The following is a 67,949-nucleotide window of genomic DNA, read 5'->3' on the forward strand; positions in this document are numbered from 1 at the left end:
TTCGATTTTTTCAAATATTATTATAATTCCATCAAGCGGGGTATAACATGACATGTTAAAAAATTCGAATACATCTAAAACGGTCATTACGGAACCTCTCATTAAGATCGGAGTTATTGATATTTTTTAGGTGATTCTTGGTGAATAGAATTTCTATAGAAAAATCAACATATTCGCGATTCTTTTTCACTGTTAAATTTCGCAATATCTCATTACCGGCGCGTTCAAAATTGTCAATTTTGTGAGCTTTTGATTGTAAGGTAAATGATATTGAAAAATTTATTAAAATTTGATTTCTAGCAAGTTTTCAATACTCTAGATAATATTTACAGTATGCATCGTCGATCCAGAAACTCTATCATCGAAAACAACTTATGAGTTACGAAGCCGATCGTACTCATAAAGTATAGCAGCGCAGACATAATAGTATATATATAATATAATATATATATAATATATATTATATATATTATATAATATATATTACTATAATAATATATGAGATGAAGCGTGAAGAATATATGCGGTAGTCTAACGAGGAGGGTTTTACTACTGCATTTGTCTTTCGATGATAGATGCTTCCAAATTGACGATCGGCTCCGTTAAATACTGTATCTAAACATTTAAAAACAGCCTAGAAACAATTCACGCACGTTTACATATTAATTCTTATATCCATCAAAGTGAACAGAAAAATGAATGCTAGAAATGAATCCTTTAATAAAATGATGATAGGAGTCTTGTAATCAAGACAAGAGTATAGGTCTATGTTTTAAATTAGTTTAAAAATATTTTCAAACAAAAAATTCAATTGTTTGGATTATCGTACGGCCGTTAAACGAGAAAACGTCTCTCATCGACCATAAAATTATAAATTTTGAAACATCTTTGATCATTAACAAATGATGTCGAAAAGATTATTGAAATTTAATTTCTAAACAGCTTACCCAATCAAGTGGTATAGATCAATGTTACAAAAGAGGCCATCGCGTCAGTTTGTAGAAGTTCTATCATCGAAAACAAATCGGTAGTTAAACGGCTCGTTTACTACCGATAAGTATTTCAGCTCAACTCTCTCTCTATATATAGAATTAGGCTCTATTACCTATCTATAGTACCGAGCTCGGTAAGCTAGTAGTGCTGTTTTCGATTCTTAGGGCTGTTCAAATCAACGTTCCATCGCGTTAAATAATGATCTAGATATAGGAAATTTAGGAAAAAATTTAGTGTTTTCGGATATCGTTTACTAATAATTAATTATAATCAAAATGGACGGTGGAAATTGAATAATCTTTACAATTTGAGGGCATAGGACTTTAATTCATAGATCAAGTATTAACCTTAATCATTATAGTTTAATGTATTTTTATCCAAATGAAGAAATTTAGATTCTGCTTTACACCGTTAAACTCGCAAATGTCGTAATGCCATTGAAATTTGACATTTTGAATAGTTTGATTATAAAATAAACTAGTCGAAAAATATATAAAATTTATTTCTAGAGAACTTTAAATACGCCTAGCATCAGTTTTAACGTGTAGATCGGTTGATCTTGAACGCTCTAGATTTGAAAACAACACTATGTACCGGGAGCTCGGTACGTATAGATGAGTATAGTAGCCGTAGTCTCTTCTCTCTCTTACCTCTCTCTCTCTCTCTCTCTACTATATACTATATATATATTATATATAGTATAGAGTCGAGGCTACTATCTATCGAAAGCCACGGACCTTCCGCTGCTTCCACCTCGTTTTCGAATGTTGCGACTTTCGAATCGTCGATCGTGTCCGTAAAATTGATTAGAGTATTTGGAGTACTAGAAAATAAATTTTATTATTTTCGATATCATTTGCCTAGTGATTCGAATGCGGTCTCAAAATACGAAATTTCAATGACCGTAGTGACCGTTTGCAAGTTTAACGGTTGTAGAAATCTCAAACTCAGTGGAAATTTTGATAGAAAATTCTTAATATGCTGACTATATAAAACAAGATCAATTATTTTTGATTTAAATTAATGTATATTATTACATTTGTAGCATTTTTATTTCAGCCGTTGCATTTTGAGCCCCTTCGTTCACGTAGGCAAATGTGAATCGGTAATCAAAAATTTATTTTCTAGGTACCTACTTCAAATACTCTAGATCAAGTTTAACGAAACCGATCGACGATTCGAAAGTCGCAACATCGAAAACGAGCTGGAAGCACGGAAGGCTCTGTGCTTCCGATAGCATAGTAGCCTCACTATATATATATATATATATATATATATATATAGAGTTGGACTGGGCTACTATTAGGAGCAAAATCCCATTGTTGCTACCAATTTTTTAGCCTTTGGATCAACTCTTTTCATTATTTCTAACCATTGGATTAAATGCTACAACCTAGTGGGGACCACTCAACCCTAGGGGGGACCACTCAACTCTAACCGACTAATATCATCCTGACCCTACAATTTTTCATCCAAGGGTTAAAAACTTGATAGCAAAAAGAGCGTTTTACTATTAATAGTATTCCAGCATAATTCTGATTTTTTAGCCCTTGTATAAAAAATTTAACAGTTGGGATGATAGCGGTCCCCTTAGGATTGAGTGGCTCTCGAGGGTTGAGTGGTCCCCACTGGTTAATAATATTAATCCAATGGTTAGAAATGATCAATAGGATTGATCTAAGGATTAAAAAATCGAAAGCATCAACCACTTTATGCTTCCGATAGCATAGCAATTCTATTATATATATATATATATATATATATATATAATTTATTCCGGTTCGGATCGGGTAAATACAAAATCCATATCTGTCGAATTTTTATTTTCTATATCCATAACCGAACCCATATCTTCTTAGCTCGGATAAAGCTGTCCTGTTCAGATTCGGATTCGATAATATTTCAAGTATTCATACCCATTGACATCCCTAGTTCTAATGGTACTATATTTGCACTATATTCCCAAAATGTGGGGTTTTATAAGGACTTTTTAGAAGCAGTAAAAAGAAAAAAAAAAGATTCTTTCATAGAGTGGAGAACCATGTGGGGTCTCTCGGCTACTTCGTCCTTGGCCACCAGTAGTGGAAGATTTAAATAAGAGTTTAGTGAGAAAAACAACCACATTTTGCGGCATTTGTCCTTCATTAATCTAATCACTATTACCGGTTAATGGTGGTCAATTTCAATCCTTAGATTAACACAAATCCGCCAATAATTAAAAAGGTTAATTGCATATATTTTTTTGTAAAGTGTAAACACAGTGAATTGTAAATATATTCCTACAAAATTTAACTTTTTTATGTTATTTTTATAAAAGTCCTAATATTTTCAAATATGTCTCGTGCAGTTATAAATCGTTAGAAAATTTTAACTAATTATAGGTAAAATACATAATTCTGCTTATTTAATAAGGTAAGTTGATATTTTTACTCTTTTTATATTATACTTTCTTCTCTCAATCAAAATCTAACAATGGAAATTTTTTTTTTCTCTCTTCCACTCTCTCCTTCATGCTAGTTTCGAATCCCTAACTAGAATTTCTTCGTCTCTATTTCTCCACGACGCATATTGCTTCTCCGATGATGAGTGTGTGGTGCTTTTTCATTCACTTTTCTCTATAATTTTTTCATATTTTGCTCAAAAAAAAAAGTTTAAGAAAAACATAGTGAAGAAGAGGTTGCAATAATAGTGAACTGGATTGAGTTTTAAAGAAAGAAAAATGAGAAAGAAGATGACCATTGCAAATTTTTGGGAGGATATTTCTGCATGATTTTTGCGAGGACATTTTTGCAGTTGTGATTTTTTGTGAGACATTTGTAATGGCAAAATTGACATTTTATATATCTGCTGTTAAAAAATAAATAATTCTCTAACGGTAACGAATAAGAACGACAAATATGAATATCATTGAACATTTGTAGGGATAAAAATTTAAAGTTAAATTTTGTAAAGATACATTTACTATTTACTATATTTACAATGAGTTGTATGCAATTAATCCTAATTAAAAATTGAACAATTGTCCATCCCCTCATGAGGTCCAAAAAGTCTTTGTCGAAACAGAAGCACCGTATAAAATATATCTCAAATCAGTTCAATTGTGTTATGCGAGATAGTATAGAGTTTAATTATGAGTAATATAATAATTTGGTATTAATATACTTTTTTCTAGAAAAAAATTTTATACGGTGTGGAGACTTCTGATCAAATATTATTATTCTGTGTAACGACCATGATAGAAAGGAATTTTTCTATTAAGCTTCAGTGGTGGTAACTTATAGTCACCTCGAAATTTATTTCTGCTAAATATAGTAAATAAGACAGCTTTTATTATGCGACAGTTAATTAGCGGTTCCGATTGTTGAACGAGATTGGATTTGGGATATGCTTATGTAGTGCTAGTTTATTTATTTATTTATTTATTTATTTTTATTAATAAGAAGAGGGTCATTATTTTCAGATGTTAACGCATCCCCACCATCTTAGGCCAGGTGTTACATTAACTATGAGCTTGTCGGGTTGAGAGGGTGACTCCAAACCAATCAGGTGTATCTTGGTAGTGGCAAATTCCAGATCTTATCTAAGATCACTTTATAATATTGATTTGGACTTAAAATCTAACTTGTTAGTTAGGCGGGTTACATCAACTGTGTGTGTGCATAGTCTTTTCGGTACAATAATATCTGATCAGAGAAAATTATTAGAAAATAGTGGTAAATACTCTCTATTATGTCTCAAAGTACTTTGATAGCTGATTATCTTATCTAAGATACAAGAGGGTGTGAACATAAATTTAAGAACCAAAGTTAAGTGTTTACTATCTAGTGCTAAGTGATCCATTACTTGTTCCAAACTATTTAAGCGTAAGTTATAATTAGTACTAATGTCTTAGTTACTTATCACATTCTTCCACATTATCATATGCATATTTTACCACTTATGTAGTGTTACTATGCATCATTTCAATCAGATTGCTGTGGCTGGTATTGTAAGCACTGGGATCCTTTCCCCCAGGAACCTCCAAATGTAGACTCTTCTTTCAACTGTACCACCACTTCAGCCATGCTCGGCCTCTCGCCGTCCATCGGCAAAATGCAATTCATCGCCGCACCGACGACCTTCTGGACCGATTTGCCATCGTAATCTTCTTCAAGTTTCAGGTCGATTATCTCGGCCCACCGGACTATGTTGGCCCTTTACGGGATTGTTTGTATGGTGGGGAGGCCTCCCACCAATTCCCGAAAGAACAACGCCGAAGCTGTACACATCGCTGTTTTTGATCAATTAAAACGTGTTGTACGTAGTGTGTAATTAGTGAAAAAAAAAAATGTGTTAGTGATGCGGGCCTAAATCATGTTGAAAGAGAAGAAGCAGAAGAATGATACATGAAAAGATATTTTTTCAAAAAAAAAAAATTTATCAAATATGAGGCTACCTATAATAGTTGAATGTCATATAGTTACACAGGCGATATCAAAATTCCACAGGCCAAAAAAAAAAAAATCTAAAATATCTCTAAATCTATTCTCACCAGAAATAACCAACATTTTAAAAATATAAAGGCCTTTCAAAAGCAACCTAAGAGTGCAAATTCAGAGGCATAACCAATTGATTTAGATCCCAACTTGAGCCAAAACAGCGAAACAGTTCATGACTCATGAGTAGATTTTGAAAAGTTGTTTCTAAAATAGGACTGAATGTTAAAAAGAGAAACCCGAGCGAAAAGTTATAACTGTTTTAAAAAATTTTCAAACCGTTTGTAAAATTTGCCGAACTCAATAGAATTTTCAGCCCAATTGATTACCACAAACTTCTCCATAAATTCTGCCGCTAAGTTGGTTGCATCTGTTAGTTCACTGCAAAGTAATACACTTCGTTACTTGACAAAATGTTCTATATATATATATAACGTTTCTTTTTTGTTGAAAGAAACTAAGAGAGTTTGACCAACTTTTTTGAAATTTAAAGAAAAAAAAGGAAAAAGGAAGATTAGTTATCAAATGAACGCTTTTTAAAACTTCAGGTACCCAAATTTAAGGTATAATTCAAGTAGAGTTTTCGAAATTTTGTGCAAAAGATGATGAGAAGAATAAGGAGAGAATACTCTGGGTCAATGTATCCACGAGACGTGGGTGTGAGCATCAGGTAGGAAGGCCCTTGAGATCCCGAAATCCGCGATCTTCGCCTCAAAGTTATTTGATAGGAGTATGTCGCTCGTATTCACATCTAAGTGAACTATATGGTGTGTGCATCCCTTATGCAGATACTCTAGCCCTGGTCATTGCTCCATTCATTCGACGTTCTCTTAGACTATTGTAGACTACATACCAAACTCCTCCTATTTCTCAATGATATCCCATGATCGAGACAATTGGCTGAATCCCGTGAAACACCATCCCTTATGGAATTGCCGAAGAAAAATCGTGTCATCAGCAAATTATATGAGTGCTTGCTATTTGGCAGTCCGTCGTCGGTCCTAGCCGGCTTGGAAGATTGTTCGATCTCGCTATCTCTGTAAGCCCGGCCAGGCTTTCAACCGTCGGAAGGAAGAGAAAAGGGGATTGCGGGTCGCCTTACTGTCTCAGTCCTCTATTGGTCTTAAATCCATTCAGTTGGCATCCTCGTGCCTCAGTCCTCTATTTGCCGATGCTGAATAGCTTTCAACTACTGCTATAGTACAAACCTCGAATATGGGAAGTGCAACACTTCGTTTTAGTCTCTCGTTAGTACACAAATCTTTGAACTTCTGATTGCCAAACATATAGTTACTGCATCTCGGAATAGAAAAACTAATCTAAGGCCAGATAAAAAGGAGACAACGTGCATACCCCGCGGCATATAGTGAATGAGCGGCAGAATCACCTCGCACAGTGAGCATGGGGCTATTACAAAGTTGTGCCCAAAAGGCTACACAACAGTTGAGGGGCTTGTAATCTTTGAGCTCCAAAAACTTCTGATGGAACGGCCCAGATTTATTTGGATCAGCCCATATAAAGCCCACGATCAGCCCAAAATATATTAACGGGCCTTCTCGTTGGGCTTGGATTTGAAGCTTTGGTTTCAACATGGGCCCAGAGCCCGATACCCGGATCTTAGATCACAACATTAGTTTGAACGGTTGCAATCGACCGCTCACGCGGTTATTGACGGCTCTGATCTGGTCAATGGGATCTCCGCTACGGCGCTACCATCATACGCTCCTGTTTTCAATTTTTTAATATTTATTATATTAATCTTTTTTGGTTTTCAATTCAAACGCGCACCAACTACGGATTCTGTCGCTTTCCTGTCCACGTGGCATCGTTGCGGGATCCGACCGTTGCAACTCAAAAACGGTCTAATAAGTTCCCAAAAATTTTCCCCTTGCCTCTCCATTGGCAAAGACGACTCCTCTCTCTCTCTCTCTCTCTCTCTCTCTCTCTCTCTCATGGCGATCGTGGCGGAAACCCAGCAAGAAGAGAAGGTATGGCGAAGAAATGGCTCTCTTTAGGGTTCTTTGGTGCTCAATTGCGGGATCGTAGGCTAAAGAAATGGTCCTATTTTAGGGTTTATTCGAAGACCTCTCTTCCTCCCGGATAGTTCTTTTGTTTGGACTAGGTTGTGAATGCGTCTTAATTGTTAGCAAAGTTTTTCTGATTTTGGTATTGACGCGAGCAATTTGGAGGAAAGCTAGTGTTTTGCCTCGAAATCATCGATTAGAATCCCTGTCGAGAAACCCTAAGATTTTTGGTTATGGGTTTGATTCGTCCTTTGATGGATTTAAAGGTTACAGCTTTAGATCCAAGAAATCGGATTGAAATATAAAATTAAGGTTTTGTCATGCTGTAAGAATTGAAGATTTAGGGCATTTTGGATTCTTTCCTAGTTGGGTTTCGTAAAGCTTTGTCGTGGTCTTATAATTCATAGAATCTAAAGCTCGTTATGGTTAATTTTATGTAATGTGGTATTATTTGACCATTCTAATGTCTAAAGTGTTTTAATTTCAGGTCGCTACAGTTGAGAAGCGTTGGACCTTGAATGACTTTGACATTGGAAAGCCTCTTGGAAGAGGAAAATTTGGTCATGTCTATTTGGCCAGAGAAAAGAGGGTATATTCTATTAATTTTTCCATCTTGGTTTTCAAATTACTTGCTTGGTTTATTTTGAGTTAGTATAATTATGTCGTTGTTTCCGTTGTCCATAGAAAAAAAAAAAAAAAAAATCTGTAGTTGTTATATTAATTGCTGATTCTTACTAAGGAGAGTTGTTAGCTGAATAGGTTAAGATGACTGAAAATGGTGCTTTTACTTGGGTCAGAGTAATCACATTGTGGCCTTGAAAGTCCTTTTCAAGAGCCAGCTGAAACAATCTCAAGTGGAGCATCAGCTGCGCCGTGAGGTGGAGATACAGAGCCACCTCCGAAACCCTAATATACTCCGGCTATATGGTTACTTCTATGATCAGGTTTTTGGACACTTCTCTCCTTTTGTGCTTTATGGACAAGTTAGTTGTTCAATTGACTACTCATCTTTTTATCTGATTTTAATATGTTTGTTTTTCTTTGTTACTACAGACGCGTGTTTATCTGATCCTAGAATATGCAGCTAAAGGTGAACTTTATAAGGAGCTGCAGAAATGCAAGTACTTCAGTGAGCGAAGGGCTGCGACTGTGAGTTATCACATATGTTTGGATATTATGAATCTAATGTCTTAAATCTTTTAGTAATGAAGTGCCTTGATTGGTAATTATCTTTCCTTAATCATTTGTATTTCAGTACATTTCATCATTAGCACGAGCACTGATATACCTCCATGGGAAGCACGTAATTCACAGAGACATCAAACCAGAGAATCTCCTTATTGGACTTCAGGTACCACTTGCTTATCTGCTAGTTCCTTCTTGAAACTTAGAGGTTGGGTTGCTTATAAAGGCGTGTTTCTGGTGGCAGGGAGAGCTAAAAATTGCAGATTTTGGGTGGTCGGTGCACACATTCAACCGCAGGCGGACGATGTGTGGAACACTGGATTACCTTCCTCCTGAAATGGGTACTTTGAACTGCTCTTGTCTATGTATTGGAAGTTAGATTTTGGGTTATGTATCTTAGAGGTGAGTATTTTGTTGCAGTGGAAAGTGTGGAGCATGATGCAAGTGTTGACATTTGGAGTTTAGGTGTCCTGTGCTACGAGTTCCTTTATGGAGTGCCACCATTTGAAGCAAAAGAACATTCCGACACATATAGAAGGTAAATGAATAGGCTACATTATCTAAAGCCTCCTATTACTGTATCCTTATTATTTCCAGGATAAGAGTAGGTGTTCTTTGCATGTTAATTAAGCTCGTTAGCTATCTGATATCTCTAGCTAAAAATTTAATTTTTGGTAGGGTCTTCATTGTGGGTCTTGATTGTATATTAATTAAGAAAGTTTACCATCTGATATATCTAGCTAAACATTTAATTTCAGTTTATGTCTAAACATGAATCAACGAAGAATAAGCTCGTTAAGTAAATCTGTATTTTGGTACTTTCTTGATTGCTGCATGACATTAGAGGATATACTCAATTTTGTTTAACAGTTACTAACTTGTTCTCTACACAATATAAATGTGACATTCATGCAATTTATTACATCTACTTGAAACTGCAGGATACTGAAAGTCGATCTTAAGTTTCCTCCAAAGCCAGTTGTTTCTCCTGCTGCAAAAGACCTAATCACGCAGGTGGGAGCTCAATCCTTTATTTTTTTTCTTTTTCTTTCGGTCTTCATTTATTCGTTAGCAGGGTGTATGTATTTATTTATTTATTTATTTTCCCTTCCCTTGTGTTCTCGATTTCAGATGCTTGTAAAGGACTCCTCTCAGCGTCTTCCCCTTCACAAGTTGCTCGAGCATCCGTGGATTGTACAAAATGCAGATCCCACAGGCATCTACAGAGGTTGATTCTTTTCCGGGAGAGTTCTAGTGACACATTCAATTCTTTTCACCAATGTTTAGGACTTAGCTTTGAGCTATGATAAAACGGTTCTTGTTCTCTCATCCAATATCTTCAGCTTTAAATATATGGACCGCTGAACTTTGTGTAATTGTTAGGATGTCAGGATGGTGCGTTGACGCACTGGACCTTGAAATTCTTGTAACCTAATGGAATGGCTCATCAATAGATGCTTGCGGATGATTCCGCTTGTTGCTCTTTCTTTTCTTAGACTAGTAGTTTTTGTGTCTTATTCAATCTTATTCAATGTTCACACTCTGCAGATGATGTGTTACTGAATCCTATAACTAATACTTGATGGAAGCTATGATGAATGAAGTAAATTTTGCTAAAAAGAGAAATAAACTTCCTCTATATCAAGATTACAAGGAAATGGTTACTCCAAAAAAAGCTGATTCATTTCATTCGTAGTGAGTCTTTTTTTACACCTTTGGACATTTTTCAAACAACAAAAAGAATTGGACAGACATTTGTTATCAGTATAAGACTATGAAGTGTATTATATTTTCTTGCCAATAAATAGCTCTATAAACAGGTATAAAAGCTTAGATATATACTCTATAAGCATGCCGCTGAACTTACCTACGCGCACATTTTGGTCTCCTCTTCACAGAGATCCATTATGAGCTGGGCTATGGTAATCGAGGTCATCTTGTTCATCCACCCAACTGTTTTCGACATCCCAATGCTGCAATTGGGGTTCCTCCACTTCGTTTGCCTCCTCGGCCTCTCTATTGCTCATAAAGCTTGGTTGATTAGTCGAAGAGAGTAGCCTTGCCCACATCCTATCGGTTATTACGACTTTTTTCTGCTTTTCTGTTATCCTCTGCATCATTGATGGATAGTGTAAGATGGTTATATATCGAAAAGGCTTTTACATAAATAACTCTGCAATACCTCAAGAGTTGAGAGTTGCAGGGTACAAATGTATATCTCTTTTAAGAACTTAAATCATGTTTTGAAATTGAAAAGCTTGGTCTGAGCAAGCGAACCTTCAGTTTTATAGGAAATGGAGAAATGGAATGTAAGCTACTTACAGGAAATGGAATGTAAGCATGTCGTCCATTAACAGGGCCAACAGTGAAGCCGGTGTATCCTGCCATGGCGCCGTGGATGGCGCTGTGTGCCAATAATGTGCAGTAGACGTTATCCGATGCATTGGCCGGAACGGCACGTATCATGTATGTAGGATCTGATACAGAAACATAAAGATAATTGGAGATGTTTCATCTAATGTTGTTAGCGAAGCTAAGTAATGGAGTTCTGTTCGCGTTGTATACCTATATACTTGAGATTTATAGCCATTTTCTTCTTTCCTGCAAAATAGCCCTGCATGGTGGAGAAAGAAAGTAGTTAGTTTCACAATAAGATTGCTTGATAAATTGCTTGCCTATTGCTACAAATCCAGAGTTGTACGAGCAAATAAATGATTTTGCAGAATACATGTATAGAGACCAACAAATTATTGGTTGAAAATTTTAACTTAGTATCTAACCTTTATTTTTTGAGACAACCAGAGCCCAACATCAAGAAGCTGCTTATTTCCAGAAGCATCTTCACGGTTCTCGGATCGCACACTTTCAGCAATGAGCTCCTGTCCTGCACCCTCTGCAACGACGATAACCATATGGCCGTTTTCTTTCAGACGCTTCTCGATATACTCTAAAAGCCCACCCTTCCCTTCGAGGAAGAAAGGCGATTCTGGGATCAAGCAACAGTCCTGAGGAAACAAAATGTATTTCATAAATCTTTCTCTTTTTTTTCCCCCTTAAAGCATCGTTTTGGTGATTTTAGTGTAGAAAAGATAAAAATTCTTCATGATGAGTAAAGAAATTAACATACCACGTCTCTACTCGCAAGAGTAGCATACATTGCAATGAAACCTGCACCAAACCAATAAGACTTGAGTATTAAGCCTGTTCAAATAATATTCTTAAGAATTATACTTTCAGCAGGACATAACCAATATTTGCAACTCTGTAATTCTAAACAGTGAGAAATGAGGTACACGTCATGTCTTATCACAAAATTTATTACTTTTAGTATGGTTTTATCAGAAATTATCAGAACATCAGAGTGAGAAGAGCATAATGCAATTGAGACTACAACTTACCGCTGTTACGCCCCATCAACTTCACTACACCTATACCATACTCAGTGCTCTCTGCCTCCACATGCGCCGCATTTATCGCTCTTTGGGCCTCCTCTACGGCAGTATCGAACCCAAACGATTTGTCGATAACCTGAATCAGGAAGTGTCTACGGTGTTACACACTAGTGTAATGAGGCTTTCCATACTAGCAATCAGATGCAAAATAGTGTGTTGAAGTACCTCAATGTCATTATCTATGGTCTTTGGAATGCCGACAACAGAAACTTTTAGGCCTCGCCGCTGTATTTCCTGTAAAACAAAAAATCGAAATGCAAGATCACTCTATTATTCTTCGTTTACCAACATTCTGAAGGAAAACAAAAATCATGTTTACCTCAAATATCACAGAGGCCCCTTTCTGAGTGCCGTCTCCGCCGATGACGTAGACCTGAAACAGTGCAAAATAAGTAAACATTAGATGAGAAACATAAAATAAATAAGTTGCTGGAGATGAAAACTACATGGGATTGAAAGAATGCCTTATGCAACCTGATTAATCCCGCGATCCTGAATGCTGTTGACAATCTTAGTAGTGTCATGGCCTCCTCGTGAGGTTCCAAGGATGGTTCCCCCTCTTTTGTGAATGCCGTTAACACACTTGGGAGTCAAGTTGATGGTATTGCGAGCGTAGAATCCTCTGTATCCACCCTATTGATGCGACAAAGAATCACATAATCGGGTCATAATACTAACATGTGATCAGCACATCTTAGACCATATGTAACCAAGAAAAAATCATGAAAATTGTAATCTAATCCTCACCTCAATGCCAAGGATTTTGGTAACACCATACATGTGAGATAAGCCGCATGCTAACTCCCTTATCACTGTATTAAGTCCAGGGCATAGACCTCCACATGTAACAATGCACGCACGCACCTCATCCGACTCAAAACACACCTGAGAAAACATGAAAAAAACTTAGTATTTGCACAAAATATGTCGATATTATTTAATGATATGTAAACATAATATGACCTACCCTTTGACGGGGCCCGGCACGCCGAAAATGCGTTCCCCTGGGGCTATCTTTGTGAACCACAATCTACAAAACAGAAACAAAAATTTTTAAAAAGAAATATTTAGTACTGGTGCTCAAAATTTCCAAACACGCATCTAATTGATCTTGCTTATGAAATAACTTCTCTATTCCAAAAGGCAGAAACTTTTTGAAATTAAGGTTTGTCTAGCAAAAATCGTACAGTTTATTCCATGGAAAGGAGTGAAATGAGCTTTAGCTTTCGATCCAAGAGCAAAAACAAAGCTCTGTTATAAAGCTTTTACTCCTTATATAGAGAGTTTTATTGCAAAAACTAACATTATCGCTATGCAAAATAACACTTTTGTAGAAGCTACTTATGATCGGATGCGAAAGGCTCACCTTTTGAGCAACGCTATCGTCGGCATTAACAAAAAATTGCCTGTGAGGAGAAATTAAAATAAATTAGTAAATACTTTCTATAAGAGGGAATTGAAAAGCGTAATACACAGAACCGGAGCGCGATTAATGTATAACAAATAAAGTAACTGAACTGCAAAAAAAGGAAAAGAAAAGAAAAGAAACTCACTTCACAACTGAGTACGCCGGATTATCTTGGAGCGGATTTGGGTGCGTCTAGCAAAATTAAAACGCAAAACAAAACCCCAAATCAATAAAAATCTATCAAAAAATTCCCCATATATTTTAAAAAAAAAACATGCAAAATTAATCATCGCTAAAATAGATCAAAAACTCACAGGGAGATTAGGGATGTAATCCGCGAGGTGCGGAACATCCTCAAGAACGTATCCGCCGTCTCCGTAAACGATCTTCGGGGATCTCCTCTTCTTCTCGCTCCCCATCCTCGTCGTCCTCTCCAAACGCAGCTTCAGCGACTCGATCGAGCTCCCGAGATCGAGAACGTGGTTGGGACGCGAACCGATCGAGCTCGAATTCGACAGAGAAGAAGACGCCGCCGCGTTTGAAGCGGAGGAGGAGGAGAAGAGGAGGGAGAAGGTGGGTTTCGTAGGCGTTGTTGTTTCTGTGAACGTCATGTTCTTATAGGGATTATTAGGGTTTGACGAAACCGATGGTGGCGAGTTCGCAATTTCGCGCTCTCGAGGAAGAAGAAGAAGAAGAAGAAGAAGAGTACTTGGAGGGAAAAAGATGAAAAGGGCGGAAAGGACGGTGTTAATTTATAGGACCTCAGGAGTGTGTGAATTTACGACAATGCCAAGGGCGGCGAACGTGTAGGACTCCGATTCGGAGTCGGATTATTTTTTTTTTGAGAAATAGGTAGCGAAGCTACCTGTTTCATTCATTAAGTAAGATGAATTAAGCGTACATGTTGGAGACAGCTAAGGCCTCCTAGAGGGACCGGAAGAAAAACAAAAGAAAGATAAAAACGAAAACAAAACAGTAAACAAACACTAAAAAACCTGACACGGGAACAAAACGGGAGACTTTCGATTCCAATTCGCTTGTATCTGAATTTCCGGCGCTGAAAGAAGAAATCACTTTTAAAGTACGTCAGAGTATTGTGGTCCAAGTGCTGATCAGTAGTTTGAGACGTGCAAGAGACCCAGAAACCGTACAAAACGGGAGACTTTCGATTCCAATTCGCTTGTATCTAAATTTTCGGCGCTGAAAGAAGAAATCACTTTTAAAGTACGTCAGAGTATTGTGGTCCAAGTGCTGATCAGTAGTTTGAGGCTTCGGAGTCGGATTATTAATCCGACTCCGATTGGGATTTAGAATTGGATTCATTTTAGGAGTGTCAGATGGAATAGAACGTTGATGGTTCATGACATCCGACTTGGGATTCGAATTTTAAATTCAAATTCGAATTTAATAAATAATTCATTGGATATTTTGAATTCCCAGTTGATTATAAGGCCGGATAGAAATTGAATTGTGAGGTTTGAAGTATCAGATGCACAATAGATGGCCGTTCATAATATTTGAATTAGTTTGGGATTCTAATGCAGTTCGTAATTTATTTTAAATTTTAAATTTGAATTTGAAATCGATTAGCAGGTAGAAATTGAGTCATCAAAAAAATCAGCTATAGGCAATAATTTTTCATAAAAAAAAACTAAAATTACACAATTTTAAAACACCAAAATACGAAATTTTAAAAAAAAAGGAGAACTAAATTAAAATCCGGTTAAAAATTCACACACTAGCCGTACAAGTTACCCAAAAAAATAGGAAAGAAAAATGACAAACACGTGCTTGAAATCACGTGACAAAGGAGGTTGGCTGCTACGACGGTCTAATTCGGACGGAAGACCAAATCGGTCCCAGTCCAACATGGCAAGCGGGAAAGGGAGAAAGTAACGGTCGATTTTGAATTAAAGGGAGGATGGCAACTTACAGATTTATGAGTCGTGGCGCAGAATCCTACCGAAAATTTACCGACAGATATATATCGAATTGTGCTGGTCATAAAAAATATATGACTACCGATACATAACAATACGAAATATTTATTTTTTTTAGTAACAAATATATCAATTATTTATTATATATTTTTATCAAATTTTTAAAATTTTATTAATAAAATTACTTATTAATTTAAAAAATAAAAAAAATTGAGTTATTTTATCGGTACGGAGTTGTATCGTGGATACGACTCGTACCGATAAACACTTAAATTCTTCGTGATGGTATTATAATTTTGTGAAAAATGTAAGGGTGTTTTGGTAATTTAAACGGCGTCCCGTGAAAAGGCTTTTTTACGAGCGGTTGGGAATGCACGAGATTCAACTTGGAAGTTTTTCAAAGTGATTTGTTTTCGTTTTCTACAGGGAAAGTGCAACTTCCTTATTCTTTCTAACAAAGGACAATGCTACGTGTGTTCAAAAGTGTACCCAAAGTGAGCACACAGATAAATTTTAGGTGTAGAGACCGCTGCACTAATAGAGAAGTTATAATTTAAAACTTCTGCAACAATATAAAAAGCATGTACAATACTTGCGCACGTACTACCAAAGCGTATTTTCAAGCGTAGAGGTAAGGACGAAACAATTATTAGTAAGTTTGTTGAGTTTGTTGATCCTAATTTTTTGAATTGTGCTCTTACATTTAATATTATTTCTAATATTTAAAGTATTATTGAAGTGGAAAACTAAAATGAAATTCTAATTCAAGCCGAATAGCGCCTATTTAGTCATTTTTACGGAAAAAATATTCAAAAAGTTTAGTGTATGACTTCTTTCTAAAAGCAGTACTTTGGTAGCATTATGCACAACTATGCGCTTTGTATGTGTAGTACGATCTATGTAATTTAGAAACGCGTTGGTGGTACAACTTGGAGATATCCTTAGCAATGATCTTGTTAAAAAGAAAATAAAGTACACGAATCCCTTTGACGCTCAAAAAAAACGACCGGATGTTCTCCTTTCTCGAACTTTTGTCACCATGATAATAAACAAACTCCTCTAATTTATTTAGTAAGATTAGAAAATGTTCTTTTATTGCTCTTCTCTCTATGCACAGCTTTTACTTCAACTGGGAAAGTATTTTCTTAGACGAGAAAATTCTCCAAAGGACAAAAATTATGTAAAAGCATTTTCAAACAGAGATGATCGAATGGACACCGTTCATTTTATGCAGTCTCGTTCATCAAGTGCTTTGACCTGAGACCTGCGCCAAGGCCCGTGTAGGTTGTGTTCTAATTGTACCGTCATTATTTGGGCATTTGTTTCAACATACACGAGTTCGACATTCCTAAAAGTCACAAACTATATATTATTTAATTTACTAAAAGTGAGGCAAAAATAATAAAACTGGATCTACCTTTTGAATTCATTTGACTCAAAACAGGGGGTTAACGCCTGTAATTAAGAATTTTAGGCGGGAAAGGTGTATGGTGAGTCATTGATGGAATTTTGGCGGCAGCAAACCAACGGCGGTGAAAATATGTGAAAATATTAACACCGATCGTCTCTAGCGCAAATGACAAAAAATTTGGCTAATACCCGAGATCCCAAATTCGAATTCTAATTGATTCACATTTCCAACTAAGTTTATTTCTTTATAAAATAAACAAAACGAGTAGCATTCTGTCTCTCTCTCAGCAAAAAAAAAAAAAAAAAAAAAAAAAAAAAAAAAAAATATTAACCAGGATATTTGCAAGCCAAAAATAAAACTTGCAGCAAAACCTGCGAGCATAGGTGGGTTTAAGCCCCTTGCTCACAATAATTCTGTTTCATTACGGAATTGTTGAGCCCCGCACGTTAGTTCTATGAAATCATATACAACCATGTTCATTAAATCTGATCGAAGTCAACATGAGAACCATAATCAGATTCAACAAGTTTGACTTCATGTAAAAGTCACAACTCCATTACTATAGCATACGAGTAACCTATTATTTAATCTCTTAACAAGCCTCTTCAATTACATTAGGATAAAGTTGGCCACACAATACCATCAAACGAACAACTCCCCGAGCAGACTTCAAATAATTCTTTTTCACTTTTCTTTCAAAATTTCTTCCCATAACCCCTTAAATATCCCCACAATATAGATAAGACAATCTTTCGTCAAGTTTCGACATCATCCGGTTAGCTGTGAATCCGCGATATAAATTTTCATGTCTTGCAATGCATATATCGAGTATGTTCTTCGACATTCTGTCCTCCCTGTGGAATGGCTGGTCTAAGAACTCATCGAGAGGCATCCACTGCAAAAAAAATTTTTTTAAAAAAGCTCCCGTAAATTAATGGCGCAACTATTGTATAAGGAGGGGTTTATTGTCATGTTCAAATAAGAATCATCTGAATTACCGTTGCAGCTTGGATCTCCAACGCATCAATTGATATGTCAAACGACAATGGCTTAAGCATACATATGAATAGCAAATCAGACTTCTCAAAAATGACCTGATGTGCATGCCTATGAATGGTAAAGAAAAGAGAAGGAAAAATCATGGATTACGACACACTACAAAGTACAAACAACATTAAGAAAGGTTATGTTCCAGTTACCTGAAAGCTACCACTTCCAGGAAACAAGTGTCTATCTGATAACAGACAGGAACAAAAGGAATGAAGATTGTTAGGATTTCTATGATTAGATGAATGCAACATACAATTCCCGAAATAACAGATCAGAGTAGTTTCTCATTACCCCAGTTTCTTCCTTGACTTCTCTTATGGCTCCACAAAAAATATCTTCAGACTGAAAACAATCGATAAATTAGAAAGGCAATTGTCAGCTCATTGTCCTTGCCTGCTGGTGATATACTAATACCTTTGAATTTCAAGTGTACAGCACCAAATATTCTCAACTACAACATGTTTATGAATGCATCTGAAAATCAAGTTATGATTAAAGCTGATTAACTATAAACAGAAATTGTCTGCAAAAAAGGTAAGTAATATTTTCCCTCCAAAGAAAATATGTCGCGCAAATTGATAATTTCGCAAAACGTAGCAGCAGCTTGGAACACGTGAGTACTAAACTGTTATGTTTAGTGATCTTTTTAACATAGCAATATCTCTAAGATCCCTTTAGTTGCTGATAAAATAAGTTGTTCTTAGAATTCTCATTTAATAAACAATTGTAAAGTTGTTCTTAGAATTCTCATTAATAAACAATTGTAAATGCTTATCTCATGCTAAAACAATCAAATGGACTCATTTCACATGCTACTATTGTTACTGTTAGCTCTTAGTTTCTGTTTGCCTATGATTACCGTTGTCTGATCAACCATCAAAGCTTGACATCCAATCTAGTTAGAACTTTCTCATGATCCAACTCTTTTACTAGCAACATTCATAAGGAAATAGGTTACCATTCAATCTAATTACGTACTCTTTACTACAAGAAATAAACAACCAAGGAGAAATAGCATCAGTTTAGACCATCCGGGTGTATCCCCAATTTCCTAGTTTTCCTATTTTTAAAATACGAAAATTTTAAAAAATTGCTTGTATTGCAAATCCACCAACTGTTCTTCAATGTACCTTATCAAGAAGACCAGTGGGTAATTTCCATATGCACGAGCACCTTAGAGGGCATTTTTCTTTCACAACAAGCACCTAAAATATGAAAGGATGAATGTATTGGAAGGTTATTCAACCAACTGAAAAGAACAAAATGCAACCAAATACATCAGAACTGGAATTTTTCTTTCAACTTAAACACGTGTCTAACAGTAGAAAAATGCCTTAGCCGCCGAAGAATAGGTTGCCACACATAGTTACTAACCTCCCTGTTCTCATTGATGACAAATCCTCCTACACCAACTTGATGTGTTGCAGTAGAAGGCAGCATACAAGGCTCATTGGCAATCCAGTATGTTAGCATGACATATCCTGGCTCTGCATGGTGGTAACTGAATCCCGCCTGAGAGATATTTGCAGAATGATTAAGTGGAAGCGAACAAGCGTAAAATGAAAGAAACCAATCAAAACGATAACGATAATGTTGCATATCGGATCCTAAATGAGCAATTTAGTCCTGTAAATGGACATTCTTGAATCATAATATATTATAATGCCTTTAAGAATTGCAAGAATTTACAATTTCAAGATTGCCCATTTCCCAGAGTAAAACAAAGTCATCCTGAGATAGTGAGAGGATCCAAGGCTTGCCTTTAATGCAATCGGAACAAGATCAGCCTGATCTTCTAGTATCTTCAGCCAAATTCCTTTCTTTCCCTATGCTATCAAAATTAAGTTAAAAAAGCTAATTGTTGTCATAATAAATGCTTGCCGACATAGAAGTGTAAGAAAAACCTTTAGCCTCCAATAAGAAAGCGAATAATGAAGCATAGCAGCAAACTCATAGGAAGTGTCTGGCAGGCACTCAGGATTGATAATAGCTCCATCATATTCATCTTCAAAGGCATCAAGTAATCCAAGAGTTGTAGTCACGGGTGTATTTTGAGTGGCAACATTAATTCTTTTTCTCAGATAACTGTCGAAGACACTTGGTTTCCTTTTAATAATTGTAGTTTCCAAGCATGGTAATCTTCTTGTGAAAGCTGCAACATAAGTGATAATATAATTACTTCAGACAATCAATATGTAGATACTCCAAGAATTTATTAAGGGTTGAACATAAACACTTCTTATACATAGTAGAACTGAAATAGCAGAATTTCGCATTATTACGTAGCCCACTAGCTTCCACTCACCTTCTATCTTCCTGCTGAAACCAACATGAGTTATCATTGGAGTTCTCGTAAGAGGCAGCAAATGGTAGCACTTCAAATGTGAAGAAGACAACTCAATCAAAGCCATTATTTTGTAATGAAATTAACCAAAAGCCTGATTAGTAGGCACTGGCGAGGAACTCCGTCTCAAATATATAGCTCTCAAGAAAGATGAATATGGTACTGCAAAATGCAAATGGAGAAAGCACAGCATATGCCATTCTTTACCAGAAGCAGAAGCTAAAAATTAGCCTTCTTTGAAGGAATTTTTTATCAGCATATTGGTTTAGGTGGCATGATCCCTTTCCCTTTAACTAGCTTTATATTCCATTTAACAGATGCATCTTTTGCTAATAAACCAACCAGCTAGTTTGAAACAACTTGATAGTAGCAACTACGATGCAGTGATTCGGATTCTGATAGTAATACACAACAAAATGAAACATATTACATAATATTTCAGTACAATAATAATTCATAGAACATTCCACTTTTCTTCTATAAAGTAGAGTATGTTCCAAATTCGAGGGCCTTACTACTTTCCAAAGCATTATTCTGCATCCAAAAGGTTATATTCGTTGAGCATGTTCTCCCGTTTGGGATCTAAGCAACTGCCCCTTGCTTTTTATCACCATTATTTTTTGTCTTACCACTTCAAATTAAGATCATGGGGTTCGAGAAGCAAGAATTTGCAGGGACAGATTACGAGTCGAAAGGTTCTGATTTAGTTACGCAGAACGTAATTCAATGGTTATTTAGTATCTCTTAAAATTTTCAGAAATGTATCATTGTAAACTACCATGCAATTCCTACGTCCTATAAAAAATAAAAGCTATTGCAATATTAAACAATTCAGTTTCAGCAGTTAGATCAAATCACATTAGAAAAGAAGAACAGATTCCTCTTCCTATCACAGCAATTATTTGATACTACCATTATAATCCTTCTATATAAATGATAGCAAACTAACAGACAACACTGTAGGCATTTGTTCCTACCATATTGAACCATGTAGCTGTATATTTTGAACTCATTTGAGATTATTTCCTCGAACTGAAGAGCATATCGTCAAGCAATTCAGTCATAAACAAGCATAAGGACATGCCATAGATGGATTCACAGTAAAGACCAAACTAAGGAATTTTTTTAGATCAAAACCAATCAAAACTCTGGAATAATACAACAATAAGTGCATATCAATTATCAGGTCATCTTGTAAGTTGTAACTGAACTTATTCTACAGATAAAGTTTAGCCATTTGAATTTGTAGTTTTCTTCCCTCAAGATAATGCCTAAAGCATTTTCCTTTTCCCTGATACTAGAAGTGTAACAAGGACCACAATTAACCTTTGACAGGAGACCTTCTAACTTACATGGCATTTCTCTCCAATACTATTAATAATAATAGGCTATTTCCATGCGGTATAACTGATGTAACATCTTTAAAACTTTATATATGAATCCTGCCCTGATAGAATTACCAAAATATTGTGATGTGGTAATGGCATGACAAATAGCTTTACAGTGCACATGAAACCAATTTAAAGCTAGAGCCAAATAAAGAGTCCCACTAGGAAGGTCTAACAAAATACTTGATCCCACATAAAAGCATCTTAGTAACTTGATGGGAATTTGTTGGATTCACAACCTATGCCAGCGTCCAACTTGACAGCATATTCTGTTGCCTTTGAAAAAGTTACAAAGCATTTTATTCCATCACTAAACCAATCCACTTAAACCTTATCCCTATTGAAATTATCCTGATTGAACAGAAAAACAATACATAAAAAAAAAACTCTAACACGAGATTACAGAAATTCTCTTCCTTGCCTAGTGTCGTGTACAGCCCAACACCCTGCCTCTCTCAAGTAAGAGATTAGGGAGTTTTGGCAACCTTCCTTGAAAAGAATTTTAAAAAAACTCTCCACTTCTAATAACTACCTTTACAGAAAGCAATTTGGTTGATAACTATTTATGTTAAGCTTGAGAGTAAATCAAACGATGCAGAAGGAGAAAATGGATATCATTAAGACTCAAATGTAAGTATTACTGCAATGCACGACAGTAAAACACTGATGCAAATGAAAAACCTAAATCAACTATAACCAAACAAATCCACTTTATTTAGGGTTATTTACATTGCATAGTTGCCATGAGCCCTTGCATTGCTTAGTTGCCATGAACCTTTGTCAGCCTTTTGAAGCTTTTATATTTCGTGACTGCAGATGTGGAAAACATTTTAAACACAATTACTGTTTGACATGGTAGGGAAGTCCACACATATGGTAAAGCCGGCATGTTTCCAACAAGCTTCTTCCTGTTTGCTACCCCTCCTCTTTAAGAATCAGAAGGAACATACCAACAAAAGAGGAAAAGAAAATAGATTATAAATCAGCAATTGTAAAAGACACATAGTAGAAGCTATGCAAACTATTGCTGAACGTAGATAAAATTCATAAGGGCCATTACTTGGTTCAATGGTAAAAGTCCTTGGGCTCGCCACTATAGAGATCTTGAAAGAAGCCACTTCACCAAAGGTTCAGGTTACTCCAAATAATCCCTCCTGCGACCTCACTGTGGTGGGACCATAACTGGACAGTGGCTGCCTCTGTTGAGATGATTCATCCTGTTCAAGATAAGTAAGGACATAAAATTAGAAGTTATCAAACACATGTAGACAGTAACAATTACATGATCATGAAACATACTAAGATATAAAATTCCATATATTCTATGAGTTCTCATACCTCTGTCCCTGGCTTGGAATTGAATCCTCTTCTACTCATAAGCAGCTTCTGCAAAAGCAGTATTAAGACAATTCCCTCCTGTGCATCTTCAACAGTGTAATAACAAATAGAATCTGCAATAGAAGTGGAGCAAACTTTATTTTACTATGTTGAATTGATGGCGACAGTAAACATGAAGTAATAGCAGTAACTGTCTAACTGATATTACAAGAACTTTGTAATTCATATCAAGGTGCGATACCCAAACAGAAGGAACCATCTCAATCAACTATTAGACATGTAGGAATGTCCCTCGTAACAACTTAAGCTAAAAAATCTTACCTCTCTCCGATGCATTGCATCTGCAAGAGACAGCAGGTATACACTACTTGGTATTATGAAAAATCTTTCAAGGCATGTTGACTTATACATCACCCGCCCTTGCCATCATAAAGGGCTTACAACCCAACCTGTAATCCGACTTGGCTTCCGCACCCGTATTGCCCTATGGGGCCCACTCTCTAATCTTTCGAGTATTGAATACGTTATCGAGTCTGGAGTCAAGCCCTGCTGCTTCAATTTGGCATACAACTTAAATGCTTCTGTTGTCTTCCCACGTTTCTCAAGACAATCAAGTAAAATGTTGTACGTCACAATATTAGGAATGCATCCCTCTGTAAGCATCTCATCAAACAACATGCAAGCCATCTCAACCTTGTTTGATTTCCCAAAGCATTCGATGAGTGTACTATAAGTGAAAACATCTGGGTTAAGCCCTTTCTCCTGCATGTCCTTGAAACGCATGTAAGCTTCATCTAGGTCTCCATTCTTCCCCAGACAGTTTATCAAAGAGTTGTAAGTGATAACATCAGGTTCACAGTTACTACTCTCCATTTCTTCAAAGAGTTCAGAAGCTTTATCAATTAGACCAACTCTACCAAGGCTTGAGATGAGAATGTTGTAGGTGAATATATCAGCGGAAATGCCAGCAAGTTTCATCTTTTCATAGAGACTAAAAATATAAGATGCCTGCTTTAGTTTACCGAGAGCTGAAAGTACCATATTATACATGAGGGTATCAGTAGCTATCCCTTTTTCATGCATCATCGTTAGTAGATCCATTGCCTCCGATGTCTTTCCGGAAGTGCATAGTATCTCAAGCATTGACATGAAAGCATCCCTGTCTCCTTTATCATGAGAGCTCCACATACGACGAAATAAATTATGGGCTTCACTCGCATGCCCTAGCTTACTCAACGTCTTAACCAAAAATGCATAGATTGACTTTTTCATGAACTTATTAGATGCTTCCACAATCTCATCTAGTCTATGCAGTTGTCCTTCTGCTGCTAAAACCTCTAAAATAGCACTATAAGTGAATTCGTTGGGTTGGCAATCATTCTTGATCATGTTAGAGAAAAGGGAAATCGCTTTGTCTGCCATCCTATTTTTCGCAAGTGCCTCAATTGTAGTGTTATAAGCAATCAGATTCAAAGTACAGCCGTTTCTCACCATTTCTTCAAAGAAAGAAAGGATTTCGTCTTTCTTCCCAGTCTTTCCTGACATTCGGATGAGTATTGTATATGAATATGCATCAGGATCACAGTGCTTCCGTTTCATATCCTCAAAGACCTTGTACGCTTCATCAACCTACTTAACACCAAAATCAAAGTCAGCTGCAAATCTAATTTGAATATTTTAAGCAAATCTTATTTGAATAAACAGAATTACAATAAGGGAGATGAGATGAAATGTACTTTTAATTTCAAAAGCTAAAAAGCTCAAGATTTAATTGAGAGATAGAACCACACCATTCAAATAAACGTAAGCAAACATGCGTAAATATGCAAGCTTTATTTATCAGTACAACGAAGGGCTTCAGAGCTACAAATAATACAGAACTTCAAGTTCTCCACTTCATGGGACTAAGAAATGACATTCCAATTTTTCTTTTTAAAAAAAAGTTTTTAGTCAACTCACAGAAAATAGGCACCTATCAGAACAAATATATCATATCCACCTAATGTTTCATGCTTACTTCATGAAAGAAAAAAAAAAAAAAGAAGCAAAAGAACTAACGAAATCATAAAATTAAAACAGATTAAGGTGAGGCAAAGGGCGAGAGAAAGACCCACACACCATATCAGCTTTAGCTAACGCATCGAGGAGCATGTTGTAAGCAAAGATATCCAACTTGTACCCTCTCTTCCTCATGTCCTCGTAAACCCTAAACCCCCCTTCGGCGTCCCGATACCTCAGGTGCGCCTGCACCAAGCACTTGTAGGTGTAACCGTTAAGCCTCAGCCCCCACTTCTTCACGAGCTCCAAGCACCTCCCGAGCTCCCCGGCGCCGAAGATCCCAATCAGGATGTTGACGGTGGAGATGTTCCCCCTGATCCCGTCCCGCTCCATCTCGTCCACGAGCCTCCGGGCCTCGTCGTCGGCGGCGGCGCGGGCGAGGATGCAGAGGAGGCGGTTGTAGGTGAAGCAGTCGTGGCGGAAGCCGGGGAGGGCGGCGGCGAAGCGGAAGAAGGCGAGGGCCCTGTCGGGGCGGCGGAGGGACTTGAGGATCTCGCTGGCCTCGGCGGGGGTTAGGGTTAGGGTTAGGGTTTGGAGGTAGTCGGAGAGGTCGAGGAAGGGGTCGGCGGAGGAGGGGGAGAGGAGGATGTGGGCGGCGCGGCAGATGAGGTCGCGGCGGGGGAGGGCGTAGCCGCGGGGGTCGCGGAGGAGATCGGGGGGGTCGACCTCCACGGCTAGGGCGCGCCCCGACGGGTCGGATCGCACGATGCGGCCGCTGTAGCTCGTGGCGAGCCCGCGGCGGGGCGCCGAGAGGAGCGGCCCGAGGTGCCGCGGCGGCCGCATGGTGTTCGCGAGCTCCTCCTTTGGACCCGAAGCGACGCGCTTGATCGGGTGTTAAACAACATTTTGACACGAAAAGAACAAGAAAAGCCCAGCGAAGCCCAGCCCATTTTTTTTTGGGCCGTACCTGCGAGAGCACGGCCCACACCCACAACTTCAAGATCTCTCTCTGCCAGCTCAGCAGGGCCCCACGTCTCTCTGCGACACGTGGACCATCTCCACCGAATCCGAGCTGTCCAATGATTTGTTGCATTGTGGCCGTCACCGTGGACCATCGGGCCCCACGACCTTCCCTCCCTGCCTTCTCCTTTGATTACTGGTCGTGTGCGTGGACTCGTCCCGTCCTCTCCCTCTCTCTCTCTCTCTCTCTCTCTCTCCGCCCCTCTTCCTCTCTGACCTCGCACTGCTCCCGCTTCGTTCGCCGCTGATCTCTCGCTCCGCTCAGCCTACCCCGTCACGAGATACCCTAGATCTCCTCCGAGGAAAAACACTAGGGTTTTAGTGCTAGGGGGTAAGGATTCGAGGGGGAATCAATGGGAGCGTTCTCCTCGAGCTCGCGGTCGTCGGAGGGGTTCCCCGTCGTGCTCAACGTCTACGATCTCACCCCGCTCAACGACTACCTCTACTGGTTCGGGATCGGGATCTACCACTCCGGAATCGAAGGTGTCCGAATCGTTCTAATTAGCATCTCTAGCTGCGATTCTCCTTTTTGAATGCTATTCCTCTTTTATCTTTGTTTTGGTTCTAGTTTTGTTTTCGGCTATCTTAGGATTGCTGCGATGTTGAGTAGATTTTGACTGTTTCGATGATTGGTTTGCTTTTGTTTTATTTGCTTCCATCTGTTTCCTCCGAGTGTGATTAGATAATTGGCTGTGTTTAGATCATAAAACTTGCCGGTGTTGGTTGGGGTGGTGAGGTTGATATGTTGAGTTTTAGATAATGTGATTTTAGTTTAATAAGGTGGTTAAGATTCTACTTTCAAAATAATTTGCTCTCTTATCCATGTGGTCACAAGTTATCCATTAGCACATGAGAAGTGAGGAGGCCGAGGAAAATAAGTTGTCATCGATCATCTGTCAAGACAAATGCCATCTCTCACTAAAAGATCCTAGATCAATATGTATATATTTGTGTAATTTTTAACTAGCTCCGGCCACTAACTGTAAAGCTCATTCTTTTGTTGTTCTCATCAACCTATAAGTCCACTGACTTATACAGGAGTTACACGGTGTACAGAAACATTGCAAGCCACATAATCACAAATAGAATACTTCTGCAGATATATTCATATGTACTTACTTTGTCTTGTAGGATATGGTAAGATTCTACAGATCTTAGACATATGACATATCTCATTAGACAAGATTCATCTGTTTGTGTCCTGTCATAGTAAAATTTGGATCTAAGTTCCTTTCCCTAGCATTTAGCTTCTTTTTATTTCTTTTTGTTTATTTACCTAGTTATGGAGCTAATTCAAGCATTAAGCAGTATTACATAATTAGCATCTAAGTTGTTTTGAAGTTGTCTTTGCAGTGTGAATATTGTTGATGCATGCTTACAGAAATCATACTACACCTTGTTTACTGACTGTTTTCCTTCTCGATATCAATGACTTAAAAAAAGAAATAAATCATATAATTGTTCGCTCATATGTCATATCACATATCTGCACTTCTTTCATTGTATTTTTTTCTATTCAAAAAGCCTTGTAATTGCTTCGAGAAAATGAAAAAAAAAAACATGCAAGTAGTGCATTATAGGGCATTTAGAACAATTTCAAGCTGAATAAGTCTGCTTTTATTGAGCAGTTTGGCTTTTTAAAGTTGATGCCCACGTCAAGTGTATATCTTTAATTTGAAAAAGCTAAATCACTCTCTAGTTCTCATGTTAGTAAAGTTGACTCATCAAGAATATCCTAGGGAACATTCTAAGGTGCATGTAGCACTGCTCTTAAGGAGTTGTATATGCTTAATATTTTAATGTTGGTTGTTTATGATTTTTCTTAAATGTTTCGAGACAGTCCATGGCATGGAGTATAGTTTTGGGGCGCATGATTACCCGTCAAGCGGGGTTTTTGAAGTGGAGCCGAAGAAATGCCCTGGATTCATCTACAGATGTTCCATTTTGTTAGGCCGTACAGATATGCTGCCTTCTGAATTCCGAGCATTCATTGAGAACATGGCTGCTGACTACCATGGAGATACCTATCAAATCATTTCTAAAAACTGCAATCACTTTACAGATGATGCTAGTTTGAAATTGACAGGGAGATCTATTCCTGGTTGGGTTAATCGACTGGCCAAGATAGGTAAGCTCATTTGCATTTTTCATTTTTTTTTTTTCTTGAGATATTTGCATGCGTTATCCTGCAAAAGATCTAATTGCTTATATCCCTTCCGAACTTTGTATTTTCATGTATTCCCTTTAAAAACTTTGTTTCTTATCATTGGGCCCTTCTACCTATACAAATGCCCCTTCTTACAAAAATTACTCATGAATTGGACGATTGCCAACTTAAAATAAGGGCATGTTTCAAGAGGCTACAATTTCAAGGGATATTCATGAGATCCAAATTTTGAAGGTGCCTAAATATAAGTATAGGACTTTGCGGTGATATGTGTAAATGCCCTTATATTGTTTATTCTGAACTTTCTACTCTGGATGGAGAATAGCTTCTTTTGCATTATTTTCCAGTCGTCACTCTTTAGAATTCCGAGCAATGTAAGTATTCTTCTTGGCATTTGATTCCTACTGGATATTACCAATTCAAACTCAGTATTTAATTCTAATAGTCAAGATCCTGTGAAGGAAATTCTGCTTCCTTGCTGCAAAAACCTTAAACCTTTATTTTCCACTAGTTCTATCATTTTCTATATTCAAATTAATTAGTTGAGAGCAACATTTCTGAATTCCTTCCCTTATTCATTTCATGCAGGCTACTCAGGTTAATTAGCCTGGTTTCAGCCTAACCAAATTAATTTGTTTAGAGCAATTATTCCAGGAAACTCATCTACAAGTGCACTTCTATACTACATTTGTAAGGCAAATGATGCAGAACATCCATTATAAGAGTTTAAAAATAGCCTGTAGAACTTAGACCAACAGCTGTGCATACGAAATTTCCTAACAACAGAAGAATATCAAGGAAATATGTAACTAAAGTGAATGGCTTAGTGAAACATGGACAAATAAGAGCTTGTAATCTATTGCATCTTGAGTGCAAGGTTGATTCTCAATTGACATCCACTGCTCAAAAGGAAATCCAATCATCTCTTGGGTAATTTAGCGAAATGCCACATCATCTATTATGGCAGCTTAATTTCATAGGTCATATTGTCCAACTGAACATTTTACATTGTAGAAATGTCATCAGGTGTGAGGATTGGGAGCATTATAGTGCTCCAAAACATGTTAGCATGTAATATCTCTTGCCGGATTTGATTAATTTGTTTCTTTGACCTAAAATAAGTATTAGCAGTTGTGTGAATTCCTATTATTTTCACTCTTCTTCATTCATTGTCGTTATAACTCTTACTGGTTTTAGCTCCTATAAACCTGAAAATGGTAGCTGATCTTATCTTGCTTTCAGGTGCCCTTTGCAATTGTCTTCTACCGGAAAGCATGCGAATGCCACCGGATAAGCAGATCGCGGAATACCATGGTTACCCAGGTATGTTTAAAAAAATAATCCCTGGGTGATTTTTTAATCTTGTGATATTCATGGATTTCTTCTTGTTAACTGGACGCGAGTGATAATGTTTGTTTTGATCACATAACTTAAATGCACTCTGCCCCCTTTTCTTTTTCTTTTTCATGTGAAGACCGCTCAGAATCGTTTTCAATGATGGCCGCTGCTGTGCTTCATTCCGCAGAGAGTGCCGACGATAGTGCCGATACAGATCAAGAAAAACACCTTCTTTCGTCATCTGATGGTTCCGAAGTGACTTTGATAAAGGAGGTTCAAAGATGAAAAGCTTCAGATGTCCCCAAAAATAATTATGTTATCACAGCCATTGTAATTCTTTCATTAGCAGCTCAATGTTTATTCAATCCCATCCTTGTTGTCTATGCATGATAATTGTGGCTCTTTTTTCTCTGCGTAATTCAGGTATCAGCTGCTTTTTCTTTGAGGTAGTATAAAAATGTTGGTTTGTAAATCCTGATTTTTGCTACAGATGGATTTCTTAAAAAAAAAAAATTATAAAAAAATATCATGTGCGTTGTGTGTGGTCCCTGATTATTTGTCTTGTAAGTGATAGCAAAGGCAAAAGAGTAGTCTCTGTGGCTGGTCAATGAGGTTTTTTGGTTTTGGTTTTTGTTTTTTTTTGTTTTTTTGGGGTGCAGTTTTTATTACCATCTCAAAGTATAAAGTAGAGAAATTAATTAGAAAGCGCTTTTGAAATTTTAATTTAAGCACCAGACGAGTATATTCAGTTGATCGAGAGGGAGACCGACCCGGCGTATGAAAGGCCCAATAAAGAGTGGGGCTTGGTCCTGTGGTTTTTACAGTACCTAATCAAAATGGGCCGATCAACTTGGGCCGATCGTAGTAAAAAATGTTTGCCACTAAAGTTCCACCGAATTTCGAAATCACCCTTCTACCCTAAATACTAGTATAAAGTATAAACCCCTCTCAGTGTCCTCATCCCGACCATCCCCTTCGTTCCCGCCCCCAGTCGTTCGTTCCTCTTCCGCCCTTTTCCAGCATTGTCGGAGCCAGTCCACGGAGCGCTATGAAGAAGCGGCTCGTGGCGATCGGGTTCGAGGGTTCGGCGAACAAGATCGGGGTGGGCGTGGTAACCCTAGACGGGTCGATCCTCTCGAACCCTCGCCACACCTACATCACCCCTCCCGGCCACGGCTTCCTCCCCCGCGAGACCGCCCACCACCACCTCCGTCACCTCCTCCCCCTCGTCCGCTCTGCCCTCGCCGACGCCTCCCTCTCCCCCTCCGACGTCGACTGCCTCTGCTACACCAAGGGCCCCGGCATGGGCGCCCCCCTCCAGGTCTCCGCCGTCGCCGTCCGCGTCCTCTCCCTGCTCTGGAACAAGCCCATCGTCGCCGTCAACCACTGCGTCGCCCACATCGAGATGGGCCGCATCGTCACCGGCGCCGAGGACCCCGTCGTCCTCTACGTCAGCGGGGGGAACACCCAGGTCATCGCCTATAGCGAGGGGAGGTATCGGATCTTCGGAGAGACCATCGACATCGCCGTCGGCAATTGCCTTGATCGCTTTGCCAGGGTCCTCACTCTCTCCAATGATCCCAGCCCGGGTTATAACATCGAGCAGGTTTACCACCCTTTTCTTTTTCATTTCTCCCTCCCCCTTTTTTTTACTTTTTTTCACCTAAAATTTACTTTTTTTCCTGCCTTTTCCTTGAGAATATTATTTACTAATGATATCCTTGGATCAAAATTGGATTTTTTTTTTTTTTTTTTTTTTTTTTTTTTTTTTTTTTTTTTTTTTTTTTTTTTTTTTTTTTGTGGTGAGTTCTTATTTGCTTTGACTTGTGTTCACTCTGGTATCGTAAACTTCGATTAACTAGACATGGACACTGCTGAAATAACCACTTTGTCAAATTGCACCGCATCTATGTCTATTTCTTCAATTTTTACAGTATATATTATATTGTTATGAATGAGCTATAATGCATATACAGTTGTTTATTCTCTTCTGTGTATTATGTTTGACACACTTTCGTTGTCATTTACATGTATTCTTTGTGTCCTAATTATCTGCTTAGGATTTTTTTAAAAAAAAAACGCTTGTCAAGGATGTTTATGCACTTTATTTCATGCCCATGGCCGAGCGCCTTTCTCCTGAGAAATGAGGTGGCGTGGTATTCCATGGGAGAGGTTTATATTGTGGCACACTGTAAAAGGTGTGATGGGCATACATAGAGATCTGGCTTCCTTTGGCCGCTTTGCTGTCTTGAGTAAACCAGTCAGAGCGAGGGGATAGGCCAACATTTTCTGTCTTTCATTCAATTTGTTGTATATTTGATTGTTCTTTTTGTTTCCCTGTATGTTGATATAATATTTAGAAGTTATTTTCTGTTGGACAGAAGTTCAACCTTATGGTTTATGGTTGATTTTGTCTCATTTCTCTTGATTAAGGCTAAAGTCAATTGATCTTATGTTGTTTAGATAGTAGTTTTTGATTCTGCAGGTAAATGACTGATGATGCAGTGATGATAATAGAAAACTTTTTATGTCAATATTCCGTCTGTTGGGACTTGGGAGTCAAGAGCTTGTTATTCGATTCTTTGTAGATAGGGGGATTATTATATGCACTTTAGTGCGAATTGAGACACGCAGCTGAGTAGCTGACAGAAAAAGAATATGCTTTAATTTGTGTTAAGGAAGATGGATTGAAGTACAGTATTAAATGGATTCTTGAGTTTTGAATAATAGGCCTGTGAATATTTGCAGGGAGATCAAGCTTTATAATCAAGTTTGTTTCACCAGGGTCTCCAATGAGCACGAAATTTAGGACAACAATTTCTTTTCTAGATATAGTCGGTCTGATCTGTTCTAAGCAGCTTAATTTTTTTTTTTAATGTTGTTCCCTACATTATTTTTGGAAGCAATAAAATGATAAAGCATAAGGATATTTGAATGACCATATCAATTGCTTTTTTCCCTTTTGATAATAGAGGCATGGCCTAAAAGTTTCTTTTTTATGGCAAACGATCATATACCACAGAAAAGAAACGTGATGCCAAACTGCCTTTCCTGCCTGTGTTTAAGTTCTACTTCTTTCGAACTTAAATTAGGAAAGGAAGACTGTATAACATTATATCTTCTAAATGCATCTGTTGTGAGTCGTTAACATCTTTCGCTTTTGCTATTTAGTGAAGGCATTTTTTTTTTCAATTTGTATTTTGCTATCTTTCAGGTCAAAAAATCTCTGCATTTTAAGTAAATGCAGAATTTCCACTGTTGCTGTATTTTGAGGGCCTCAGACCTCGTTGTTTTGTCACATCAGTAGGCGTGCGCACTGCAGTTGAATTATTTCTATATCCTGTTTTGTATGTATTAAATATTGTATAACTTTGTAGAGGGAACAGACTGCTTTAATCTCGTCAGAGCCTCTCTGAAAGGAATACATAAAACTATTAAATCATCTAATAGGATTTATGTATGCCATCCAGCTTGCAAAGAATGGGGAGAAGTTTATTGACCTCCCTTATGTCGTCAAAGGCATGGATGTTTCGTTTAGCGGAATACTGAGCTATATAGAAGCCACTGCTGTCGAGAAGCTCAAAAACAATGAATGCACGCCAGCAGACCTCTGTTACTCCTTACAGGTTCGTTTAGCTTATTCTAATTCGAGCCTTTTTATGTTATACATCCATGTTTAGAAATTATCAAGTATATTCACATATATGTCCTAGCAAATCTTAGTTTTCATGTATGCCTTTCAAAATGTTAATCTCTTGCATGTATATTTGTACTTAAAAAAAAAATTGTCCTTCTTTTGAATTAGGACAGCTTTAAGAAAAGGTTTTTTTTCTATGAAATTGTGCTTTTGAGAATGTACAGAATTGATTTTATGGGGGTATATATGTCAACAAATTGTTTGCGTGAACATTTTGTATTTTGTTTATAATGTCTTCCTGACTCATGCTCCAGGAAACTGTGTTTGCTATGCTTGTTGAAATAACTGAACGTGCCATGGCACACTGCGATAAGAAGGACATCCTCATCGTCGGCGGTGTTGGGTGCAACGAGCGATTGCAGGAGATGATGAGGACGATGTGCTCAGAAAGGGGAGGTCGGCTTTTTGCAACAGATGATAGATACTGTATCGACAATGGGGCCATGATAGCATACACTGGTCTCCTTGCTTTCGCTCACGGCCACACCACCCCACTAGAGGAATCAACATTTACACAGAGATTCCGAACTGATGAAGTTCATGCGATCTGGAGGGAGAAAGAAGCGTGGTCATCGGATAAAGTTCAGAAGGATGCAACTGGTGAAGTATCGGGTACTGGAGGGCAAACATTGATTCCTGTGGAAGTAGAATCTTGAGGTATGTTTAATCAGCGTTGTCGTGCTAGATAATAAGATACTACTACAGCTAAATCACAAATACCACCCTTGCATTTCTCCCATATTCAATTCTCCCCTTGCATTCGATCACATGAGGAGCAAAATGCAATGTTTGCATTTGGCAAGGGTGGTTTTTGCTACTTGAAGCCTAAAATTAACAACGGATTACCAGAAACATCAATATCATGGAGCCGCGGTTAAATGTTTCCTTAATATATGATACCATAGTTCCCTTTTAGCTATCATTTATCTCCCAAGTTCTTCTCATCTCCTTTAGTTTCTGTTCTTGAGCATTAACTAAATTTATAGGCATAGCTAAGTTTGGTTTCATATAATGCTTGTTTGTGAAGGAATGTATATGCACCAGCGCTTCCACTGTGCATTAAAGAGAACTTTGTGGTACTTGATGGGTTTTATTTGTACCGCCACGGAGAATGCTCAAATTTATTGCAATCGACTGTACTTATCCTATTTAACAAATTTATATATAATGAACTGTTCCTAATTTATGATCTGTCACATTTGATATCTTCATAATCTCTTGGGGTTTTCTTTGTCATTTTCTTCTTGTAATAGTTTTTTATGAGGCCCTGTTTATTAGTATACTACAGTAGCTATTCACTGGTTATGATTGTAAATTTCCGTACATTGCGCGAGTTACAGTGGAATTGTTCAATTCCTACATCCAAACGGCTGATAAGTGGATGGATATTGGATACACACTCAGCATGTGAAAAAGGAAAAAAAAAAAAATCATAATTAGTATACTATACATCTGAAATCAAATTACAGGTTGTTTTGACGCTGTTGTTTGATGGGGTTAATTTGACATCACCCTTTTCATTAAGTAGGTGCATGGAACACGCAAAGAGAATAATGGAGGGAACTTAATGGTTTGGTTTTGCAATTACCCAATTCCCGGAATTTAAGTATGGAAAAAAGATATGCAGTAATTGCTATATATGTTCGGCTGTAGACGATCTATAGGATGCCATCAATAAAAGCTACAAAGACAACATACTTTTTTTTTTTTTTTTTCCTTAATGGAGATTGAAATTCATTGCCTAGATGTTGTTTATAGATAGGGCCATAAAATAGCCTTTTGAGTGACCATGACTCGTGGCAGTAAAAGAGTATAATAAAAGAAGTGCCTAGACATCTACTGCAGGACATTTTGGACATGTTTGTGATATATATATATATATATATATATATATATATATATATATATAGTCCGGCTACTATATTCTTATGAGTACGATCGCTCTCGTACTCATAAGTCATTTTCGATGATAAAACTTTCGAATCGACAATTCATACCGTTAAATATTATCTAGAGCATTTAAAATTTCTAAAAATTAAATTTTATAATTTTTCGACATTATTTACCTAACGATCAAAAGCTCACAAAATTGACAACTTTTAACGGCCGGTATGAGATACTTGCTAGTTTAACGGTGTAAAAGAATCGAAATAGGTTGAATTTTTGATAGAAAATTTTATTCACTATCTAGATAAAGATCAATAACTCCGATCTTAAATTGAAGGATTCGATCATCCATTTTTAGGACGTCGTTCGATTTTGACTGTTCATTTTATACCCGCTTGATGAACTTTATTATGATTTTGAAAAATTACGAAATTTATTTTTTAGAAGTTTCAAATACTCTAGATCATATTTAACGGAGTGGATCGTCGATTCAGAAGCCCCATTATCGAAAACAACTTATGAGTAGAAGGGCCCAATACTCATAAGAGTATAATAGCCCTACTCTCTCTCTCTCTCTCTCTCTCTCTCTCTCTCTATATATATATATATATATATATATATATATATAAGTCTATGTATAAATAACTCAGCTTTACGTATAAGAACCCATATATATTTTTGCAGCTGCACATAACCAGAGATCTAGTAACAAATGAAACAAATAAAATGAGCATACGAGTAACAACCTAGTGCTGTTGTCGCGTATGGCCGTGATAGACCCAGGTTGGATTACTTGGAATGTTCTATAATCCAAACACACTAACAAACTAGCTTCTCCTTGAATCATTGTCATATAGCATAATTTGTTTTCTACTAAAAAATCTTGGTTGAAATTGAAATATAAAATATTAGAAATAAAAAAAAACGTACAGAATTTATATGAAGTATGAACCATTCACTACAACAGAATTAGGTTATAGGGACACTTGTTTGGGACACTTTTGAGTAAGTGTCTCATTTATGCTAAAACTTAAAAAAACATCTACTTATGCCTAAATATAAAGCCCAATCCAACCAAAAATAAAAGATTACTCTACTCAACCCACCACACCCAGTCCATTTGGCCTTATTACAAACAGAAAAGAAAAAAAAAAGAATAATCAATTACCATCTTTTCTTCTCTCTTNCCACCTACCACCACCTACCCCCATCATCTCAACCTCCCATCTCTCCATCCAATGGCTAGAAACACACAAGTATCACTTAGGTGATACTTGTAAAAGTATTCTAGCCATACTCTATATATATATATATATATAAGCATATTGAAATTCCAACAATGATTTATCAAAAATTAAAAAGTATATAAAAATATTCAATTTATATAAAAAAATATAAATTTATATTGATTTGAAATAAATTATAATAATTATTACGTATATTACATGTACATTACATTCAACTAGTATATATAAAAGCCTTTTTAAAAGTACCATAGTTGGACTCTCTCTTTATCTATATATTATATATAGCTAGACTAGAACAATTATTAATAGCGTCGAGTTATTGGTATTATTAAGTTTTCAACCTTTAAATGATATAGTTAGAATGGTAGTGATCCTTTACGGTTTAGTAGATGGTTGATGAAATAGTATAATTTAAGGAGTAAAAATGATTAAAAGAGTTGATTTAACGGCGAAAAATTTGATAGCATTAAATGTTTAGTGCTGTTGATAATATTGTTATCGCACTCGCACACACACTCTCTCTCTCTCTCTCTCTCTCTCTCTCTATATATATATATATATATATATATATATATATATATATTCATTCATGCAATGAGCCACGGTAGTTTGGTGGACTTGAGTATACTAGTATTGTATTAGATCCATTATGTAATATCAAACGGGACTATTGATCCAATTAAAATAGTAGATCATTAAGGACAACGTCAACAACGAAATTAATGTAAATGATCAAATGAGTAGCAGAAAGAGATAAAAGAAGTACGTGCAAAATGAGGACATAGAGTTCTAGAACTGAAATAGCCTGTCACTAATATATTTCCATCAGATAATTGAGAAACAACATACTGTGATGATACTTTGTTACATAGAATGTATTTTAAGTATTTTGGCAGGTTGGTTATGTGTAGTGAGTTGCTGATGTCAGTATATTCGATTTGAAAATTTTCAAAATATACTAGCTATATTAGTGATGTGACATTTTCAATCAATCAAATAATTTTTTTTGAATTAATCTATCACATCATAATTATAAAAATATTTATTATATTTTTTTCAAACAAAAAAATATGATTGATTTATTAGTGCTTATACGGTACAAGTGTGATATAGTAAATTTTCTCCTTCAGATTGATGCGTGTAAGAGAGAGAGAGAATATAATCTTCGAATGGAGTATGGGCGAAGGAAGGCCTAGGTGGCCAAATTCAGATAAACCTAACCTCATCATCTTCGCCACATGCACCCCTTTCATATATGGTCGTACCCACCACAAGACAAATAGCTCACGAGCTCACACACACACACTCTACACACGTCCCCTCTAACTTGCTAACTTGGCCTAGTTAATTACTACTACACACTTCCGCTTAAACATTATTTTGCATGATAATTAATTAATCTCTTTCCCCTTCGCCACAAAACGTGCAAGAGCAAGCTCGCACACACACATATATACATATTCTCCTTCACTTGTGGGTCCAAAGTAACCACCCTCATGCCATATATATATATATATATATAGAGAGAGAGAGAGAGAGAGAGAGAGAGAGAGAGTTGATCTAGGATATTTTTACAAGTATCATCCTCATGGTGCTATCATGTTTTTAGCCATTGGATCTATTTTTTGATTACAAATAGCCCTTGGATCAAACATTATTCCACCTACCACCACCTACCACCACCTACCACCATCATCTCAACCTCACATCTCTCCATCCAAGGGCTAAAAACACACAAGTATCACTTGGGTGATACTTGTAAAAGTATTCTAGCCCTACTATATATATATATAATATATTAATATAATAATATATATATATATATATATATTATATAGTATAATATATATTTATTATATTATTATAAGTAGCAAATATTTTGGGTTATTAAGATTGTTTGACTCTTAGCTGAATAAAATTTAACGGTTATTGATGGTAAATAATGATCCTTATTGAGTGACGATTGGTTGAATCGTATGATTTAATTGGATGAAACTGATTATTAAAAGAATAAATTTATGGCAGTTGAAAAATTTGATAGCATCAAATGTTAATACTATAATATAATATATAGTCGGACTCTCTCTCTCTCCTCGTCGTCTCATCTCCTCTCTCTTCTCCTATAATATATATATTATATATATACATATTGAAGCAGGACTGCTGTGCTCAGGAGCACGGAGGCCTCCGTGCTCCTGAGCCGTTTTCGATGATGAAATTTCCGAATCGACGATCGGCTCCGTTAGACTTGATCTAGCGTATTTGAAGTTTCTAGAAAATAATTTTGCTATTTTTTGATATCAATTACCTAATGATCGAAAGGATTCAAAATTAATAATTTTCAACGGCTGAAAATAAAAATCTTATAAAAAGTGGTGATATAGCACTAAAATTTTCGATCAGAAATATTGATCTTGTTGTAGATAGTATAAAAAATTTTATATCAAAATTTCATCTAATTTGAATACTTCTACACTGTTAAACTTGAAAACGGCAGATATCAACCATTAAAAATTATTGATTTTGAATCCTTTAAATCACTAGGTAAATGATATTAAAAAATTACAAAAATTATTTTCTAGAAATTTCAAATGCACTAGATCAAGTCTAACGGAGCCGATCGTTGATTCAAAAATTTCATCATCGAAAATGGTTTAGAAGAGCACAGCACCTCTGCTCTCTCTCTCTGTATATATATATATATATATATATATATATATATGGGTGAGGTTATATAAGTGGTGCTACAAATAGCTAGCTACTGTGTTACGGGGGTTTATTACACACACAAGTAGCTAGGAATGAGAGGAATATAATAAGACCCAGTCGTGCTTGTAGTTGAAGTTTGCTCGGGCATGTGGGCATGCAATAAATTTTAGTTTATTTTTTATTTTTGGGGTCCATCGAGTGTACTGCTCACCTGCCTTGGGTATGAAGCAACCTATGGATTCACACCACCCTCTTTCTCTCTCCAAACTCTCTCTACTCTCTCTCTAATCCGCCTCTCTCTCTCTCTCCTCATGCCTAAAAGGATCATCATTTCACCACATCCCAAGCCCCATGTGAGCTCCTATCACCCTGCCTTTCTTTTCATTTCTTTTCTTTAATTTTTTTTTCTTTCTCTCTCTCTCTCTCTTTTATATTTTTCCTTGTAAAGAAAAAGAGAATTTTTTTTTAAAAAAAAGGACTTGTTTTGTTATTTCATGTCCTTAATAGAGAATATGGTTTTACTTGGCTTTCTTAATCCAGTAATTAACTAATCAATTAAGAAGCGGATCTTTTTCATATAGGATGTATTATATTGTTTAATTTTATGATTTTATGTATGAAGGTTTTAATGCTCTCTCTTTTCTTTTCTTTTTTGGTTTAATGGAGGATTCGGTTTGGGCTCTTTGGTGTGGTGTGCAGCAACAGCTGTGTAGGCCGTTTCATGCTTTTGCTTTTGTAGCCGAACCCTAAAAAAACACCCAAAGGTGAGAGAGAGAGAGAGAGAGAGAGAATCCCCCTCTCTCGCTCTAGAACACTGTTGATCTAGCCTCAGCTTAATGTATGTGTGCAGAGGTTTAAAGTGGGGTTTCGTGTGTGTTTCGAGAACCTTTTCCTTTTCCTCATGGGGTTCAGTTAAAGTAGAAGGGAAATTCTCCTGTCCCATATTTTAAAATGGTTAGAGAAGGTCTTTATAGACCAACACCACACTCCAAACTCTTTCCTTTCTTTCCCTTCTCCTTCTCACTCTCTCTCCACCCCCCACCCCTTCTCTCTCTCATTTCTCTACTGCTCTCATCCAAAATTTTCTCTTTTTTTGCATTCTAATTTAATTCACTAAAACTGTCATACATACATATATATATATATATATATATATATATATATGCACATTAACGATTCTTGTCGCTGTCATATATATATATATATATATATATATTANTCATATATATATATATATATATATATATATATACCTATCAATATCAAGCAGGTTTGTTTCTCTTTCTCTTGGTAAGTTTATACATGCATGTATTTATGTCTTCAATTCAACTATATATATATATATATATGAATATATGTAGTATCATATATAGTAGTATTGGTAACTTTGCTAATTGCATGGTTTCAGATGCTGTAAAGTTTGATTAAGATCGAGACGCGACCGAAGCCTATGAAGAGGAAATGAACAAGAGTCAGATAGGTTCAGTAAGCGGTTCGGACCTGATCGATGCGAAGCTCGAAGAGCACCGGATGTGCGAGTCCAAGCACTGCCCTAGCTGCGGTCACAAGCTCGATCGAAAGCCGGTATACTCAGCATACACAAAATTAATATTATCATATGATGTGTGTGTGGTGTGTATATATATGTTTCACTGGTCATTAAGAGTATATATATGTGCTAGTTATATTAGCAGCTTTAAATTAACTCTTTGATTTTAGTTTTTGGAGGTTTTAGATTGTGTTCTTAATTTTATGAGTTGAGGTAATTAGAGGAATGAAACACACACATATATATATATACATATTATAGTTTTTATATGTGAATGTTGTAGGATTGGTTTGGGTTACCGGCCGGAGTAAAGTTCGATCCGACGGATCAAGAATTGATCGAACACCTCGAAGCGAAGGTTAAATTGGAAGAATCAAAATCTCACCCTTTAATAGATGAGTTCATACCCACAATCGAAGGAGAAGATGGTATCTGCTACACCCACCCTGAGAAACTACCAGGTAAATGCTATGGTATATATAACTTGCACTTTATTTCTTTTTCTCTTTCCTTTGAAATTATTCTTTGCAGTTTTCTTCTTTTCTTTTTTAAAATCTTTTTTTGTTTGGGTTAAATGAGCTAAATAATTGTAATTCCCGTTACCAAAAGATCAGAAACTGTATATTATTTGTTAATCTCAAAATTATTCTTGATTTTTTTTCGTGATAGTTTGATATATATATTTAGTAACACAGTATCAGAGACGGTCAAGCATATTTCAATTTTCTAAATCTCTCTCTCTCTCTCTCTCTCTCTTAAATGCTTAAATGAGCCAAATAATTTTAATTCCAATTACAAAAAGAGGAGCTGTATATTTTATTATTTGTTAATCTTAAAAATATTTTTGGTTCTTTTGTGATAGTTCAATATCCCCGGTGAATAGTTGATCAATGTTCTTTTAAGTATCTCTTTCTCTCTCTTAAATGCGTGCGTTTTCATCTTTCTCTATCTGGTGATAGAAAAGATGCATGTTTACTAGCCAAGAAGCGCTCTTCCCAACCTCTAAAAAGGTTGGTTTTACCTCTCTCAATAGGTAGGTTGCATCTGACAGGAAAATCTAATCTATTCTGACCCAATTGGTCACACCTAACACACGCACAATGTGCGCATGCATGCATGCATACATATGTTTTCATGTTCCCCATTTCAATATTTTCAGGTGTAACAAAAGATGGCCTCAGCAGGCACTTCTTCCACCGGCCGTCGAAAGCCTACACCACGGGCACGCGTAAGCGGAGGAAGATCCAAGCCGACTGCGAGCCCCAGAAGGGCGAGACGCGGTGGCACAAGACGGGGAAGACGCGGCCCGTGATGGTGAACGGGAAACAGAAGGGGTGTAAGAAGATTCTGGTCCTGTATACGAACTTCGGGAAGCATCGGAAGCCGGAGAAAACCAACTGGGTCATGCACCAGTATCATCTCGGAGAGCACGAGGAGGAGAAAGAGGGGGAGTTGGTTGTTTCCAAGGTGTTCTATCAAACTCAGCCTAGGCAGTGTAGCTACTCGGATAAGAACATCGGAGCGTCGGAGAGTTGCTCGTCGAAGGAGGTGGTAAGGGATGAGATTTCTGGGTACAGTCATATTGATATGCAGCAGCCCATGAAGCATGATAGTTTCAGCCTTGCATCCTTTAGAAGAAGCTTTGATGAGGTACCCTAATTAGTCTTTTTTTTACTAGTACTTACATATAATGTTGCTTTTTCTATTTATTGAAAAGTTATTTCCAACAACAACAACAACAACAAAAGAAAATTCTAAATATTCCTACAACAAGTTATATTTATATATATATGTGTGTGTGTGTGTGTATATATATTATAAATTAAACCTGATAAATTTTGGAAAATTTAGTAATGCTGAAGAACTTTGATCTGAAAGGATAAAGAATAGAAGACAGAGATCAAGAAAATATATGAGTACAAAAACTGATAGGGGTAGAGTGAAAGATAAAATTAATGAGGGGGAAAAAAAAGGTTCTGCTTAGAAAGGATAGATATCAAACAAGCTATCTTAAATATTGAGTTGATTTTAGGGTTTTACTTAGGGAATCTAAACCATGCATATGGAATATTACTAGTTATCTGCTAGCTGTTCTTTTCACCCAAAAAGAAAAAAAAAAAAAATTGTTGAAAACTACTGTGTATCTTTCATCTCAGGCCCAGTGAATAAGACTGGTTAAAATGAACAAAAAGAAAAATAATTTATCCCCATTAAGTAAAGTTACAAACAACCCCTCTTAGCTGAACTTTCACATCGTTTTGTTCATATCACAAGCAATCCCATAGATCACCATGCTCAAAATTGAACCTAACAAGAAACTCCACCAGTTAATTGCAAGCAATGTTCACTATATCTTCATCAATTGGGTCACCTTCCCCACCAAAAAAGGAATTGATGGATAAAAGGGACAAGTAATTAAAACTTTTATAGGGTCTAGATTAAACTCAATTGGTCTTTAACCACACAAACCAAAATATTAATCAAACCACTGGTGATTTAATTAAAATGTTAATACTGTACAGTTTGCTATTGGACATTCTCGTATTAAGAATATTAGAATCATAATAATAAATAATTAATAAGATTAATTCTTTTTCTATACGTGTGCGTGTATATATATATATATATATATATATATATATATATATATATCAGGTTAAACTTTTAGAAAACTCCAGCCCTTTAAGCTGGCACATAGAGTTTAGTTTCCATCCAATATACGGACTAATATTATAATTAATAGAATGTTCCGAAGCAAGACATGCATATATATATGTTTGCTTAAAAGAGGAAAATAAAATGTAAGAAAATAATAATTAAGAGAAGTAATTAATTAACATTTGAGTTTCAACTGGTGTACATACATAGGGTGTGGAACAGGTGGGCATGGGAGAGGTGCCATCCAAGGCTAGGGAGGAGCATGAAGAGCATGAGCACTTCCACAGGCCAGCTCAGCAGCACCATGTGAACCAGGAGCACCGACACGGCCGCCAGGTGGCACCGACTGCTGCGTTCCACGTCAGCAGGCCGACGAGCGCCATCTCCGCCATCGTCTCCCCTCCGCTCCAACAACAGACTTCTGTTGTTCTTGATGACCCTTACCATGTCTCCAGGATTATTCTCCAACAAACCGATAAGTTTCAGGTACGTAACTATGATCAATTTTAATGAACTAAGATAGTTATATTGTTTCTCTTTTTTACAAAAATGATTCAATTGTTTAGCTCGAGAATGTCTCAATATGGGTGGCGTAAGAGATGCTTGTGGCGCATGTTTACCTCTGATTTTTGTTTACGCTTTCACCCGTGGTTTCGCATATTCTGTGGTTTAAAGCATATCAATTTAGTATTATATGATTTCATTTTTCTCTTTTCATTAGATTCTCCGTTAACATTTCATTAAATTATATATAAAAAATTCAGATATCACATTTAGATTTATCAAATATTCATTTTAGTACCTTTTAGTTTAATTTTGTCACTGATTTAACGAAAAAAAAATTAGTGGAAGGGATAATAAAAAAAAGAAAAATAAAACTACGGGGTACTAAATTGATACACTTTAAATCACAGGATATTAAAATAAAAAAGTGTGAAAACATATGGGTAGTATTTGAAGTTTTTTCTTAAAATTATTATCTTGGGGCGTAAAAGTAAAAAGCTCTAAATTGAAGCTTCTATTTCTGCTATAAAAAGAATCTATTTGGAAGAATTTAATATAACATTTCTCCTTATCATAGGACTTATCAAATAGTATTTAATGAAACAACTTATAATTTTATAGAGCCAAACATGCCCTCAAGACGAGATTTTTGTATAAAGAGATATAATTTTTTTTTTCTGCAATTACTGATATTTTTTTTTTCTGATTCTGGAAAACAGCAGCAGCAGCAGCAGCAGCAGAAGCTTGAACACAGATCTACTTCTGGACTTGAAGAAGTTGTAATGGGTTGCACTTCGGCAGGCATAAAAGGAGTAAGTTTACCTGGCCCTTCTGCTATAATAAGAGAACAATTACTCTCTCTCTCTCTCTCTCTCTCTCTCTCTCTCTCTCTCTCTATATATATATATATATGGGAAGAAAAAGAAAGAAAAACATAAATACTCCTTATATTGAAGAATATTAAGTGTTTCATTTTCATTTTCATTTTCTATTTTTTAGTGGTTGTGGGTCACTAAAAAAATAATTTATACAATGCCATAGTAAAAAAAAACATAGGTTAAACAAACAAATAGTAGGAACATATATAAGATGGTTTATTGGCTGATAATCCATGCATTTAAACATTTCACTTTGGAAAATATGAGAAATAATTATTATCTACATAATCAGGTCCTACTACTACTACTACTACTATATATTGCAACTTAGGCTTAATCAATTTAGGACCACATGGTTAAAGACTCATTCGCTAGTATACTAATTACCATTCGAGTAGTCATTTATTTGCTTTTATAAATAAATAAATAAATAAATATATATATATATATATATATATATATATATAGGGTGAGAGAGAGAAAGGGGGAGTAGTAGTAGATATGTCTTAACTTTAATAAGTTTGTANTTTGTCCTCTATCCTTCATAAGTTCATGTGAGGGAAAAAGAACAATCCATTAATGCATTTATTTATAAGTGTAAATAAATATATTTATAAACCATCTGTACCCTCACAAAAGCATTATTTTTTAAAAATTTATGTGAACTAAAGCTAGCTCGACGTACCATTCCCTAATTTAGAGGTCGCTTGAAAATTGGTTCTTTTTTTTTTTTTCTTATTGAACAAAAATAATAATAGTGTGTATAATTCATGTTTTAGAATTTGTACCATTGCTAATGTGTTGTTTGATCGATTTGAGAAAAATATCCCTCTAGTTCTGTCAAATCAAATAAGATGCATTTTTGCAAGATTTTACTATCTCGGTACAAATTAAACGTGTGATTAACAGGAAAAGATTTGTTTCTACAACAACCAAAAAAAAAAAAAAAAAGATCTCAGTTGGTTAGGTTTAGAACTTAAGGTGGGCCCGCATGGTTTCATAAGAGGAGAACATTAATGAAACAAAGCAACATTTTGTATTCTTTCCCTTCCATTTGCATCCCTTTGTATACTTATTTTAGTGATTCCACCTTTCTCAGCATGCCAACAAAAATAGTATCTACACCCACACACACACACACACACACACACACAGAATAATAAACAAACAGGTCCAAACCTTTCTTAATTCCGAATTAAATATAAAAGAATTGAAGCACAGGAAAAAAAAAAACAAAGAGAGAGAGAAAGAGAGAGAGAGAGAGAGAGAGAGGAGACAAGAAAAGAAACCAAGCACGCACATCAATATATATACCAACAGGACCATCCTTTCCTTTGAAACCAAAGGGATATGTGGAAACACTAGCTTTTGCTCTAGGGTTTCCTCCTTTCACACCAGATCACCTACTAGAGCATATTTTTTTTTCATGTATTTATGAAAAAGAAAAGGCAAAGAAAAAGAAAAAGTAGGAACTCATTAATTAGTAAGCAATATTAATACCTTTTTTCATTGGAATTTTTTTTTTCAGTTTTATTTTTTTCTAGCCAAACCACTGAGATTTCAAGGGGTAAGGTAGTGGGGAGGTGGGGAAGAGGAATCGGAACTCGAGTAGCGGGCCAAGCTCTCAATTTTCTTTTCTTAGTGCTTTTTTCTCAAATTTTTTTAAGATTAAATGAGTTGAAATAAAAACTTTATATCCTTATCATTGTTAGCTAATTTGCAAAATCAACTTTTTGAAAAAATTAAAAAAGAAAAAAAGGTCGCTCCCAAACTTGTATTTTTTTTGTTAGCAAATAAATCACCTTAATATATAGATTGTAGAAATGCTAATTGTACACTAAAAAACTGGATATAATTCTTACACTAAACCCATCGAAAGTTTAGACAATCTTTTTAACTTTTTAGTAGTGAAAAAATAAGAGTGTAATAAGACTAGCTATTGAAAAAAATTATATTATTAGATAAAAAAAAATAAAATTTACACTTATTTTTGAATGTATATAACTAAATAATAAGTCAACTATGGGTATATACAACCACTTTAAACTTAAGTACATACAAAAGAAAAACAAAGTACAACAAGTGTACTCGAGCAATGCCTAGATAAATAGTTGTTGTTTCTTCTTTTTTTGTTTCGCTTCTTGAAATTTTCTTTTCTTTTTTTTAAGTTTCTTTTTTTTTTTTTGGGGTCAAAATGCATACATATTCCGTTGCATCGATCCTTTCTCATGCTTTGCATGCTTTGGCAGGAAACATCAATTCCTCACTCCCAAGAGACGTGGCGCTACTCATACTGGTCACCTGACCACCCAGATCATCATGGGTAATAACAAAGGGTTTGAAACCAAGGGAAAAGAAAAAAGAAAAAAAGAAAAAAAAAAACACTAACACCCACACTATCATTATTCCCATCATCAGTACATAGACTTACGAATGGAAGTGTTCCCAAGGAAGATAGGAAGGAGGAAAAAAAGAGAACAAAAAAAAAAAAGTAAGTTTTGGGGAGAAAACAAAAGGTCTCTTCTTCTCTTCTCTTCACCCAATGTGTTTGGATATTCAACCCAGCAGCTGGAACTAACTGCATGCACACTAATCCAAGACCAAACAAAGAGACAAAGTTGTTGGTAGAAAGAAAAAGAGAGAAAGAAGAAAGAGAGAGAGAGAGAGAGAGAGAGAGAGAGAGAGAGAGAGAGAGAGGCCAAGGAAAAAGGAAAGGTGCTGCTGTTGCTGACATCAGAAGGGAAGGAAATTAAAAAAATGCCTAGAGGAATTATTACCACATCATCCACATCACCACTTTAGGGTACCATTATATATGTTAATTATAACTAAATGTCATTTATATATGTACCATATTATTCTTTACTTCATTGGTTATATGTATATGTCTACATGCTAAACAAACTAGAATGTGAGGAAGAAGTGGATAGCAGGTTGCATGCCCAATGATGAGGGTTCCTTAATTGTGAATGTTCTTGCTCTTGAATCTTGATGTTTTTCTTATTCATTTGTAAGTTTTTTGAAGGCTTGGAGTGCTGAATAATAAATGTTGTTGTTTAGTTAAAATATTGTTCTTTTATATATCCTCTTCTTTTCTTTTCTTTCTTAATGATCCAATAGTATGATTTTGATGCATGGGTAGGTGATTTGGTAGCCAATGCTAGATACTTGCTATCGCCGCGCGGGTTACCACTGTGACATGTGGTCACCTCTTTATTGCAGCAAGCCAGTTTGTGAAAATTAGTGTGTCTAAGATGCAAGGTGCACAAATAAATTCTATTGTGAACAAAGGCTTAGATCTTACAACATAGACTTAATTAGTCCATCATTCATGTAAGCCAATCACAAAAAATACGCCATGAACAATGTTATGTTCACTTATGTTTATTTGCAAGTAAACACCATTGATCTACAGAATTAGTGTTACTAATGAATCAACGAACTAATTCACCTGTCACGTGGGTCTTACAAAATTTCCAAATCAATTAAGAAGGCCTGAGTATCATCTTACTTCCATGCATCCGAGTAATTGTAAAAATTAATCGACAAAGCATTTTCCTTTTTTTTTTTTCTCTCTTTTGCTAACCTTTTCTTTTGGCACGTTAAGAAACTAAAGGAAATTAAATTTGCTCTTATAACAAAAACTAAACTCTTGAGTTTGGAATGCCGTGTAATTAAGTAGCTTAATCTTTTGTTAGAGAGTCAGCGGTTGGCCACCCATATATAGCACATGACTTGTACAATGAAATAGACATAGTACTGTTCCATACGTTACAATCCTAACATAACTAGATGATTCTCTCTCTCTCTCTCTCTCTCTCTCTCTCTCTCTCTCTCTCTCTCTCTCTCTTATATACACACACACACGCACAATACATATTGATTCTTTTGGGCCATGTGCTACAATGCAAATGGAGAGACCCTCTTTATAATTATTTTGCTTTACATGTTGCAGTATACTATTCGAACTGTGCTCTGCCAGATGCGAAGCTTCTTAGCAGTGCATCTTCCACCTTTAGCATTTATTTACCCTCTTTAGAGAGAGAGAGAGAGAGAGAGAGAGAGAGAGAGAGATATGGGAGGGGCGACGTGCATGCTTTGTAGGAGTATCTTTTCTTTGATTTGGACCTGCATATGTGTAGTAGGGAGAGCCTTACGGAACCTTCTTTGTAGTTTCACAGCACACGGAATAAAGAGCTCGCCTACTGAATCGTCCAAATATATTTACATGATTCATTTGACTAAACTATCCTTCCAACTTTTAACCTTAATTCGAACTTAAGTCGTTCGTCGGTGTGCGCACATGTTCGAGTCTAACATTTACTGTACCCTGCATGCATGTAAGATAAACTCTTATGACAATATGCGTCTACGAGTCTGGCTCCCATATAGCGGCACTGCAAAAGCAGTTTACTAAGGTGTAACTGCTCTTTGGCGGTCAATCTGGATTGAGCGGAATAATATAATCTTTCGAAAAAAAGTTAACAATCTGGCTTTCCTACTTCAGAATATCAATCATCTTTTGAGCTCCTGCAAGGTGCTTCATTGAGTTTTAATTTCTGTCTTTTTCTTTCGAAGGTCCTGACTACTTTCATCACCGATACTAAGTTCATTTACTCTCCCAAGAGGGGTTAATTTGTAATGTAATTAAGGTACCCAAACATTCTCATTCACTAGCTAAAAAAAGGGAAAAAGAAAAAAACAATATTCCTAAATTCTCCCAAGAGGGGTTAATTTGTCATTTTACTCTAATGGGACAGAGAATCCTTGTACCTGGACAAGGGATGCCTTTGGTTCCCAAATCTTAAGCCGAATAAAGGAAAATGGTCCAAGTGGGCATCAGGTTGGGGAATATATTACTAGAAAACTTGTTTGTGCTTGTCCCTACCCTCACACAGGAGATAGAAATTGAAAAGGACATATCGTTTCTAGAGTAAGTGGCAAAGAATTTGATGGTTGGTACCCGAGGTCCCAAGTTCGAATCCTAGTTAATTCACATTTCCAGCTAATTAAGTTTTTTTTCTAAATAAAATTAATAAACGAAGCAGATAACATGTGCTATCTATCTCTCAAAAAAAAGAAATTGAAAAGAAGGATAGTCCTTGTACTATCCCAACTTTGTCATTTACTCCCCAACTTTCATTCAAACACTTTAATTTTCAAATTTATAACATATAGCAATTTCATATCTGACAAAAAAAAAAAAGGGGTCTGTTTGGATACCTTGTAATTTTATTTTCGCTATATGCTTGGTAATCAAACTCCATCTTTAGGACAATAAGCAAGTTCAGGGATTCAGAGGTTAGAGCTCTTTTTAATTTTACAATAAATTCACATTTTTTGGGGGGTATTTAATTTTATTATGTTTTGATAATGTACAAAAAAGCATCCAAACACTTTTTTTTGAAAATATAATCACTGTTTGCAATAATGTAACAAAAATACTTCAATACCATATAATTACAAAGTTTCCTAATAAACGCAAAATGTCTACATTTTTCTCTAAATTAAGTTGCCGATTTACTTATTCTATAAATGACTTTTGTGTTTTTACTATGCTTGAAAACAGAAGTTTTTATAAAAATCAATTTACTTACAAGAGATATTCGAACTTTGTAATGGTGAGGAATGGAATTGAATCATAACATATAGTCTAGCTTTAGTCCTCCTGTGAGAACATAAATAGTGCATATTATAGACATTTTAGCATTTAGATTAAATATTATTCCATCTACTCTCGCTAAATCCCACAAATTCAATGACTGAAGAGTCTATATAGTATTTACTATTTATATCACCATAAGAAAATAGTAGCTGGGCTATATAATACGTAAAAAGTAAATTACACAGATCAACCAAGATGTTTGAACTAGAATTAATTAGTTCAAAGGCTAATTAAAATACAATATGAAGATAGTTCATGGACTATTTCATACATTTTACATAGAAAAAAAAAAAAGAATGCTTTGTCCCGTTCACTATCCCTCCTTACACATGTTCACTTGCTTTCTCTTTGTGGGATAGAGATCTCGAATCAATCTCTTCAAAAGAGGCAATATGGTTTTTTTTGTTAGCCTTAAATAGGCTATCCCACATTCCCACGTGCCAACTCGGACCCATAAACGAAGTAGCATGCAATAGGAGAAATAGAGAGAGAGAGAGTGAAAGAGAGAGAGAGTGAGAGAGAGATCTAGAGAGAGAAAAGAGAATTTGAATTGTGTTAGTGGGAGAGAGAATAACGGAACATGGGGTATAACTCCTTTTTGGATTCGGGTTCTCTCCCTAATCTTTATTCCAGAGAGAGGGAGAGAGAGAGAGAGAGAGCTAATTCCTGTGTAGTATTTTTTATGCTTTGTGGGTTAGGCGCGGGATTAGCTAGCTCTAAACAGATTCTCCGAAGCTTCCCATTTAAAAAAATAAAAATAAAAAAATGGGTTCACTTATCTCCTTGTTCCAAGATTTAGCTCCTATGTATTAGGATTAGGAATCGGATTCGCATGTTTTACACGCAGGGTAAAAAAATAGATTTGTGCGCGCGTATGTAAATTGCCAGTAATTGTAATTGAGAAGCTCATCGACACGAGATATGGGGAATCGAACCTGCAACCTCTGAAGTCAAAGACCATTTGGAGAATTCTTAATATTGATAAATAATACCTCGACACAACGAAGATTTTTGAGGGGGCAAAATGAAAGAAAAAAAAAAAAAAAAAAAAAAACGAAAAAAGAATGAATGATCATGCAAACTCCGTTGGGCATTATCCAGTTTGTCGATGCCATGATGAGTATCTTAATTAACTCTCACGCTCTCATGATCATGAGCATCCCTTCATTAGATCTATTGTTGATCCACCAACCAAATTAAGACCATTTGAGAGTTTCAAATTCGTGTCAATGATAGGTGGCCAACCTTTTGAAAAGGATAACTTTTAATAAACTCTCTTTCTCTTTATTTTTTTTTCGGTTCCTTTTGAGTAAAATAAGTTTTAAAACATGTTTTGGCCTTATTATAAAAGGCCTGGTGCTGTTTAAGTAATATCATTACAGGAAAATTTATTGAACTTTTTTTTTTTTTGTAACAACAAAAGAGGAAAACAAAGTTCAGAAAAAAGAAAAAAAGAAAATCCAAATCTCAGATTCAACAAGCTATTGGATCAAATATTAGGGATTAAAACTTAAATAGTTTTGTCGAATTTTGATAGAATTTGTGGGTTGGAGAAGTCCAGTGACACATATGTAGGATGTAAATGGTCTTATACAGAATTTTAGCAAGTTATACTCGTGGATGATTTTAATAAATTCACAAATGGGCCGGGCTAAGTGGACTGGGCTAATAATGATCCTCAAATGGGCCAGCCCACGAAATGGATTTGTACTATTGTGACCAATTTATTGGGCTGGGTCTATGCAAGTGCGGCCCAAACCGGCTCATTTGCATCGGCTTATGAGAATCTGTTAGGTATTGAGATCTATACAAAATAAAATTAGAACAAAAATATATAAAAATATACTTTTAAATTTTAGTTTATTTTTTTAGGCACCATTTGGATCGGGGATAAAAGAAGGGATAATCCCTTATCCCCTTTATATTCAAACGCAAATTTTTTATCCGAGAATAGTAATTCTTAGGTACCTGAAATAAGCTGGTATAATTATTCCCACCAACACCTTCATTTCTATATATAACTACTCACCATTTTTCTTATTTCATATTATCTATGCAAACGCGTTCTTATCTCCATACTTGAACCTATTTCTATAATAGCTAGTTCTTATTTATACTTTATACCTGAACCAAAAGGAAGTCTTATTATAGAACTACTTATAGTATACCTTTTCTGACATTATGATATGAAAAAAAAAAAAATTATTTTAGATAAACAATTTTTTTAACCATTTTATTAAATCACCGTCAAATTATTTTAGATAGAAAATGACATCATCACCCACGGTCCACGGAGAATGTGTGGATTAGCGGCTTCGTTTTACCACGCAGAATCCGCGGCTTATAATATCCGAATCTCCCCTTCCACCCTCCTCGACTCTTCCCTTTCTCAACGTTGGAGGAGGAGAGAGAGAGAGAGAGCAGGGGGGGAGGGGGATCGAACGAAACCCTAACGATCTCCAACTACGATCTCGATCTAGGGTTAGTGTTTCCCCCCAATCCCTCCCCAAATGAGGCTCCTCCGATCCCACCTTCTCCTCCTCCTACTCGCCTCTTCGGCCGCAGGATCACTCCTCCGCACCGTCCCCGAGGAGCCCTCCACCATCTCCTCCGGCGGCGGCGGCGGGGGTGGCGGCGACGCCCTCTACTGCGACAGTTGGAGGCTCTCCGTGGAGACGAACGACGCCGGGCCGTGGACGAGGATTCCGGCGAGGTGCATCGCGTTCGTGGACGAGTACATGAACGGCGAGCGATACGCCTCCGACTCCGAGGTGATCGCCGGCGAGGCGCTCGCCTTCGCCGAGGCCGTCGAGGTCGCCGGCGACGGGAAGGATGTGTGGGTCTTCGACGTTGATGAGACGCTGCTCTCGAATTTGCCCTACTACGCCGCTAATGGATACGGGTAAACCCTAAGCACACTTCAAAAACTATTTACTTTTTGTTTAGATTGGTTTGGACAATGGGGGTCCACCGACGATCCAATTGAAAATCACAACATTAACAGAACTAAATTTGATTGGTAGAATAGGAAAATGGGTTTAATTGATGGAATTAGAACTATAACTTTGTTACCAAATTATTAAAGGAGGTAGCTTTTTGAATATTCTTAGATGAAACTACTAATGATTTAGCTCTATCTGTTCCGGAATTAGAACTACAACTTTCTTAACAAATTATTAAAGGAGGTAGCTTTTTGAATATGCTTAGATGAAACTACTGATGATTTAGCTCTATTTGTTCTGTATATTTCCTTCAGATAGCACATAATCAGCAATGTCGAGTTTGTTCTACTTGTTGAAATGTTCGTATGTAGTATGTAGGTACCCTGTCATATTTACATTGATATTGATGTTAAGCGACTTTATTTGACCCTCAATTATCCATTTAATGTCGAAATTTGTTTTCAAGAGAGTGAAGAGTGGATGTGGATATTGACTGGGCAATCTGCATTTGATTTGCTTTTACCTCTGACCAGTCATGACCATAATTCGTATGACTAACAGATACAAAGAAGTTCCTCGGATAAGTTAGTTCATATATCTTTTTGTTCTCTCTCTGTTTGAATACGAGCCAGGAAAAGTGATTAGCTTGAATTTCATATGAAACAGTGGTTTACTTAAGATGAGTTTCAGTGAATCCCATTTAAAACAAGTTATTGCAAATTTTTAAGTTTTTGTTTGAATCTGCTATTGCATCCGGTGATTGGTACCGTGCTTTCTCCAATTTCTTAGATCACAAGACTTCAACGAGACTTCATTTGACGAATGGGTGTATCTCTCAAAAGCACCAGCTTTATCAGCTAGCTTAAAGCTGTACACAGAACTACAAGCGCTCGGATTTCACATGGTCCTTTTAACCGGTCGAGCTGAGGTCCAGAGGAATGCCACAGAACAGAACCTATTGTTCGCTGGCTACGGTTCTTGGACGCAACTCATTTTGCGGTAAATTCCCTTTGTTCTCCATTGTCGTTAATCATTTTCTTTCTGACTTGGTGCAAATTTACATTTGACTCAAAATTTTGCTGATTACTTTGACCAATCTGATCTCTGATCTCTTCTCTCGCATAGTATTATAAAGGAAGGGCTAGCATTTGTGCACAGATTGGATCAGCTTTTTTTTTTACTTTCCCAATTTTCCGGAATTTGTCAAAGAGCAGAGATCCGTGTCAAGCATGTAACCCATAGTTGATTTCGGTCAAATTGTGGTTCCCTTCTCCCTTGGTTCTACAACTCCTAGCTATATAAAGTTTCTTTTTCTTCTCCTCCATCTCTCTCTCTCTCTCTATCTCTGGCCTCATTCTTCGTTTTACATTTATCTCTAGTGACACTGCTGATTCAAGTTAGTATGTTGTGAAACAGGGGGGCCTCTGATATTGGGCAAACTGCAGTGCTCTATAAATCGAAGAAGCGGGCGGAATTATTAGCGCAAGGCTACAGGATTCACGGGAACTCCGGAGATCAATGGAGCGACTTGTTTGGGTCGCCGCAGGCCACTAGATCCTTCAAGCTCCCAAATCCTATGTACTACATTAGTTGAATTGGCCCACTGAACGATTTTAAGTGATTGTTGATTGTTGATTGTTTATTTATTGGAGCATTATTTCAAGATTTGCTCATTCTGTGTTGTACAATTTGTAATGAAAACTACTTTATTCTGGCGCACAAGATTTGTACATATGCTGTGAATCAGTTGTGTGTAAGACTACCTATTTGCGTATCAAGTATCCTACTGCTGCTTATCAGATTAGATTAGAGAAGCTATTTACCAGCCAAACCAAACTACAACACTACAGCAGTCACGCGTAATGTTACGCCCCCAATGCTGCTTATCACCACCGATCTGTTTTATTAGACACCCACCATTGAATTGAATAATAATAAAAAGATAGAGCAATATTGAAAAACTGGAAGATAGGCTTTATCGGATCGTTGGTGTTAACCATTAATCTCAAAAACTCAAGCGGTTAAAACTCAAGCGGTTAAAAATACGCAATCAATTCACTTAGAGTGCACAAACACAACGCCCACGAATTTTGATTGTGACTCGGTCCAATCAGCCTCACACCACTTCGAACATGACTCGATCCAATCCTCTCTCACGCCATTTCGAACATGATTCGGTCCAACAGGCTTTGGGGTCAGCAGGGATAACGGGTGGATCCAATGAGACAAGGTCACAAGGGCAAATTTTGCTGTTGGGTGAGTAGGATAATCTCATCTCAGTAAAATTATTCTAAACCAATCCCAGTAACGCCAACCTCTGCGGATCTCCATCCTTATATGTCACTAAATCCTCAAAATCCTCGTATGTCACATTAGTTTCATATTTTATCCTATCCAATTCAACCAATTATAAGTGTCAAATGAGCTGCGAGAGCATAACTAGGGGTCTAGGATGAATGTCCGAAGAAACAAATAGACCCTATTGTACTAAACCGGAGAGATGGATGATACCAAAAGCTTATACAAAAGGCTACAAGAAAACTCATTTATTGGTAGGCCCTACAGGAACCCTTTTTTATTTTTTCCAGTTACATGATGCTTTCGAAAGTACCAAAAGGAAAAAACAATTAGAGGAACCAGCACCAAAACTCGGAATACAACACATAACCTCGTTATAGATCTACTGCTTCCTGCCGTTGCAAATTATGGCGATCTATCATGCTTCCCGATAGTATTTCCTCTTGCGTTCCCTAGAATAGTTCTATCAGCAGTAATAAAAAAGCCAGCAATAGAAGCTGCAATGGAGGAGTTATGTCAAGATAATGTTACTAATAGTGCAGATTCAAAAAGTATGCAAAATTTATGTGAATCGATCTAAATGATAGTAGGAAAGGAGCAAAACAAGCACAATAACTCAAAATATTAGAATAACAAATACGCATATCTTGGATGTTGAAATGCAGTGAAGAGAGACCAAGGATGCTGTTCTTTAGGTGGCATATCGATAGCCACAGTAACATAGTTTCGTAATTTCTGTCAATTTTGGCTAGAGAATCTAAATGTAGATATTTTTCTAAATACTACCAAAAAAAAAAAGAGCAAAATATCATCTTGCGAATAGAGTTCTCATCAACTTCACAAGGTGAACGGCCATGTTATTTAGAGTTTCTATATGAATCAGAAATTTCCTAATGGTTAAGTTCAAGCAACTAGTATGATACTGTACATTGTCCTATCAAACTGACCAATATGTAGCTGCTTGCTGTTCAGCATTCTATGAGTTTTCAACCTTGGAAAGCAACATCCTCTTTTGAAGTTACACAGAAAACGGAATAAGAGAATGTAGTTGCTGCAGCTGCATACTAACTCACTCTCAAATTTCAATTTTATCCTTAATAACTAGATTGTCAAGAATGAGTTGCCACCAAATCAGAGGGCATAGAGCCTCCATCACAGTGTGGAGCAGTAACTGAAGACGGAAGACTACAACTTTTTATTCTCAAAATTTCCAAAGAATGATATTTACATCAATAGAAGATTTATATGCATAATCCTTCACAAAATGACCATCAAATCCAAGGTAGACAAGGCATCACAGTTTTCCCATGAAAAGTTGGAAAAAACAATGTAGTAGAGGAATATTTCAGATATCATGCTGGTGCTAAAGAGACATCCGCGCTACAGAGTGACGGCAATACACTGAAAAGAACACATGATGAAAGCAAAGATGCACTAGATGAATAATTATCTCTCCCCAACTACCAGTTAGAGAAGTAACAGTTGTAAGATCCATAGGCCGATGATTTGAACAGAAACAAGTCTATGCACTAAGAACAACCGGAAGAAATCAAGCAAATAGCACAACACATCAAAGATCCCAGTAACCTACTGATAAATTCAAAACATTTTATATATATTAAGGACAAGCACACAATTGGTAGTTTCACATCTCTAATTTTCTTTCTTTGTTTAAGGCATCAGCAAAGTAGATACATTCGCAGCACCGTACCTGCTGATATAATGAGGGCTTGCGCAGTGTAGTTGAGATTTGCTTTAGCCCATGGAATGGTGCGACAACCAATCAACTGCAAGTAGAACGAGATTAGGGAAGTTAAAAGTAGATGAAATATCCAAACAATAATCTTGCCATTGCTCATGAAATTATGATTACTTTTCTCTCCCGATAAAATTCAATATCATTTGCCAAGAAAATGAACTAAAAATAGATGGTAAAGGAAAACACACTGTTGGGACTGCAGCCACTGCACCGGCGATCGCGGCCGTCTTAAATCCTTCTCGAACTGCCTCTACAGTCATAAATAAGATCAACAGAACAAGTCAATAATTAGATTAACAAAATTAAGCGGAACGAGCCCATTTGGCATTGCTGTAGGCTGTAGTGAAGTCTGAGGAGCTCTAGAGCAAGCTCCTGTCGGTGCCTCTTTGGCCCCACTTTTGTTTCAGCTTTCAGCAGTAGTCGCAAAACATACAATCCGGAGCCCAAAAGCAGAAGCTCCGATCCGGAGCCCAAAAGAAGAAGAGAAGCTCCGATCTGGAGTTTGTAATTCTGCTGCAGAGAGAAACTGTTGGATGGATTCGAATATAGAACTTCATCTAAAAGCACTGAGATCAAAGCCTCAAACAGTACTTCACCCTACCATACACATTCAAAAGATCCAAAATGGAGGTTCAAAAGATCCAAAACTGAGCTCTAAACATTTCTACCTGCGAAATACTCTAAATGACAACTAAAAGCAGAAGCAAAGAGGCAAGGAATGTTGGATCTGCTGCTTAAGCACAAAAGAAGAGTAACGAATCCATAACGAATTGAACAAATTGGCGATACATAGATAGATAGAGATAAAAACAAATCAAATCAAATTTACTTCATATTCCTCAAATTGCTGATGCTCGAAACCTAATTATGGAATGAATTCGAGATCTAACAGAGGCGATACCGCGAACGGAGTTCTTGGACTCCGAAGCTCTCTCTTCGTTCGGAGAAGCGATCGTCGGATTCCTCGTCATCTCCTCCGCCCCCAAAAAAGCCTCTCTCTCTCTCTCTCTCTCTCTCGTCCCCATTTCAATCTCTCTAACAAAATATAATATAATAATTATGATAAAAAGAAAAAGTTTTGTTGGGCTTTTGGTAGGGTTTTGCAGGCCCGCTTAAGCCCACTAAATGAGAATTAGTCCAGTCCAATATAAAAAATAATCTAATTTAAAAAATAGTTTCTTAACTTTTATTTATATAGGTAAATTAAGGAATATTCATTCTTTTTTAGTCATCTTTTCATATTTACTATTAAATTCATACAATGGAGTAAAAAATAAAATTATAAAAAAAATTTAATTCTAAAATATTAAAGTATAAATAAATAAAATGGAAAATAAGAGCCTCCTTTTTATAAAATGGAAAATATTAGTAGTCCACAATAATGTTTTTTTATAATATAATTTCGACCCAATCAGTCTCCTTTTTGCTCCAATAGTATTCGTAGGTTTTTTAATAAAATGGGAAATAAGAGACTCTTATTATTAATCAATTATTAGTGGGATCATTTTCTTGTTTAGGTAGAATGAGGAATCTCTAGAGGGGGATTCTTTTTCTAGCTTTCACACCTGCTTTTATTACCACTGTATTTTATTTAGGAGGTTTTATTAATAAAAATTGGTACTTTTTAATATGAAATTAGATAGTCAAATTGGTGGCTTTTTAGTACCGAGGACCACCTAATTAACGCGGATAGATTCAAAATATATTCATTAATTAATTCAATACGATCGGTATGATGTGTTGTTACTATGAAAATAAATTAAATATTTAAAATAATTATCTATATATTTCTCAAAATTTCAAAAATATATTATTTATCTATTTTTTTTCAATATATTACTCACATGTTCCTTCGTTATTCCAAAATACTCATAGTTACCATCCATTAAGTTAATTTAGGTTAAACGTAAGTTAAATATCTATCATAGTTTAAAAAAAAAACTTAAAATAACTATTTTGCTCTTAATTCAAGGGCAAATAAGAAATGTTGGTGATAAAAGAAGGGTATATTTGAAATGACCAAAATTAAGATACTTTTTGTATTCCTAACTTAAGAACAAATAAAAAAAGTCGATGATGGTAGAAGAGTATATTTGAAATGACAAAATAGTAATTTTATATAAATAATAACTATCAGTAACAATTCATTAACAGAATTTATCTGTAGAGATATATTTGAAATTGGTTGAAATGTAAAAAATATATTTTTAATATTAGTTTTGTAAGAGAAATAAATTATAAAATTGAAAACTTTTCAGCGGTATATAAACAATTGTTCCAAAATATTTTATAATCTATTGGCCATGCATAACATGCTTAGTTTGCATTCCAAGTGGTGCAATCCCATTTTAAATTCATTTCTACTATGGAACTGGTTTTACTACTGCTTGATAAGTTAACCGAATATTCTATCATTTACTAACTAATGTAGTCATTTATTAACTTTAATTTGTAGATTAAAAAAATACAGGTATGTTTATATCTATCCCCACTTTATTTAACTGTAAGAAAAGGGCTAAATTACACTCTATGTTCTCAAACTGTAAAGTGAGTGACATTTTGATTTTAAACTTCAATTTACAGTAATTCATGATCAAAACTATCTAAATTATTATAATCAAATAGACTAAATATTGACATATTATTGTTATGAAAATAGTGCTATAATTGAATTATTACTATGGCATTAATCACAACATTATTATATCACTTATATATTAACGACTCTTAGGTTTAGTTTGGTATTGAGGCCTATCTAACGCTATTAGATAAAATGGAGTTGAGGAAAAAATATATAAGGATATATTTCTGCGTTCTTTGGTGGGACCACAGAAAATATACCGTAACCGACTAATCGCAATATGTGGAACGTAATATTACGTACAAAAACAAACAGAATACTTTTCTAACATACTTTCTCACCGCACGTAACGCAATTTTCCCGCAATCCCAAACGAAGCCTTAAAGAGCCAATCAACTATTAGATTGTGGGGGCTTGATTATAATAATGTAGTAAATTTGAACAAGTAATTACTGAAAGTTAAAGTTTAAAAAACAAAAATATCTTGTGACGCATAATCTGAGGACGCAATGTGTAATTTAGCCTAAAACGGGGGGAATGAAAATATCATCTTTGTCACATCATAAACCAATACTACCACAACTCATCGAAATCAAACGCCGATCGTCCGACACCCGAGATCGATGAATCATGGCCGTCCGATCTCCTAGACCGGGTCCAGCGCAGCCGAAAGCGAAGTTGGTGCACGCTGATGACGCCTACCTACCACCTCGTCACCAAACCCTACCCCGAAACGAGGAAAAATTCTAGAATGCAACGGATATATTGGTGACGCGGCGTAACAAACCAATCAAATATCTCCTTTTAGGGATATATGTGCCATCATAATTATAAAAAAATATTTTTATTATATTTTTATTTGAAAAGAAGAAATATGATTGACTTGTTATAGATGATATGGTGTAAGTGTGACAGTCTAGAATTCCTCCGAAATGAGGGTCCTTCAGTGTAACGCTTCTACACACTAAATATCAAATAGCTCTTCTAACATGTGGGACCCATCCACTAGAGAAGTTTATCACATGCACCCGGTGCATGATGCACTGCACATCTAGAGAAGTTTACCAACCGTCCCTAGCGTAAGTAGCAAAGAATTTGATAGTTGGTATCCGTAATTCAAAGTTATACACTTTGCCGATAAATTAGATTGATTATATCAAAAAATCTACTCTGTAAATTATCATCAATTTCAATATCTAAAATTCTATTAGAAAATATTAAAATCAGATTCTAACTCATCAATATATTCCATTGCATTCAAAAAGGTAAAGCTTTACATATAAACAATTATATATTCAAGACAAATATTTATATTTTATCAAACTGAGTTATAAAAAACTTGTGATTCTTTTATATAAGCCATTTTATTATTATAGATCACGTATGTAGTATAAGATTGCTACATTTTTAGATATTTATTTAAGAAAAAAATTAAAATATCACCCCTGTAATTTCGCACTTTCTTACTTTACTATTCTATGGTCTAAGATGTATCAATTTGGTATCCTATGGTTTTATTTTTTATTTTTTTTATCAGTTTCACTAATTTTTTTCTTTAAATCGGTGACATAATTAAAACTAAAGAATACTAAGTGAATATTCGATAAACCTACATGAGATATATAAAATTTTTCGTACATATTTTAACAAAATATTAACGAATAAGCTGATGAAAAAATTAAAATAAAATTATAGGGTACTAACTTGATACATTTTAAATTATAAAATACTAAAATGGAAAAGTGCGAAACCACTGTGATGGTATTTAAAGTTTAATTCTTTATTTAATGAAACATGGACTGCGGTCCATAAGACGTTCAAGTACACAGGGCGCAAGGAGAAGTTTCCAAATTCGCTGTGGGGTCCACATGCGTAAGGCATGTAACGGAGATGTGGCAAGCGTTTGAACGTAAGCTGTTCCGCAGGTACACTGTAACGCCTCCGCCGACCACAAAACCCGCGTCGTACAAAACGCCCTCGGCAAACCGCGTGGAACCTTCTCCATAATTTTCCTCTTATTAATCCTGATCCTAATTAATTTTAATTAATTAATTGAACTAATCACAATAATTATTAACATACAATTTTTTTTATTTTTAAAATTAAATAAATTAATAAATTAATAGACGTGCGCTCTTTCGCGCACCCTTCTCTTAACCCCTTTTCCTCTCTCTCTCTCTCTCTCTCTATCTCTATCTCTCTCTCTCCTCCCCTTTCGCTGTCACGGGGCAACCGCTCCCCGCTCCCCGTTCTAGGGTTTCTCCGCCTCGATCCTTACGGCGGCGGATCGCGGGATCTAATCGGCCTCGGAGGTTCTTCGATTATCGGGTTTAATCTTCTCATGTCCCTTTCGGATTCGCCTTCTAGGGTTTCGAAAGAGATTCCCTTTATACTCTTTCCGATCCAGTGGATAGATCTCGGTGTTTGGTCCTTGGTTCGCGTTGTAGGGTGTATGATTTTGGTGGGTAATGTTTCGATCGGGTCCCTTGCGATGGTTCTAGGGTTTGACTGATGTTGTTCGTTTGGATCGATCAAAACGTGCTAATAGGTCGACGGAATTGAGAGAAGAAAGAACGGTTTTTTTTTTTTTTTTTTTTTTTTTTTTTTTTTTTTTTTTTTTTTTTTTTTTTGCTTTATCGCGTTTAATGTTTCTGTCCTGATCGAATTCTTGTGAGTTCAAATTGGATTTTGTGGCGAAGATAATTGGGGATTGGAAGAGATTATATTGCGTAATCTCGTGGAAAAAGGCCATCTTGATGGCGCTCTAGTGTTTAGATCTTTTATTGTCTCGTCGTATAAGCTCCTCTGTGAAGGATCCGAGTCAAAAGACTTGCTTGAGCGAGTGCTGGATCAAAGGGTCGGTATCTGCTCCAGATTTCCTTAGGGTTTTGTTTTAGAGGGCGCAATGAGTGCTTCTGATGGCATTGGGAGCGTGCCCACTAATGCTCCGAGACAGTATGGCATAACAAAGCCTATATCAACTGCCGGGCCGACGGAAGCCGACCTCCAAAGGACGAAGGACTTAGCGACGGTATGAACTTTCTTTTGATGGTGTATCATAATGATATCTATTTGTCTATTGACGTGCTTGATAACTATTGTGTTTGATTACATGTTTATCCCATTGCAGTTCTTGGCTCAAGCTGGGCTTTACGAAAGTGAGGAAGAGGCGGCAAAGAGAGTGGAGGTCCTGGGAGAGATTGGAAAGGTACCTGTTTCTTTCGCCCCAACTGGCCTCCTCCTTGTTAAGAATATTCTCTTTTGAAATAAATTCATTAGACCTTAAGTTATTTTTCATAGTTCTAGTTATAATCTTGCATTTCGAGATTGACTAGGGAGCATTTCTTACTCATCTTTGTTTTTATAAATGTGACTGCATTATGTTAGAGCACAACAAGAATCACTTGGAAAGTTTATTTATCAAAGTAGAGTTAGTGAGGCAATGTGCCATTTTCTGAGAGTAAGCAGTTTGATCTCTCGTCAGGATAAAGTTTGATTTCAAAAAGGTAAAGCTGGAGGTATAATGAAATGGAAAGGCGGCTGACTGCTGAATCATTCAAAGAAGTGTTCAGTGAAGACAGCAAAACGTATTAACACTATTTAAGCTTAGAAAAGCTACACATTCTGAAGAATAAATTGGAAGGGTTTTTTTTGTCACACCCCATCTAATCTGATTGCTCTAAGGTTTTTTTATGTGTTCTCAGAATCTTCTGCCTGTGCAAATTGACTCTGTTGGCATCTGTCTAGAAAACTTTTTAGAACTTCTCCTACCAACTTGTTTGAGTTGATATTATATCACTCGGCCCACAGTTTTTGACATTCACTTGTAGAAGATAATATATGTGTTGATAAATGAAAATATTATGCATAAAGCCCAAGTTGTATAATGATTTCTTATTTGTTTTTTAATGTGCTTGATAACTATTGTGTTTGACATTCACTTCTAGAATATAATATATGTGGTGATAAAATTAAAATATTATGCATAAATCCCAAGACGTTTAATTGAATCCATTGTTTGTAAACCAGCATCTAAAATTATGCTTTCTGATAGACAAACGTTTCATACTTTGTGCAACTTTTTGGACATGCTGTTGAACAATCTGTTTATAGGTTAGTTTATAATTTGTGATACTGTCCAACAGAATATATTTAACTACAATGTTTTTTACTTATTTCAATGCTATTTGATGGTTTCGCAGATTGTTAAGGAATGGGTGAAGAAATTAACGCGCCAAAGAGGGTATACTGATCAAATGGTCGAGGACGCAAATGCCATCATTTTTACTTTTGGATCTTATCGTTTAGGGGTAATTTACATGCCTTAAGGATTAGCTATGGGTTTATTTTTATTTTTTTCCTGACAGCTCATTAATAACCCTTTCATGCAGTTGTACTCCGTGAGATAATTCATCAATATTTATGTGTGTTCTAATGTGCCATATCAGTTTTTTCTTTTGCACCTTTTATTGGACTATAGCTTGAAATAACCAGCTATATTGATGAGATAATACTTACTCATCTTTAAAATGGTGAAAGTAGAAAATTTAATTCAAATAACGGTTAAACCAGAAATAATTCACACTAACACTTAGCAGTACATTTGATTTCTTTTCTTCATTTTTCATTGCAATCTCTACATCAAGGTTCTGGAATAATATCTGCTTATACTTTTATTTTCCTTTCTATTGGAAGAATAGCTAGGTTGTTCTACAATGCATGTTAAAATGAAATCTGTGCTATGATTAAGTATTTTTCTTTTTCCAGTTTCTTCTTCTTTAAGATTGTTGAGCAATTTCTGCTGCTAGATTGCTAGTTTACAATTTACTATTGCTATTTGAAGAAGATGCTCTTACAGTCTTACTTTTCTAGCACACGCTTAATAAGATGTGTGTCCTGTCAGGTTCATGGACCTGGGGCTGATATTGATACTCTGTGTGTTGGACCTTCATATGTCAACAGAGAGGTGTCCTTTTTGTTCCCTTCTGTTTTGACGCAGAGTCCATATTACATGCCATTTGGTGGCACTTCATCTGACGATAACTTTCTGCAGGAGGACTTCTTCATCATTTTGCACGAAATTTTAGCAGAAAAGGAGGATGTGACAGAACTACAACCTGTGCCAGATGCTCATGTTCCTGTAATGAAATTCAAATTCCGTGGAATATCTATAGATCTCCTTTATGCCAGTGTCTCCCTCTTAGTCGTTCCACAAGTAAGTATGCCATGAAAGAAGCTAAATTTTTCTTTCTGTAAAAAGCTCTTCTCTTGAAGTTTTCTTCTACTCTCTAATAGCTATGCATTGTATTATCATCTTGCAATCACCCTTATCCGTAAGTTTGCTTTCATATTCTTGGCTATTATTTAAGTACTATGATTTATTATTCATTCTTTATTATGAAGCATGGCGTACTTGTTTATTGTTTTACTCTATTTCTTACCTTTTCCTCCGTACCTTGCCATTGTAGATTCATCTTATCTAGGAGCCTTTCTAGGCTTAATCCTGAGCTGCTTTTATTTTCTCTATGCTGTTACCTTTTGTTTGCTAAATTTGATATTTGCAAGGAAAGCGTGCTTAATATGTAGGGAACCTTTATAGAAAATACTGTCTTCTTTTCTTTGAAGGGCTATTCTACTTCATTCTGATATCTTAGTGTGAATGCCACTTTACATGTAAAAAGTAATCTCTTTCTGAGTGCTTCTTTCACTCTTTTGCAAGAATATTCGTTCACAATTTACCTTTCACATTGCCTCTTTTGATGAACTTTCTTATTACATTTTTTTTTTTTTTGGGATAAAGAGTAAGTTATCAAAGCTCTGTGTTTTCTATGAAAATATTTATCTTTACTCTAGAGCGTTTCTCAGCCTTCGCAGCTCTTTACTGTCTTGTATATGTGTGCCGAGCTTGTCTACGAGTTGATGTTGCAGCTTAAACTCTACATAGATGATATCTGCAGGCGAAAAATGTTATAGCAACATGTCACCAGTGCACCATGTCTCAGAATTTGCAGCTCTGAGTATCTGTCCTATCTTTACAAGTGACTTTTTGTTATGTAGATATTTTTTGGGTTCAAAAACCAATAATGTTTGTTTAGCTCTGAGTATCTGTCCTTTATATATGTTATTTCGGTGTAATATTGCTGACGTGTGTGCTTCTATGCAGGACTTGGATATTTCACAGGGATCTGTTCTTTACAATGTTGATGAAGCAACTGTTCGAAGTCTTAATGGCTGCAGGGTGGCAGACCAAATTCTTCGACTTGTTCCTAATGTTGAGGTCATTATCTTTATGGACTGTTGTTATTTATACATTTTTAAGGTTCCTTCACCTTAAAATTCTGAATATTTCTCTTTCTTGGTAGAACTTTCGCACCACCCTCAGGTGTTTGAAGTATTGGGCGAGAAGACGGGGTGTATACTCCAATGTAAGCTGAGCATTGCCCATTTTACTAACATTTTTTTTACATGCTTGTTTCTTGTTGAGAATGTTCCATTTGTTAAATACTTTCCCTCCTTTATCAGGTGACTGGATTTCTTGGGGGCGTTAATTGGGCACTGTTAGTTGCTCGTGTCTGCCAGCTTTACCCTAATGCGGTGCCAAGCATGCTAGTTTCGAGATTCTTCAGAGTTTATACACAATGGCGGTGGCCGAACCCCGTCATGTTGTGTGCGATTGAGGAGGATGAACTTGGTTTCCCCGTGTGGGACCCACGCAAGAATCCTCGTGATCGAACTCATCATATGCCGATTATCACACCAGCATATCCATGCATGAACTCAAGCTATAATGTTTCAACAAGCACACTCAGGGTTATGATGGAACAGTTTCAGAAGGGTAACAAAATATGCGAGGTACAAATTTTGTATATATTTTAAGTTCTTTCACGGCAAGAAGATACTTCCTATTCTACTGTCCTTTAATTTATTTTAATCCATGCAGGACATTGAGTTGAATAAGGCAACATGGAACGCTTTGTTTGAGCCTTACCTTTTCTTTGAGATGTACAAGAACTATCTACAGGTTGACATTATGGCTGCAGATGACGAAGATCTCCGGCTTTGGAAGGGATGGGTGGAATCCCGATTGAGACAGTTGACTCTGAAGGCAAGTTAATGTTTCACAAGTTTGCTTTATTTTTTCGCTCTTGTTGGCACACCTATGGTGTTCGTTTAGTTCTGAGATCAAAATACAAAAAATCCTTCATGATTTACATGTTACCCCCCTGAAAAAGTGAACTGCATTTTAGTTCCCTTAATGTTCAGACAATTAGCGTTTAATCCCCTCTTATCACATTTGTGGCCAGGAAACTGTCAGAAAATATTAAAATATCATATGAAATGCCTAATATACGAATATTTAATGTTAAATTTTAGTTCTTTTATAATATTTAAACATTTCATAAGTGTTCCTGCTGGGAATATGTTATAAAAGGAGTGGGCAGGGTCTAAACATTTTTCTTCCCCTTTATTTGGGAGCGGGATGTTGGATTCTATTTTTCAGGGACGGCAAAGTGCAAATCATGATATACTTAGGGTTTGTTCCTGCATTTTAGCCTCATCTTTCTATTCTGCATAATAACAGATTGAGCGAGATACTTTAGGGATGCTCCAATGTCATCCGTATCCCTATGAGTATGTAGACCCATCCAGGCCGTGCTCTCACTGCGCCTTCTTCATGGGCCTGCAAAGGAAAGAGGGGGTTAAAGTACAAGAAGGTCAACAGTTTGATATTCGTGGAACAGTGGAGGAGTTCAAGCATGACGTCAACATGTACATGTTCTGGAAGCCTGGGATGGAGTTATATGTCTCTCATGTTCGGCGGAGGCAGATTCCGTCCTTCGTATTCCCTGAAGGTTATAAGCGGCCCCGCCCATCAAAGCTGGCAACCCATCAGCCTGATAAAAACTGTTTCGAGGATCCAGTAACAGAGCCTGAGGGAGGACTGAAGAGAAAAAGAAGTGTTGATGCCGATGATGCTAGACCTGAGAAAAGACTGTCCATTAGCCCCAGCAGAGAGAAATTTTCTTCACCTGAATCAGGAACG

The 67,949-nt window shown here is 36.3% G+C and overlaps 10 protein-coding genes across 32 annotated transcripts in view; 6 read left to right on the forward strand and 4 right to left on the reverse strand.

The window, feature by feature from the left end:
* Positions 7,353–10,268, forward strand: LOC109709855 (serine/threonine-protein kinase Aurora-1). Its single transcript, XM_020232207.1, has 9 exons — positions 7,353–7,456; positions 7,980–8,081; positions 8,290–8,436; positions 8,546–8,641; positions 8,748–8,843; positions 8,922–9,018; positions 9,098–9,215; positions 9,619–9,691; positions 9,809–10,268. The coding sequence occupies exons 1-9, from the start codon at positions 7,421–7,423 to the stop codon at positions 9,908–9,910; spliced, it is 867 nt and encodes a 288-aa protein (XP_020087796.1). The 5' UTR covers positions 7,353–7,420; the 3' UTR covers positions 9,911–10,268.
* Positions 10,339–14,241, reverse strand: LOC109709854 (ATP-dependent 6-phosphofructokinase 6-like). Its single transcript, XM_020232206.1, has 14 exons — positions 13,852–14,241; positions 13,683–13,729; positions 13,496–13,535; positions 13,097–13,159; positions 12,877–13,014; positions 12,604–12,762; positions 12,449–12,502; positions 12,295–12,363; positions 12,076–12,205; positions 11,805–11,845; positions 11,458–11,682; positions 11,243–11,291; positions 11,000–11,154; positions 10,339–10,788 (listed from the first exon to the last, which is right to left on the reverse strand). The coding sequence occupies exons 1-14, from the start codon at positions 14,146–14,148 to the stop codon at positions 10,570–10,572; spliced, it is 1,686 nt and encodes a 561-aa protein (XP_020087795.1). The 5' UTR covers positions 14,149–14,241; the 3' UTR covers positions 10,339–10,569.
* LOC109710110 (nudix hydrolase 8-like) lies at positions 17,248–22,539 on the reverse strand. Of its 2 annotated transcripts, XM_020232555.1 has the most exons (10): positions 22,400–22,539; positions 20,244–20,313; positions 19,843–20,090; positions 19,699–19,764; positions 19,313–19,450; positions 19,069–19,143; positions 18,230–18,280; positions 18,088–18,122; positions 17,887–17,995; positions 17,248–17,783 (listed from the first exon to the last, which is right to left on the reverse strand). In XM_020232555.1, the coding sequence occupies exons 1-10, from the start codon at positions 22,439–22,441 to the stop codon at positions 17,607–17,609; spliced, it is 1,011 nt and encodes a 336-aa protein (XP_020088144.1). In that variant the 5' UTR covers positions 22,442–22,539; the 3' UTR covers positions 17,248–17,606. The 2 variants fall into 2 exon arrangements, with proteins under 2 accessions (XP_020088144.1, XP_020088145.1); XM_020232556.1 differs by lacking the exon at positions 20,244–20,313 and having other exon boundaries at positions 22,400–22,530.
* LOC109710109 (pentatricopeptide repeat-containing protein At1g51965, mitochondrial) lies at positions 22,264–25,889 on the reverse strand. The gene is made up of 5 exons (XM_020232554.1): positions 25,127–25,889; positions 23,330–24,637; positions 23,009–23,121; positions 22,731–22,887; positions 22,264–22,596 (listed from the first exon to the last, which is right to left on the reverse strand). The coding sequence occupies exons 1-2, from the start codon at positions 25,847–25,849 to the stop codon at positions 23,435–23,437; spliced, it is 1,926 nt and encodes a 641-aa protein (XP_020088143.1). The 5' UTR covers positions 25,850–25,889; the 3' UTR covers positions 22,264–22,596; positions 22,731–22,887; positions 23,009–23,121; positions 23,330–23,434.
* On the forward strand, positions 26,171–29,998 carry LOC109710177 (deSI-like protein At4g17486). Its single transcript, XM_020232648.1, has 4 exons — positions 26,171–26,509; positions 27,867–28,154; positions 29,436–29,516; positions 29,668–29,998. Exons 1-4 carry the CDS (start codon positions 26,380–26,382, stop codon positions 29,814–29,816), a joined length of 648 nt encoding a protein of 215 aa, XP_020088237.1. The 5' UTR covers positions 26,171–26,379; the 3' UTR covers positions 29,817–29,998.
* LOC109710176 (probable tRNA N6-adenosine threonylcarbamoyltransferase) lies at positions 30,469–34,464 on the forward strand. Of its 2 annotated transcripts, XM_020232646.1 has the most exons (4): positions 30,469–31,137; positions 33,002–33,157; positions 33,483–33,885; positions 34,256–34,464. In XM_020232646.1, exons 1-3 carry the CDS (start codon positions 30,580–30,582, stop codon positions 33,882–33,884), a joined length of 1,116 nt encoding a protein of 371 aa, XP_020088235.1. In that variant the 5' UTR covers positions 30,469–30,579; the 3' UTR covers position 33,885; positions 34,256–34,464. The 2 variants fall into 2 exon arrangements, with proteins under 2 accessions (XP_020088235.1, XP_020088234.1); XM_020232645.1 differs by having other exon boundaries at positions 33,483–34,464.
* LOC109711002 lies at positions 39,235–47,726 on the forward strand. Of its 8 annotated transcripts, XM_020233861.1 has the most exons (9): positions 39,236–39,424; positions 39,738–40,203; positions 40,303–40,361; positions 40,480–40,655; positions 40,904–41,081; positions 41,780–42,270; positions 43,489–43,764; positions 44,502–44,594; positions 46,910–47,726. In XM_020233861.1, the coding sequence occupies exons 4-9, from the start codon at positions 40,533–40,535 to the stop codon at positions 46,985–46,987; spliced, it is 1,239 nt and encodes a 412-aa protein (XP_020089450.1). In that variant the 5' UTR covers positions 39,236–39,424; positions 39,738–40,203; positions 40,303–40,361; positions 40,480–40,532; the 3' UTR covers positions 46,988–47,726. The 8 variants fall into 8 exon arrangements, with proteins under 8 accessions (XP_020089454.1, XP_020089450.1, XP_020089451.1 ...); XM_020233865.1 differs by lacking the exon at positions 40,303–40,361 and having other exon boundaries at positions 39,235–39,424; positions 39,738–39,835; XM_020233867.1 differs by lacking the exon at positions 39,236–39,424 and having other exon boundaries at positions 39,478–40,203; positions 44,505–44,594.
* On the forward strand, positions 52,667–54,999 carry LOC109711068 (acid phosphatase 1-like). 2 transcript variants are annotated; one of them, XM_020233964.1, is made up of 4 exons: positions 52,667–53,227; positions 54,057–54,266; positions 54,393–54,498; positions 54,684–54,839. In XM_020233964.1, the coding sequence occupies exons 1-4, from the start codon at positions 52,836–52,838 to the stop codon at positions 54,693–54,695; spliced, it is 720 nt and encodes a 239-aa protein (XP_020089553.1). In that variant the 5' UTR covers positions 52,667–52,835; the 3' UTR covers positions 54,696–54,839. The 2 variants fall into 2 exon arrangements, with proteins under 2 accessions (XP_020089553.1, XP_020089552.1); XM_020233963.1 differs by lacking the exon at positions 54,393–54,498 and having other exon boundaries at positions 52,680–53,227; positions 54,684–54,999.
* LOC109710554 (early nodulin-93-like) lies at positions 55,786–58,341 on the reverse strand. Of its 3 annotated transcripts, none has more exons than XM_020233231.1 (4): positions 58,226–58,341; positions 57,513–57,574; positions 57,277–57,352; positions 55,786–56,017 (listed from the first exon to the last, which is right to left on the reverse strand). In XM_020233231.1, the coding sequence occupies exons 1-4, from the start codon at positions 58,293–58,295 to the stop codon at positions 55,971–55,973; spliced, it is 255 nt and encodes an 84-aa protein (XP_020088820.1). In that variant the 5' UTR covers positions 58,296–58,341; the 3' UTR covers positions 55,786–55,970. The 3 variants fall into 3 exon arrangements, with proteins under 3 accessions (XP_020088820.1, XP_020088819.1, XP_020088821.1); XM_020233230.1 differs by having other exon boundaries at positions 55,786–56,062; XM_020233232.1 differs by lacking the exon at positions 55,786–56,017 and adding an exon at positions 56,069–57,155.
* LOC109710553 (nuclear poly(A) polymerase 4-like) overlaps positions 62,521–67,949 on the forward strand; it is a 7,231-nt gene continuing 1,802 nt past the window's right edge. For 10 of the 11 annotated variants that reach the window (XR_002216388.1, XR_002216389.1, XR_002216390.1 and 7 more), the window contains exons 1-10: positions 62,521–62,936; positions 63,036–63,113; positions 64,108–64,215; positions 64,809–64,871; positions 64,959–65,120; positions 66,069–66,182; positions 66,268–66,330; positions 66,428–66,757; positions 66,846–67,010; positions 67,488–67,949. The exon at positions 67,488–67,949 is cut by the window's right edge. Coding sequence is in view for 8 of the 11 variants with exons in the window: in XM_020233221.1 (XP_020088810.1) it covers positions 62,811–62,936; positions 63,036–63,113; positions 64,108–64,215; positions 64,809–64,871; positions 64,959–65,120; positions 66,069–66,182; positions 66,268–66,330; positions 66,428–66,757; positions 66,846–67,010; positions 67,488–67,949 (1,671 nt within the window). In the remaining 3 variants the exon portion in view is untranslated. Of the gene's footprint in view, positions 62,937–63,035; positions 63,114–63,389; positions 63,493–64,107; positions 64,216–64,808; positions 64,872–64,958; positions 65,121–66,068; positions 66,183–66,267; positions 66,331–66,427; positions 66,758–66,845; positions 67,011–67,487 lie in introns of those variants that run through there. The other variant, XM_020233229.1, reaches the window with a different exon arrangement.

This window comes from Ananas comosus, linkage group 5 (genome assembly GCF_001540865.1).
Source record: "Ananas comosus cultivar F153 linkage group 5, ASM154086v1, whole genome shotgun sequence".
Classification (NCBI taxonomy): Eukaryota; Viridiplantae; Streptophyta; class Magnoliopsida; order Poales; family Bromeliaceae; genus Ananas; species Ananas comosus.

Excerpts from the sequence above, each read along its gene's own strand:
- LOC109711002 (XM_020233865.1), top strand. The coding sequence starts at position 40,533 with ATGAACAAGAGTCAGATAGGTTCAGTAAGCGGTTCGGACCTGATCGAT. Across the intron at positions 42,271-43,488 it reads TTAGAAGAAGCTTTGATGAG|GGTGTGGAACAGGTGGGCAT; the intron begins GTACCCTAATTA and ends GTACATACATAG. Across the intron at positions 43,765-44,501 it reads AACAAACCGATAAGTTTCAG|CAGCAGCAGCAGCAGCAGCA; the intron begins GTACGTAACTAT and ends TCTGGAAAACAG.
- LOC109710109 (XM_020232554.1), bottom strand. The coding sequence starts at position 25,849 with ATGCGGCCGCCGCGGCACCTCGGGCCGCTCCTCTCGGCGCCCCGCCGC. Across the intron at positions 24,638-25,126 it reads CGTTAGCTAAAGCTGATATG|GTTGATGAAGCGTACAAGGT; the intron begins GTGTGTGGGTCT and ends GGTGTTAAGTAG.
- LOC109709855 (XM_020232207.1), top strand. The coding sequence starts at position 7,421 with ATGGCGATCGTGGCGGAAACCCAGCAAGAAGAGAAG. Across the intron at positions 8,437-8,545 it reads ATGGTTACTTCTATGATCAG|ACGCGTGTTTATCTGATCCT; the intron begins GTTTTTGGACAC and ends TTGTTACTACAG. Across the intron at positions 8,844-8,921 it reads ATCTCCTTATTGGACTTCAG|GGAGAGCTAAAAATTGCAGA; the intron begins GTACCACTTGCT and ends TTCTGGTGGCAG.
- LOC109709854 (XM_020232206.1), bottom strand. The coding sequence starts at position 14,148 with ATGACGTTCACAGAAACAACAACGCCTACGAAACCCACCTTCTCCCTC. Across the intron at positions 11,683-11,804 it reads CTCTTGCGAGTAGAGACGTG|GACTGTTGCTTGATCCCAGA; the intron begins GTATGTTAATTT and ends TTGTTTCCTCAG. Across the intron at positions 10,789-10,999 it reads ATGCTTACATTCCATTTCCT|AGGATAACAGAAAAGCAGAA; the intron begins GTAAGTAGCTTA and ends TCAATGATGCAG.
- LOC109710554 (XM_020233230.1), bottom strand. The coding sequence starts at position 58,295 with ATGACGAGGAATCCGACGATCGCTTCTCCGAACGAAGAGAGAGCTTCG. Across the intron at positions 57,575-58,225 it reads GTCCAAGAACTCCGTTCGCG|AGGCAGTTCGAGAAGGATTT; the intron begins GTATCGCCTCTG and ends TTATGACTGTAG. Across the intron at positions 56,063-57,276 it reads AGCCCTCATTATATCAGCAG|CTTCTATTGCTGGCTTTTTT; the intron begins GTACGGTGCTGC and ends CCTCCATTGCAG.
- LOC109710110 (XM_020232555.1), bottom strand. The coding sequence starts at position 22,441 with ATGGCAACTAAGCAATGCAAGGGCTCATGGCAACTATGCAAT. Across the intron at positions 19,451-19,698 it reads TTGTTCCGATTGCATTAAAG|GCGGGATTCAGTTACCACCA; the intron begins GCAAGCCTTGGA and ends AATATCTCTCAG. Across the intron at positions 17,996-18,087 it reads CTGGAAGTGGTAGCTTTCAG|GCATGCACATCAGGTCATTT; the intron begins GTAACTGGAACA and ends TACCATTCATAG.
- LOC109710177 (XM_020232648.1), top strand. The coding sequence starts at position 26,380 with ATGGGAGCGTTCTCCTCGAGCTCGCGGTCGTCGGAGGGGTTCCCCGTC. Across the intron at positions 26,510-27,866 it reads CTACCACTCCGGAATCGAAG|TCCATGGCATGGAGTATAGT; the intron begins GTGTCCGAATCG and ends GTTTCGAGACAG. Across the intron at positions 29,517-29,667 it reads GGAATACCATGGTTACCCAG|ACCGCTCAGAATCGTTTTCA; the intron begins GTATGTTTAAAA and ends TTTCATGTGAAG.
- LOC109711068 (XM_020233963.1), top strand. The coding sequence starts at position 52,836 with ATGAGGCTCCTCCGATCCCACCTTCTCCTCCTCCTACTCGCCTCTTCG. Across the intron at positions 53,228-54,056 it reads TACGCCGCTAATGGATACGG|ATCACAAGACTTCAACGAGA; the intron begins GTAAACCCTAAG and ends CCAATTTCTTAG. Across the intron at positions 54,267-54,683 it reads TGGACGCAACTCATTTTGCG|GGGGGCCTCTGATATTGGGC; the intron begins GTAAATTCCCTT and ends GTTGTGAAACAG.
- LOC109710176 (XM_020232645.1), top strand. The coding sequence starts at position 30,580 with ATGAAGAAGCGGCTCGTGGCGATCGGGTTCGAGGGTTCGGCGAACAAG. Across the intron at positions 31,138-33,001 it reads CGGGTTATAACATCGAGCAG|CTTGCAAAGAATGGGGAGAA; the intron begins GTTTACCACCCT and ends TATGCCATCCAG. Across the intron at positions 33,158-33,482 it reads ACCTCTGTTACTCCTTACAG|GAAACTGTGTTTGCTATGCT; the intron begins GTTCGTTTAGCT and ends CTCATGCTCCAG.